Raw genomic sequence first — 72,089 nt, 5'->3', positions numbered from 1 at the left:
CACAATTCCCTTTGTATGATATGATTATAAGTCATTTTGAAGAGGTTCTAAGCCCAATGTATGATGTTACAACAAACAAGCAATTAGGGGATCATAAAGACAGTTGAGAAGCGTTACAACTATGTGACAAGTAGTTTGGTGTAGGATCGTATAAGTGTGAAACACAAAGGAGCATTTTAGGTTTTCTGATCCTACAACAAGGAGGTGATCAAGACATTGGAAAGGTCTTTGTGGAGTTTTAAGATGTTACGTTACATGCCCTAGTTGTAAGATCAAGGAAGAGGATTTTAAAGGTCACGATGCTACAAGGTGACAATCATAAGATTATAAAGAAAAAAAAGTTAAAGAAAGTTAGCAATTTAAGTCAGAAAATTGATAGGTGTTCCATCCTAGTGGGTCATAGTTGTAACATTTTTAGGGTGGATTCCATATCAAGCTGGTGCAGCCAAAGATGTCTTGACATAAGTCTACAATCTAGTAGATCTCATTCTCTGATCTTATGACAAAGAGTGTCCCATAAGATCTCAAGTGTAGCAATAGGGTGTTACAATGCTACGATAGGCCAGTGTGTTGTGATATTTTAAGGTTGAAAATATATGTCAGAAATGCTACGATGGAAAGGGTAATAATTTCTCATAGTATCTTAATGGTCAAAAGAAATATTGTCAATGTTACAAAATGATAGATGAATCACAATCTTAAGATCATGAAGCAAGGAAATTTGAAATAAAATAGTACACTATTTAGTGTGTCATGAGATAATAAGGAATTTAAAGATTGCAAGATCATAGCACAAATGGTCCATAGCTAAGATGTTATGAGGGATTTGACTCTTGAGATGATCATAGGATTGTAAATCCTAAGTTGACATGAAAATCTGTTTCTCATTTCCTGAGGTGGAAACTACAACGAACTTCTCGACTAATGAGATATAAGTATGGTATAGAAATGTATTGCTAGATAATAATGGTGACGTTCTCTTGAGGTGACAAAATAAGCTGATTTTATGGCTTGAGCATGCTAAGAATCAATGCAAAGATGAACGTTGATAATGTACACAATCTATATAAGACATTCTATTGATCATTTACATTTTACCATTCAAAAAAGAGAAGAGAATCTAAGTAGTTGCAGATTTTTTAGTGTCTGCATTTTTTTTATAGGTATCCATATATAGTTTTACCAAGTGTTCTCAAGCTATTAACAAAATGTTTTATAAAGAGGTTGAAGAGATTCAAGAAATGGACATGGAAGTTACAAAGACCTCCACTTCTAAGGGAGGAAAAATAAGACAAAAAAAACTAATAGGTTTTTTGAGGAATGGAATAAAATTTTCCTAGGCTCCTCAAATGCTAATGTTATAGATGATCACACTTTTGTGGACCCATATGCTCTATGCAGAGATGCAACATGGCCTAAGGTCATGGGTTTTGATCTTTTCAAGTACTTCTATCATAATAGAGAGAAGAAGATCCCCGGGTGTAATTAGTGGAAGAAGAATCTGGTAAAATTGATATTTCCAGAGGTATTTATTAATGTCAATTTGGTGAAAGCCCTAATAAAACCATACAATATAGACACAAAATCATTCCATAGGAGGGATGGAACTATTTTGTGTACTTTGGATTGTGCCTCATGTATTGAAGCATTGGGATTAGACAGTGTTATGGGTGAGCCAATAGATTTGGAGGATCTACAGAGGAAATTTGAAAGAAATATAAAAGCTTATATGGGGAATTCTATGCTACAACATATCCCTATAGACCTAAAGAGTGTGGGTGATTACCCCAAGAAGGTGGATAAAATGATGACTTTGGACAAGTTCAAGAATTACTTTGTAAAAATAGTATATGGTGTCCACAATGTGGTTGGCAAAGATGGATCAAACATGGTGTATGGAGTTAAATTAATTATTGCTAGAGATGTGAATTACTCCTACCATGGTGGAGAATATGATTATGTTAAGTATAGTATTGCAAAGATGAAGGAAATTATTAAGCTGGCCTAGAGTGGAGAAATGGAGAATTTATACATTTCCTTCACTACTCACTAGTGATGCGTCTGGTCCTCTATAAGAATGTAGGATATTTCAGTTCAGATTTGATTGATCACACCTCAAATGTTGTCGGAGAGTAGCCAGTCCAATTATGGACACAGGTATGGGATACTTCTTATTAGTATTCTAATTACATTTCCTTTTCCAATAATTTTAGTGTTGTTGTAATAAAGATGCTAGACCATGGGTACTTTAGGGTGCCTTATATCCTTAAGAGTCTATTGAGACTAGCCTTGCTCCTTGAGGGTGAAAATTGGATCATAAATGGGGAAATGTTTTCCTATTCCCTACCTTTTCCTTGATGAGAGTATATGATTGTCCCCAACCACCTCACATATTGCCAAAGTTTAATTCTCCTAGGCTGGGTGTTATTGAATTCATGTGACAATTTCTCATGGTAAACAGAGAATACTTAGGGCCAAGGTGCATAGGGGTACAGTTTTGTGTAGATGTTTTAATGTGGGAGACTTTTCGATTGGAAAAGAATCCTTGGACCAAACCCATTCCTTCCTCCATCATTACAATTTGTCAACAATACCCTATAGAATGTATGACCTTGATAACTGGATGAAGACTACCTTCAAAGAAAGTAGGAACTATGTGTTGCCAACTACCAAGGAGTTACCCCATAAGGATGTTATTCGTAACATTATTATAGAGGGGGAGGTAGTAGATAAGTTGGCCAAGCTTGATGATGTGTTGAGGTTTGAGAGGGAGATGAAGAAAATGGATCCAAATTTTAAGGGATTTTATATGGATATCCCCTATCCTCATAGGATTAGGAAGATGGTCATTGACCATGTTGAAATCATGGCCCAAATGCTAGAGGGACCCATGGAAGAAGAGGAAATGTTATGCCCCAACAGCTCTGAGCCTAATGTGGTCCTAGAAATTAAGGAAAATGAACATGCAAATGCATCATGGGTCACTAGAGGAAACAAGAGACAAAAAGTTGTCCATATCGCTATAGAGGTAAAATAGAGGACTCTACAAATGTTACCAAGCAATAGCCAGTATTTTGCTAACTTAATGAAAAGCTATCTCCAAGATAGAATTAATGCAGCTAAAAATACACTCACGAGTGTAGAACTAGTAGCAACAAGGTTGGATGACAAGATTATCTAGGCCCAACAATTCATGGAAGATGGTAATTTTATTAAATCAACTGAGTTCAAAAGTTTTTAATATAAAATAAAACAGAGTTAGTCAGATGAACAAAGCTAGAACTAGTTGAAAAGTTGAAAGGCTATGATCTTGAGAATGAAGTCATGACTCTAGAGGAGGCAAGGGACCTTGTGTAAAGGACTAGGATTTGGAACAAGCATTTATGCTTGATAAAATTAGAAGATAGGAGAATTCCATCTCTTATGAGGCATGTGGTGCTAATGGATTACAAAGAGGAACATGATTCAAAACTGATACCAAATATATGGCAGTTTGGAGTATGGCTCCATCAAACAAGGCTAAACTAATGGATGTTCAAAGCATAGAACAAGGCAACATGGTTGTATGGACTCTACAAGGCACTTCAAGCATAGAGATTTCAAAGGCCATGAAGCATTTCTCATTCATGAATGAGGCCAAGGTAGACGAAATAGAAAAAAAACTTGCCAAATCTGTACATGACTATATTGATGTGAGAAAACTCTATGAGAATGAGCTTAGGAAGAGCCATGTCTACAAGGAGAGGATTGAAGAGCTTTCAAGCTAAGGTCCAAGCACTAGAGGTTGAGGTTGTATTCCCTAGAGAGAAACTTGTAAATGTAGAGCAAGTGGTGACTATAGAATACCTAAGGTCACAAAAAAGGTTATAACTCAAAAAAATGGGTTACAGGTAGAGGATATAGCATAACTAGGAGAATAAGCACTAATGCTCCACCTACTTAGCAAGGAGCTAAGGTAAGAACAATTATCCTTAAGAGTGCTATGAGCCACAGGGTTGAAACTCTAAGGAGCATATCACAACAAGCTCATAATTTTTATGTTGTTTTACAAGGGGTTGACCAATTTTTCAATGAGGCACTTTCATGGCTATCACCCACATTTGATTTGTGAGGGGCATATACACAATTCTTAGAGAGGCTTATTGTATTGATGGCTAAAAGGCTAGATTTTCCTCATAAGATAATTATAGTGAAGGAGGGCTTAGAGGTAGCCAAAGAACTAATTGGCTTCATCATTGAAAAATTGCAAATCATACAGGGGAAGAAAAAAGTTTTATCTTATGGAATTCAGGCCTACATTCCAACAATTTTGGATGCCACTAATACAGTGAGGGGTTGGCAGGAATGATTTGATTCCTTTGGTGCCATTTTGATTCAAGAGGTCACAATGGCATCTTTTGAAGACAACACTAATGCTCCTTTCAACAAATTAGTGGAGTCTTTTTTTAGAGTAGAGTTAGACTTAAACAAGTTTTCAATGGAGTCTAAGGCCATCACAAATACCAGGTGGACTAAGGCCATTAAGGACCTAGAAGAAATGTAAAACCACTCAGTGGCCCACCAAGCAAGAGATATATGTGTGGGAAGTGATGGGATAAACAAAGGCCTTACCAACAAGAAGTAGCTAAAACAATATTGAGGTTAAAGGAAAATGAGAGATTAAAAGATAAGATCAGATACACTGATCACTTTATCAGAAGGATAAAAATCTCATAAATACTCATATGAAATTTTGAAGATTTTGAGGATGCAGATGGTAGAAGAAGATAAAGGGGAGTAAAGTCAAAGTGCATAACATAAAGTTTCACCTGCTGACTTTTCAACTACTTCCTCTCTTTTTTTATCAAACACTAAGGAATGTCTTGTATAACTTTTTGGGCATTTCTTTCCACTTTTGTATCCATTCAAGTTTTGACATGTGTCCTCCTCCCATCTATAGCTTGTTGCAATCCTATACACGGATTTACAAGATGAGGAGTTGAGGTCAAAAGCCTATATAATTTTTATTCTTATGTTATTTTGAAATTTGTCCAATCTTTGTGATTGTATGAATGTATTTAGTCTTGTATACTTTAGAATACAATGAATATCAATGATCAAACCACCAAGTCTTGAGTTATACTATGAGTCTATATGAGTAGTGTATTCATTTTCAAAGAAGTTAATACAAAGGAAATTTTGCATATCTATGTACTTGAATTTTGTCTCCTTCCTTGTATATATGTGATCTTGAGGCTAAAATGAACAAGTTTCTTTCAATTTAATTCAATTTGGATGAATTGTGTATCACTTATTGATTATTATTAATTCAAAGGATTAAGTAATTTCTTTCAATAAGTGATAGGGTTTTGGGTATGTGAAAAGGATACGATAAGAATGAGATTTGGAATGCATTGTTGACAGATTCAATTGCAAGTCAATTGAATACGTTTGACATTGTTGGTTTTTACTCTGTGTAACAATGGATAAGACATTAATCACATAATCTCAATTGCAAGTTGATTTTATATATAATTGCAAAAGATGCCTCAATCAAAACTTTTTTATTTTATTTTATGTACTAAAGAACTAGAAACACTGGTCAACCCTTATTTGTGATTACTTTCCTATTGATTATAAGTATCCATTATAATCAAGAAGTTGGTCTAGAAGCTAAGATTGATCAAACTAAATATAGGATTTGGCTAATCCTTAGGTTTGGTTTTATCTTATGTTTTCTAGTATTGGGTTTAAGGTACCTAGTAGTCTAAAAAAAAACCACCACCTTGAATAATGGTTATTATCATCTTGAAGAAAAGAATATCATCTTTGCTAACTTGTAACCAGTTATTATGGGTGTACCAACATGTTTAAAACTTTCCAAACCAAAATTTTTTAACAAATCTTTTAGGTACTTAGATTGTGAAATGAATATATCATCATTATTTTGCACAATCTGCAATCCTAGGAAAAACTTCATTTCTCCTATCATGCTCATTTAAAATTCATTCTTCATCTCTTTAGAAAATTTATCACTATCTTTTTCATTACCTCCAAAAATGATGTCATCAAAAAATATTACAATAATCAACAAACCATTTTTCAACTTCTTTCAAATACAAGTTACTGTTTGTCATACCTTTAGCAAATCCAAGATTTGCCGAGTAATTGCCCAATCTTGCATACCAGGTTCTCAGTGTTTGCTTCAAACCATAAAAGGCTTTCTTCAATATGCATACCATTTCATTGTCTTCTAATAAAGGAAAACCTTCAGGCTTCTCAATATAAACCTCTTCTTCAAGTTCTCCATTCAAAAGGGTTGATTTAACATCCATCTGATAAACCTTGAACTTCTTGTTCACTGCATAAACCAATAACATCGTTACAGCTTCCATTCTAGCTACAAGTGCATATGTTTCCTCATAATCTATGCCTTCTTGTTGTAAATAACCCTTACATACAAGTCTAGCTTTATTCCTCACAACTTTTCCTTGCACATTCATCTTATTTGTGTATACCCATTTTGTTCCTATCCCATTTTTGTTTTTTGGTCTAGGAGCTAACTTCCATGTGCCATTCTTCACTATCTGATCCAATTCTTCCTTCACTGCTTGGATCCAATGATTATCTTTTACTGCTTCATCTTGACTTTTAGGCTTAACTTGAGATATCAAACATATCTCCTCTTTTACTCTATTCCTTGTCATCACACCTTTATCTTTACTTCTAATTATCTACTCAGAAGGGTGATTCTTTCTTAGATTCTTGTTAGGGGTAGTAGTTAACATCTCAACTCTTATCTCTTCTCTAGGTTTAGAACTCTATCCTCCTCTATACTGAAAACTTATCACTTCTTGGGTCAAACTTACCAATGTCATTATCTCTCTTAATATAAAATTTGATCCCAAATCTTCTGAAATACTTCATTGATGGTGAATGTCCAAACCAGAGCTCATAAGTTGTCTTGTCCATACCTTTTTTAATATGTACTCTATCTAGAGTATATACTAGTATATTAACTACTTCTCTCTAGAATGTCGTAGAAATATCATTCTCAAACATCTTCGCTCTAACTACTTCTACTATAGACTTATTTCTTCTTTTAGCAATCCCATTTTGCTCAGGTGTTCTAGGTTCAGATAGTTTTCTTTTTATTTCATTTTCTTCACAGAATATGTTAAACTTTCTAGAGGTGAATTCTCCTCCTCTATTAGATCTCAAACACTTTATCTTAACACTAGATTCATTCTCAACTCTATTCTTAGATACCTTAAACTTCTCAAAAGCTTCATATTTCTATTTAAGAAATGCTACCACATCAGTCAAGTGAAATCATCAACAAAAATCATAAAATACTTTCACCATAGAATCCTCTTGTTCTAGAAGGACCACTCAGATCTATGTGAATGATCTCCATCTTCCCTGTGGTAGTGAAATTCTTTTTAGGGAATGATATTTTCTTCTTCTTAGCCAAAATACATTCCTTAAACACAAAATTAGTAGGCTTAACAATCTTAGGCAAGTCTCTGACTGCAAAAGTGCTACTAACCTTCACAATATTATCAAAGTTTATGTGATAGAATCTTCTACGCCACAACCAACTGTTATCTACTTTTGCTACCAAACATGTCATCTCAGTAGGATTCAACTAAAATACATTACCTCTAGATCTTGTGCCAATTCCAATCATCTTACTATCTTTGACTTTGATAATGCAGGTCTTCTCAGTGAACTACAACAAATAACCCTTGTCCAACAATTGTCCAACACTCAACAAGTTATGCTTCAATCCATCAACAAAATAGACATCATTAGTTTTAGTTTACCATCAAGAGTAATGGATCCAATTTGTGTTATATGATAGGTTGCATTGTTACCAAATCTAACAATACCTCCATCATGATATCTAAACTTAACAAACTTATTCATATCACCAGTAATGTGATATGAACAACCACTATCAATTATCTTGTTAGACTTCTTTTCCACTTGAGTAACTAGAGCTCTTTCTTCTTTGATTTCTCTATCAAGATCATCTTCCTTGATAGCCACAAATCCTAATTGATCATCATTTTTTCTTTGACCTTTTTCATTAGATTTTTCATCTTTGTTTGCATACAAATAATTTCTATCTCTATCTCTTCTAGGGTTAAACTTTCCCTTATACTTTTTCTCTCTTTTAGAATATTTAGATGCATAATGACCAAATTCATTACAAGTCCAAAATTTAAAGATTTTCTTACCATCTTTTTTTCTTCTCACTAGAAGGGTTATTCCTTCCTCAATCTTCTTGTCTTCATCATCTTGGTTGCTACTAGCAAAATCTTCATGAGTGCTTGCACTCCTTGTCAAATTTAGTCTAATGTTTAGGGAACTAAATGCAGTTTTGACACTCAAAAGTTCTGTAGATTGTCTCAAATCTTCTTTTGTTGATTCTAATCTTTCAAGCAATGTTTCCTTTGTGAAATTCTTAGTACAGGGTATTACTAGCTGAATCATTTGAGCTATCAGCTTGAATGGTAGTGTCAAACTTTTCAAGTTCTTCCATATGACTTCTCATCTTCCTTGGTTCCACCATGTGACTAAATTCTTGCAACCATTTCTGATATTCTGCCAATATAACTTCTTATAAATTCATCTTCCATCATTTTAGCATCTTCAAATGCACATATCCAATTCTGTAATCTCATTCTATTTGCATGATCATTACCTTCAAAAGTAGATTCTAATGCTTTCCAAATTTCACAAGAACTTACAAGTGACTTTACCTTACTATATTCATTCTCTTAGAAGAGTTTCTAGTAGAGCTTCTCTTTCTCTCATGTTACACATGAATAGATCTTTCTCTTCTTCACTGGACCCTTCAAGCTTTTCTTCTTAAACAATTGTCTTCTAACTCTTTTTCAAGATCCAATATCTCAGACACATGCACAATAGATGAGTCTTCATCTTCTCCTTCCAACTATCATAGTTGGACCCATCAAATCTAGGACTATCCTTTATGAAAAGGTTTTCCATTGATCTCCCAAATTTGTTAAGCTTATCCTTCAAGGATCTAAAGCTCTGATACCAATTGTTAGAATATAAAGTCCATTGATATAACTGAGGTGGGGGGAGGGTGAATTAGTTATCCAACTAATATCACAATTATCAACATTAAGCAATCTTAACCATATAAGTAATATAAATTAAAACCACAAAAAGATACTCATACACAATAACACCATATATGTTAACTAGGGAAACCCTTGATTAGAGGGAAAACCCTAGTGGGATGGTACCCACAAGATGATGTACTAATATAAATATTCTTTGTTAGAGGATAAACCCTATTAGGAGTCTGTTACAACATTCTATACATATGAATTCCTATTAGGAGACTTTGAATCCCTATTAGGAGATTCCAACCTTGTTAGGAGTTATGGAAGATAGTTGCTTCAAGGGCAAGACCAATGAACCCATTGTCCAAATGATCTTTGTATTATTCCCTGTAAAATAATAGAATTGGTACTCTACTATTGCTTCCTCTTTCTCTATCCTATCAACCAGACTTCTGCTCCTTCTAATCTTGTAACAAGATCACAAATCTCACATCCAATAATCCCTTGGATCACTTACATGCATTCAGTAAGAACTCTTCTTCTTTTTGCACTTTGTACTTCAACAACAATCTCAATACACATCATACACTAAACAATCAAGAAAAACATATTTCCTTTTATACCATATCTTCATAATAATTCCTTGAGTTGGCCTTGAGGCTTTCCCAATTAATTAAAATAAGATAATCAATTAATTATAATTACAATAGCACCGTCAGCTCACAGTCTATACAAAACTTCACACATGTGATACTAAGGCTTGTGCACTCGCTGATTGTCCTTTGTCAGTGCCTGACTACGCATCTCTTCATTGCATCCTAGATGAAAGATAGCCAACAAACATCAGGAACTACTTTCCCAATACTCTATCTCTAAACTACTCTCTATAAATCAAGTATATCTTTCATATGTCTTTGACTCAGACTCTGGGCACTTAACCACATAATCAGGATACTATGCCAAACATGTCCATAATTTCACATCACCAGATAATCAAACCATTGTCTATACCATCAAGATCTTTGTTTGCTACTTAGCCAATCTTTATAGAAACCATAACATGTTAACATCAATGAAAAACACAGTCATGAATACAACATATAAACACTCTCCAATGCTCAGAATACTCCCCTAATGTAGTAACACCAACATTCATGCTAAAAGATCTTCCATGCTTGGTCCACAACCATTTATGACACATTATTCAATCTTCTCGATTGGTACAATTTGTGACCAATGAATCTCACTAAAAATTCTATGAGTGGATTAGAAATGCTTGTAATGGATGGACTACGTCCATTCTAAATAGCTCCTATATTAACCTCAATTTATCCTTGGCTCAAGCATCACATGGTTTTCTTCGTATCTCGAGTTGGATAACCTTTAGCATTATGTATCATTTTCTTCATGATCTCAACAAATCCATCCTATAACCAATACTTCATATCATGAAATCTCCTCAAAACAAATTTGATCCATTCCATTCTTAAATTTTTCATAAATTCTAAGGCTTGATTTGTTAGAATATATAGTCCAATGATATAACTTAGAGGGGGGGTGAATCATTTATCCAACTATTAGCATAATCATTAACCTTAAAAAAACTTAACCATGTGAGTAATATAAACTAAAACCACAACAAGATAATCATACACAATTAACACCAAATATGTTAACTAGGGAAACCCTTGATTAGAGGGAAAACCCCAATGGGAATGGTACCCACAAGATGATGTACTAATATAAATATTCCTTGTTAGAGGATAGACCCTATTAGGAGTCTATTACAACATTCAGTACATATGAGTCCCTATTAGGAGACTTTGAATCCCTGTTAGGAGATTCCAACCCTGTTAGGAGTTGTGGAAGACAGTTGGACCCATTGCCCAACAGTTTCAAGGGAAAGACCAATGAACCCACTATCCAAATGATCTCTATATTATTCCTTGCAGAATAATAGAATTAAAATGCACTTCCTTCCTCTATCTCTATCTTGTCAACTAGAATTTTTCTCCTTCAGATCTTGTAAGTAGATCTTTAACTACACATCCAATAATCCTTTGGATCACTTACTCACATTCAGTAAACATTTTGCTTCTTCTCGCACTATGCAATAATATTTCACATTCCACTTGATCTTCTTCTTCAAGATACTTTATAAATAAGGAAAATAACTTTCCTTTATACCATGTCTTCACAATAATTCCTTGAGTTGGCCTTGAGGCTTTCCCAATTAATTAAAATAAGATAATTAGTTAATTGTAATAGCACTGTCAACTCATAGTCTATATCAAACTTCACATGTGTGAAACCATGTCTTGCACACATATTGGCATCATCACATGACTATCCTTGATTGCTATGTAATTTTGCATCTCTTCATTACATCTCAGATGAAAGATAGTGATAGATCATCATAACTCTATTTTCTAATGCTTTATTTTTGCACTACTTCTGGCAAATCAAGTGTAACTTCCATACACTATTGACTCAAACTTGGTCCTCTTAACCATGTCATCATGACAATCTCAGGAACATTTCCTCCATTTTTCATCATCTAAAACTTCCTCAGCTTCTGTGCATCATAAGATTACTAACTGTTATCCTTCCAGTCTTTACAAAATTACTACTATGTTGACATCAATGACAAATATAGTCATGAATACAACATATCAATACTTTCCAATGCATAAGATACTCACCCAATGTAGTATCATCAACATTCATGCTAAAAATCTCTCCCTTTGGCATTGATGGCAACATAGATGAAAAACATCTAAGTTCTAAGAATACCAATTGTACTATTTTGTTGTTGATGTCATCTTCTCTAATCCTCTTCATCAATTTGAAATCTTATGGTTGTTGTCATGAGTTGTTTATGGTAAAAAAATTCCAACACTTTCTAGCTACATATCTTTCCCATATAGATATCCTTTTGCGCACTACCATATTCTTCTACACACTTACATATTATTCTATGCACTTACATGAATCTTTCTAGATCTCCCTAAAGAGACAACACTCCCACATTGACAATTACTCAATAGGTGCCTGTCTCACATTATCTCTCCCCATTACCTGGGAGATGTTTTTCATGTACATATTCTTCTCCCCCATTGACATAAATGTCAAAGATGTCAATACAAGTACAAAATACCAATTGTTATAATATACTTCTTCCAACTCTTCAATCAGCTCAAGTGTCCAAAGACACTATTCAATACAAAACATCAAATATTAAGAATCATCAATGACTTAGTTCATACCAAATACTCCCCCATAAAAGAAGCATCAACATTCAGTCTAGTCTAATCATAGTGCTTTGTACCACTAGACTGATGCACTCTCTACATCATCTTCTCTGAAGTAGGCAGGGGCATAACCCCTAGCATACCTCTTAGGTACTCAAAAGTATCTTTAGGCAAGGGCTTCATAAAGATGTCTACAATCCAATATTTAGTATTTACATACTCCAACCTTATTTCCTTTTTAGTTGCCTTTTCTCTCAAAACATGATACTTAATAGATATGTGATTTGTCTTAGAATGAAATACTAGATTCCTAGACATACTCACTATACTTGTGTTATGTAAATGATAATAGGTTATGTAAACTCAATCCCAATATCCTTCAACATTTATTCATCCACATAACTTGATTATAGTTATTTTCTATTGCAACATACTCCACCTCAGTTGTACTCTAAGAAATACAGACCTATTTCTTTCTCAACTAGGAAACCAATCTTCCTCCAAGAAAAAATGCTCCAACACTTGTGCTCTTTCTATCATCCATATTGTCTGCCCAATTTGCATCAATATATGCACACAAAGTGAAGTCACTTGATCTATCATACTAATTCCATAATTAGATGTACTCTTCAAATATTTGAATATCCTCTTTACTGCTACATAATGATACTCTTTAGGGTCATCTTGAAATCTTGCTACAATCCCAAATACATTTTCTATATTTCATCTAGTGTGAGTTAGATAGTGCAATCCTCCATTCATAGATCCATACTTCTTCTACTCAACTATAGGTGTTTCATCTTTACTAGATAACTTATGACCAGTTATCATGGGTGTACCAATAGGTTTGCAACTTTCTACACCAAATCTTTTCAACAAGTCTTTCAGATACTTGGTTTGTAAAATAAATATCCCATCCTTGTTATGCACAATCTGCAATCCTAAGAAAACTTTATTTCTCCCATCATGCTCATTTCAAATTCATGTTTCATCTCTTTACCAAACTTGTCTATTTCTTTATCATTACCTCCAAATATTATGTCATCCACAAATATTACAATGATATATAAACCATCATCAATTTTTTCTCAAATACAAATTACCATCTATTGTACCTTTGATAAATCCAAGGTTAGACAAATACCTTTCCAACCTTGCATACTAGATTATAGGTGCTTGCTTCAAACCATATGATGCTTTCTTTAGTCTGCATACAAACTCTTTTTCTTCTATCAAATGGAATTTATCAGGTTGCTCAATGTAGACTTTTTTGGACTAACCACCAATGTTCCCCTTCAAGATTCATGACATGGCTTAACCACTTCCTGTGTTCTATAAGTCTAGTGGTTGTATCAGGAATTAACAGGTCGATCTTTTGGTGCAACAACAACTCTAGCTTGTAACAAGTGGTATTAGAGCTTGGTCATAGGTTAGAATCTCCTTGGGTAACACTAAGGGAGGGATTTTTGGACTAACTTCCAATGTTCCCCTTCAAGATTCGTGACATGGCTTAACCACCTCCTATGTTCTATAAGTCTAATGGTTGTATCAGGCATTGATAGGTCAATCATTTTGTGCAATGAAAACTCTAGCTTGTAATAGACTTCTTCTTCAATTTCTCCATTCAAAAAAGATGACTTGACATCCATCTAATAAACCTTGAAATTCTTGCTTGTTGCATAAGCCAAGAACATCTTTACTGCCTCCATTCTTTCCACAGGTGCATATGTCTCTTCATAATCTATGCCTTCTTGCTATGAGTAACCTTTACAAACAAGTCTGGCCTTGTTTCTCACAACTTCTCCTTGCTCATTCATCTTATTTCTAAATACCCACTTGGTTCCTATAACATTTTTTTCTTTAGGTCTAGGAACTAATTCCCATGTCTCATTCTTCATAATTTGATCTACTCCTTCTTTCACTGCTTGCATCTAGTGATCATCCTTACATGCCTCATCTATGCTCTTAGGTTCCACTTGAGAAATTAGACACAGATCCTCATTCACTTTGTTCCTTTTCATCACACCTTTATCCTTGCTCCCAATTATCTTCTCTAGAGGGTGATTCTTTGTCATGTTTTTGCTTGAAGCAAGAGTTGATATCTCAATTCTTATGTCTTCTCTAGGTTTAGATCTCTATTCTTATTTATGCTCAATAGATACATCATTCTACAAGTCATTGTTAGTCTCAAAAATAACTTCAACATTCTATCTAACAATTCTAGAATTATTCTCTTCTTCATCAGAATTATAATCTACCATCTTCTCTTTAGTACCAAAGTTTTCATCAATCCTTACATTTGTGCACTCAACTATTGTCTTAGTTCTATAGTTGAAACATCTATAAGCTTTACTTTTTAATGAGTAACCAAGAAACATACCTTCATCACTTCTGGGATCAAACTTACCAATATCGTCATCTCTCTTTATGTAACACTTACTTCCAAATATTCTAAAATACTTGACTGATGGTGAATGGCCAAACCATAACCCATAGGGTGTCTTGCTCATACATTTTCTCATTTGTACTATGTTCAGATTATATATTGTAGTGTTAACTAATTCTCTCCAAAATTTCTTTGAGATATCATTCTCAAATAACATCACTCTTGTTGCTTTTGCTACTGACTTATTCCTTCTTTCAGCAATCCCATTCTATTCAGGTGTTCTAGGTGAAGATGATTGTCTTTTGATTCTATTTTCTTTACAAACATGTTTGACTCTCTAGAGGTGAACTCTCCTATGTTTGATCTCAAACATTTAATCTTGACACTAGAATAATTTTCAACTCTATTCTTAAATATCTTAAATTTATCAAAAGCTTCAAAATTATCTTTAAGAAATGTTACCCACATCATCCTAGTGAAATCATTAACAAAAATCATAAAGTACCTTTGACCATAGAATCCTCATTCTTGCAAGACCATTCAGATCTATGTGAGTAATCTCCAATTTCTCTATAGTAGAGAACTTCTTGCTAGGAAAAGACACTTTCCTCTACTTAGCCAAAATACATTCCTTGCAGATAACATTAATAGGCTTAATGATCTTAGGCATATCTATCACTGCAAATGTACAAATAACTTTCACAATATTATCGAAGTTTATATGATAGAACCTTCTATACCATAACCAATTATTGTCAACCTTTGCAACCAAACATGTTATTTTAGTAAGATTCAACTGAAATACATTACCTCTAGATCTAGTTCCAGTACTAATCCGCTTACCATCTTTGTCTTTGATAATGCAAGTCTTCTTTATGAACTGCAATAGATATCCCTTTTCTACCAATTTTCCAACACTTAAAAAATTATGTTTCAAACCATCAACAAATTAAACATCATTAGTGTTAGTTTTACCATGAAGAGTAATAGATCCAATACTTGTAATATGACAAACTACATTGTTACAAACTCTAACAATATCTCCATCATGATTTTCTAACTTAACAATTTTTTTCATATCACCAATCATGTTATGTGAATATCCACTATCAATTATCGAATCTAATTTCTTCTCAAATTGGGTAACTAGAGCTCTCTCCTCTCTAATTTCTCTATCAATATCATCTTCCTTGACAACCACAAATCCTAATTCATCATCACTTCCACTCTAATCTTTTTCATCAAATTCGTCATCCTCACTAGCATATAAACAATTTTTATCCTTATCTCTTCTAGGATTAAATTTTCCTCTAAAATTTTTCTCTCTTTTAGGACATTTAGATGCATAATGACTATATTCATCACAAGTCCAAAATTTAAAGATTTTCTTACCATCTTTCTCTCTTCTTACTAGAAGGGCTATTCCTTCTTCAATCTTTTTATCTTCTTCAAATCTGCTACTACTGGCAAAGTCTCCTTTTGCACTTGCACTTCTGAATATATTAGGTCGAATGTTTAGAGCACTAAAAGTTGTCTCAACTCTAGCTAATTCTCTAGACTATCTCAATTCTACTTCTACAAACTCTAATCTTCCAAGCAATGTTTCCTTTGTGAAATCTTGGGTGTAAGGCATTACTAGTTGAATCATCTGAGTTGTCTACTTCAATGGTGGTGTTAAAATTTTCAAGATCTTCCATATAACCTCATCATCTTGTTTAGTTCCACCAAGAGATTGAATACCTACAACAATTTTTGATATTCTACGAACATAACTTCTTATGGATTTATCTTCTATCATCTTAGCATCTTGAAATGTGCAAATCTAATTTTGTAATCTCATCCTTTTTTCATGATCATCACATTCAAAAGTAACTTATGATGCCTTCCAAATTGCATGAGAAGTTTGAAATATCTTTAATTGATTGTATTCATTCTCTAGAAGGGCTAATAGTAGGGCTTCTCTGGCTCTCATGTTACACATGAACATATCTCTTTCTGCCTCATAGCATTCTTTTATCTTTGATTCTTCAACAATTTCCTTCTTAGATTTCATCAAAAGCCAATATTATGGACCCATGCATATTAGACAAGTCTTCATCTTTTCCTTCCAACTATCATAGTTGGCCCCATTGAATCTTGGACTATCCTTTTTGAACATATTCTCCATCGATCTCCTAAAGTTGTTAAGCCTTATCTTCAAGGACCTAATGCTTTGATACCAATTGTTAGAATATATAGTCCACTAATATAACTAAGAGTGGGTGGGGGGGGGGGGGGGGGGAGTGAATTAGTTATCCAACTATTGGAAAAATCATTAACCTTGAACAAACTTAACCATGTGAATAATATAAACTGAAACCACAACAAGATACTCATACACAATTAACACCAGATATGTTAACTAGGGAAACCCTTAATCAGAGGGAAAACTTTGGTGTGAATGGTATCCATAAGATGATGTACTAATATAAATATTCCTTGTAAGAGGATAGACCTATTAGGAGTTTGTACAACATTCAGTACATATGAATCACTTTTAGGAGACTTTGAATCCCTGTTAGGAGATTCCAACCATGTTAGGAGTTGTGGAAGACCCTTGGACCCATTGCCCAAATAGCTTCAAGGGAAAGACCAATGAACCCACTATCCAAATGATTTATGTATTATTCCTTGTAGAATAATAGAACTAAAATGTACTTCCTCTGTCTCTATCATGTCAACTGGACTTATGCTCCTTCATATCTTGTAACTAGATCTTGAACTGTGCATCCAATAATCTTTTGGATCACTTACACACATTTAGTAAGCATTTTGCTTCTTCTCGCACTGCGCACTAATACTTCGCATTCCACTTGATCTTGTTCTTTAAGATACTCTACAAATAAGAAAAACAACTTTCCTTTATACCCTATCTTCATAATAATTCCTTGAGTTGGCCTTGAGGCTTTCCCAATTAATTAAAATAAGATAATTAGTTAATTACAATAGCATTGTCGACTCACGGTCTATACCAAACTTCATGAAACCACATCTTGTGCACATGTTGGCATCATCACAAGACTATCCTTGATTGTTGTGTAACTGTGCATCTCTTCATTACATCTCAAATGAAAGATAGTGATAGATCATTTGAACTCTATTTGCTAATGCTCTATTTCTGCACTACTTCTAGTAAATCAAGTGTAACTTCTATACACTATTGACTCAGACTTAGTCCTCTTAACCATGTCATCAAGAAAACCTCAAGAACATTTCTTCCACTACACATCATCTAAAAATTCCTTATCTTCTGCACATCATAAGATTACTAATTGTTATTCTTCTAGTCTTTACAAAATTACTACTATGTTGACATCAATGACAAATACAGTCATGAATGCAACATATCCATACTCTCCAATGCATAAGATACTCCCCCAATGTAGTATCATTAGCATTCATGCTAACACGATTTAACCATTTCCTCTCAACAATCTAAAACTTATCCTTCAAAATTCCTTCATCACACAACTTCTCATAAGCTTCCCCAATTTAATAATCTCCCACTTCTCCAATTTTGCACATGTAGCAACTTCTGACATCTTGAATCATAATGAATTTAGGTAGTATCAAGGATAGCACACCCATTGAGTGTCCTTTTACAACAATTTTTGGAATAACACAAAATTTAGGTGGAGGACAAGCGTGACTCATCACCAATTGAACTTTACTAACCTTTTGGCTCATTCTAGTGGTCGATGAAGTTGCCATGATCATAACCATGGTTTGATGTTCTTCCTTCTTTGGATACTCAACACTTGATCATGCTTTCATTCAAACTTCTTGATCAAATTGCTCCTTTAAATCTCTGTTGGTTTCTTGAAATAGCTTAATTGCTCTCAGCTCTTTGAAAATCTGGATGCAAGGTATGAAGTAATGTATTCAAATTTTTTTATATACCTCATCTTTTGATTGATTTGCTTCACCATTAATATTTTTGTACTTCATTGAGTAGAAGCCATCTAGCACAATAGCTCGGTCTCTTCCATAACCTTTGGTCTCTATTGGAGTACTCAGTCTATGTTGCAATGCTCAGTCAATATAGATAGTTTACTGATAGTTGACAACCTTTCACAAACTTTTGTTCTCATGAATCTTATATATGCAGATATGAATTTTTGGCACACATTCATGTAAGGAACTTATGTATGATATATCATTTAGGTATTCAGTTCAATACATACCTCTTTTTCTTAGTTAAAGATGACATGATCACCTTCTCCATTGGATTGGGTGACCTCAACACCATCAGCTCCACTATTTCCATCTTCTATTATCTTTTTCTGTTTTTGGTTCATTTCATTCCTCACTTGTTCAATGTCCACTTTCCCTTTACCTTTGTCCTTTTGATGCAGGAGCATCTTGCATCCAAAATAAAGGGGAGACATGTTGAATGTAAAATTAAAAAAAAAATTGAAAAAAAAAATTTGTGGAGGAGAGAGAAAGTGACGAAAATTAGAGAAGAAATAATTTAAAAAAATAAAAAAGGGGAAAAAGGAGAAAAGAAAGGAAAAGAGGATTTTTATTTTCGAGGTGCATAGGTGGCATAATAGAAAAAATAAAAAATAAATGATTGTCATTCCATTTATCGAGGTGTGTGGGAAGAATTCTAGAAAGTTATGAATATTGTAGAAAGTTTTGGAAGTTGTAGAAGGTTGTGAAAGATGTAGAAGGTTGTGGAGGAATTCTAGAAGCTTGTGGATAAGTCATGCATGGGGTGGTAAGTGCCTATCTAAGCAAGGCATATGAGCATTTCTAATCAAGCTCAAGGAGAAGCTTGAGAAGTAGAAGCTAGAAGGCGTGAAGACTTCAAGGTGTGAAAGCTCTAAAGGTGTAGCTCTTAAAGTAGAAATTCTTGGTGAAGCTCTTGGTGTGAAGACTCTTATTTGGGATTTCTCTTATGTTGAAGAATTTGTAAACTTCTTTTTGAAGAAGTCATATCTATCATATCATCTTGTGGGTGTTATAAGGATTTTCAAGTATAATAAAATTTCTTGTGGAGCATTTTTTTTTCTCTTGGTCTCCATATTGTTGCATTCTTGGTTGTGAGTTGGTATGGGTGGTTTGGCCCTTCATCACCTTTGTTTGATTTTCTAAATGTACTTGAGTCCTGCAATTCTTGCTTTGATGCCCAAATTTGTGACACTTGGAACATGTATTGTTAGATGCATAATTCCTTTTTCTTTAATTTGGTTAGTGGGGTTTTATCTCTGATTTACATTCAAATACTCTATGCCCATATTTTTGACAGTTGTAGCAATATCCTTCAAATCTAGGTGTAGTAGGTGTATTTCTTAATTTTGACCTACACTCATGTATTTGGTGTCCTTGTTTCTTGTAGTAAAAATAGTAACAAATAAAATTAGGTTTAGAATTTTGCATACCATGTTTACTACGATAGATATTTTCAGTATGACCACTTTTTTCACAGTGATAGCATGTTGGCTTTGCATTTCTCATTTCTCCATTCCTGGATGATTCTAATTTCTTAGGGCATGAATGTCCTAACCCATTAGAATAGTTTGATGAATTCATAAACTCTTCAAAGTACTTCATTGCTTCCTTTGGTTTGTTATATTTCTCCATAGATTCCTTCTCATTCTTTAGTTCATTCTTCAATATGTCATTGTGTGATTTCAGATTTGCAATATCCATATCCTTGTGATTCAGTTCCTAATTTTTAGTCATTAGTTAATTCATTATATCCATTGGTGTGCTCATGAGCTTTTGCAAATTTGACATCCTTTCTTCAAGTCTAGTAGCCATTACCCTTTTTTCTTTTTCTTCCATAGTTTTGTCTTCTTTAGCTTTCTTTCTTTGTTTAGTCACTTCACATAGTCTCGCTGATTGGATTTCATGTTCTCTTTTCAGTGCCCTTATCTCTTCATTGAGGAGTTTGTTCTTTTCAAGTAGTTTAGCAGATATTTTTTCATTGGGATTGATTGGTTCAAATAGTCCTTCAACTTCAACTCCTTCTTAAGAATATTTCTTTATTTGGATGACAATTTCCTTTCTACTTTTTAGGGAATCCTTTAGATCTTGTCTTTCCTCCTCAAGTTTTTGCAACATGAGTTGGATGCTGATCACCTGATATTCTATAGTCTTGTCCAGTTTGAAAGACTCCATCTTCCAAGATCTAGTCTTCAAGCCTTTAAGGTTCTTTTAGATAACCAATGCTCTGATACCATTTTTTGATTTATGGAGGAGTAAACTAGATACTGGGGGGGGGGGGGGGGGAGTGAATTAGAATCTATAACAATTTATAGCTTGTCACGGATTTATCCACATCTAATAATAACTTGAGCATGCAAAAATATAAATATAAACTTATTGTAATATGTAAATCAATTCAATCACATGCTTGAAAGTAATAACACATAACACAATATTTGTTACCTAGAAACCCTCCAAGGTGAAGGTAAAACTGGGGTGGGGATGACACCCTCTTCACTGCTACATTAATAAAGTTAACTAGTTAAGGTTACAATGTTTGACCATAACATATGATCTACCCTGTGAGGATTCTTTCCTATTAAAGACTTAAGAAATTGTTAGGTTTCATCTTGTAAGAGGATTTGACACTTGCAACAAAGTAAGGACTCTATTAGGAGATTTACAAAGATCTGTTAAGACCACTCTGTTAAGAGATTTACCCTGATTTAGGTTTGTTAAAACTGACTCAGTACCTAACTCTTGATTTTCTCTGCAAGCTAATTTTGAGTCTCCTGCATACTAACTGATCCTCTTCTTTGATATGATAACTCTTGTCTTTCCCTTTCACTTTCACTACTTATGAATAGGTCACCTGCTATGTTAGATGATAATATAACCCTTGAATTACTTATGATCTTCTCCCTTGTTGCATAACACACAATCACACATGATCTAGGTTAAGACCATCACTATTTAAAGATTTTGGGAAGAGTCTTTTAGATGGTTCCATGTTTTGCCTCTTCTAGATATGTGATGTATATGAGGATATGCGATCCCCATCATGTAAACATTCTGTAACAACCTCTTCAAAACTTAAATAAACCTTCCAAGTCGGCTTGATAATCGTTTTGCCTAAAACTCTATTCCATTCCTGACTTTTATGTAGACTCTACATTGCTCAGTCTCTACTATTTTTGATGCTCGACATATCACTCAGTACTTATATATTTGGAATTTCACTTAGTCGCTGATGACTTGCTCGGTCGTTGATGAGCTTGATACATATAGAAAATTGCTCTGTGACCATACTTTACTTGGCTTCTAGAATTACTCGGTACATACTATCTTATGTACATGACTCGGCCTATGTAGAGTAGCTCTGTCGTAGTGATGACTGTCTAACTCTGCCTTGTAAAAGACTAAGTGGTTGACACTAATAGACAACATTGGTTAGAGATACCAACACCCGCGTCTATTGTCTACTCTTACCCATCCTTCAATATGCTCCTGATAGGGTTTTAAAGCCCTAACTTTGCTTCGGATGTACTTGAAATGTGTATCACCTTCTTCCTTGTTTCCTTATGTTCTTGAATACCATGAGTTTGAAGAAGGGCTATCTTTTTTCTTCATGAAGTGTTGATAAAATGTCAAAACTAATCAAGCATTTGATATTGAAACTATTTACCTCAAACATATGTTGCTCAAAGTTTGATGCGAGAATGAAGTTAACATGCTTTTTGCTTTTATTTGGGATATTGTCTTTGTTCACATAGTGTTGCATCAAACTGTGACCCATTTTTCTTTTTTATTCTTCTTAGTTTTTAGCAATTAGTTTTGATTTTAATTTTTATAATTATTTTAGTTTTTATTTTCTCTTACTTTCTTCGTGTTATGTTTATCATGTTATTTTTGTATTAATTTTTTTATAATATATTTATTTTATGTAGAAATTTTTGTAGATGATCATTTTATTCATATTTGATAAATTAAATATAAATAAATATCTTTTAGTGTATTTAAAATAGTTCTATAATTTTATTTTATTTAAATTGAAAATTAATTTATTAACATTAAATTATATTTTAAAATGTATTCAATTGTATTTCTGGGATAGAATTGAATGCAAAGTTTTAACCATACTCCATTATCCATCATCAGAATGAAAGTGTAAGAATGCAAAACTCATCCTAATTATTATTAAAAAAAACTCATCTTAATTTTATCAAATATAATATGCTTACCAAAACTAAAAAACATGACCACTATTTGTGGTGGAATGAGAAACTATAAATATCTTGGAGATAAGCAAACATTAAAAAAAAACCTATTCTTTTTAGCAATCCACAAAACATAAACTTCTCTTGTGTCTTTTTTTATGAAGATATAATCATGTTAATGCCTTTCATTTTACATTTTAAAATAAATATTGATTGTCTTTTTTTCTTTTTCTTTTTTGTAATATATTTTTAACAACTATTGTCTATAATAAATTTTGATATTTATTGATAAAATTTAATTTATTAAATGATTTGACAAATTTTCAATGTCATATATGACTCAAAAGTGGAAAAACAATCAATACAACAATCACAATTCAACAAAAAATGGAAATAGATAAATAGAGAAAAAACTAAAGTGTCGTATTTCCTTTCAAATCTACAAAATGTATAAAAAAAGATTTCTTTTGGTTGTCATGTTCACTTTATATAAATTAGAATTTCAAACTTATATGTAAGTAAATATAATTTCAATGTATAAATTAAAATACATCTTAAGTTTTTTAAGAAGACACATTTACCAAAATTTAAATGAGACCACTATTTATCATGGAACGTAGAGATGAGAAATATTGGCAAGAAATACCAATACAAGAAAAACAAAACATGCTTATCAAAACTTTAAAATTGACTGATTATATAAGTCAACTTAAAAAGAAACAAATAATTTAGACAGCGTGTTCCCTTTCAAATTACATCTTTTTGAAAATGCACGAAAGCGTGAAGAGATACTCTCTATAGATTGTCTTATTCACTGGTAGAATCTAAGATTACATCTATATATGTATTATGTATATAATAATTATTCTATTAATTAAAGTATATCCTAATCTTTTCAAACAAAACATGTTTCCGAGATGAATATTTCGAAGAGAAAAAAGAAACCCCAATAAAAATGGTCCACAAAACGGGTAAGAAAACATTCGTGTCTGTCCGTTGTCATACCCAATATATTCAAATTCCCACGATCAACTAGAAATCAGATATATACCGTACTTATCAAAATAAGTCTTAGAATTTATCAACCAAAAATAGCGGGGAAACGACCCAGAGACTAAAGGGAGCAAAGTCCACTACTCTGCATTAAAGGCGAGCAAATTCAAGAAGCCTGCATTTTGTTTTTCTTGGAAAAATTCCGTAGTGGCGAGGGAAAATTCTTTTTCGGGAAGCGTGTCATTGATTAGCAGAGGCTGAATGCAAAACACGAGGATGGGGACCTAAAATTTGGCTTCGCTATATAATTGGCATCAATCCATTTTCTTGAACTCATTCAGCGTCTTTGAGCAAGCTTCTTTTCACTGTTTTCGGTTGTACTTCTTCTGTGGGGAGAAGAAAGAAGCGGCGGAAGAAAAAGGGAGGGGAATTTTGATTTCGCCTACTGCATTGTTTAGTTATTTGCAAAAGACACCTGAAATTATATTTAGGTATGTTCATGTGGGTTGTTCTTGCATGCCTTTTGCTTCTTCTGGTGTAGTGTTCTGTGGTCTTGCGGTGCGTTGGAATTGCTGAACCAACTATTAGTTTTGTCTATTTACATCCTTTCAGTTAGAATGGATATCTCCATGCTCAGAATGATGGCCATGCGTTGTTGTTGGGTGAGATTTGAACTTAGGTTTATCTAGGACTTGCACCAGTTAAATTTACTGGATTGTATTTATTGCATTGCGCTTTTGAGTTCAATTGAGTAAAATTTTTTTGTATAATGTTTGAGATCATGCCATGATCTATCATCAGGATGAGAGAGCTGTAATTTATCCATTTTTTTCTTTACAGCTCTCTCATTTTAAGGATAGATCATGGAATGTGGTGTAAACTGTTATGCACATAAAGTTTATAAAATAATGATTAAATTATTGGGTGTCATTATTTATGGTATGTGGAAACCTAATATCTCTGATTGATTGTACTTTTCTAACCTATCATTACGGATGAGGCTGAGATTGTGCCCTGGGTGGATTTTGGTGGAAGGGATACTCCTCAGTCCTCGGCTCTTAGATGAAGAGGTTCTCTTAACGAAATAAACAAATTTTGTGTACTTTCACCTGGCCTGCTCTGTTTCTGCATGCTATATGCTTTGTTAAATTTACCTAGAGCCTACATCTTGCTTGGTCAGTTGGATTAAGATACAGGGATATTTGAATGTACGAACAGGAGTTTGAAACTGTGAGAGCCCTGAATGAATATGCAAGTTACTTTTGGAGATGTCCACTGTAAAGCCCAGTAGATTTTACAAATTATGGGTTATCATATTTTTGCTTTTGTGATCTCCACTATAAAAACCTTTAGCATACAGTTGTTTTCATTTGGATCTTTTCACCCTTGATTTATTGATGACTTTTTATTTACTTAAATTTGTTTGCCTTTGAATCCATAAAGATCTGGGTGCCATCGTCTGTGCAGGGATGAAATGATTAGCCCTTTTCAAAGGTTCCCATCTAAAGTTAAACTAAATCTTTCTTGTTTGTTCACTTTTCTGACAATTCTTGTAAAAAAAGATTGAATTCGTTCCTTTCTTCTGATCATAAGGATTGTTGGGCATTTGATGGTACAGGTGCTATTGATCCTTGCAAGGCGAAGGAGAACGAAACCTTGAGTTGGTTCAAGGTAAAGTGATTTGGACCGGATCATTGAGCGCGACTGTTGCAGTTTAGTCAAAAATGGACACCGACTTGAACACAGAATTGAAGCTCCTCATTTTGCAGTTTCTGAACCAGGAGAGGCTCAGTGAAACAGCACACAAGTAAGCATTATCTGTCTTATTCTGGTAATTTTGAACATTGTATTGTCTTGGCACGATCCTGAAATTAGATAGTGCAACTCTCTTTTTGTCTTCTTTTGTTGTTTACTATACTGTGATTTTGCATTGCCTAGGTTGGAACAAGAGTCTCGTTGCTACTTTAACATGGAGTACTTTGAATCACAAGTTCTGGCTGGAGAATGGGATAAAGTTGAGTGTTACCTCTCGAGTTTTACAACAGTTGAAGAGAATGACTACTCTAAAAAAACTTTCTTTGAGATCAGGAAACAGAAATATTTAGAAGCATTGGACATGTAAGCAGTATTCTCTATTGAAATTTGATCTGTATTAGTGCATGTTGGATGTGTTGTGAAATGAATTTCCTGCATGAACACCAGACCGGCTTATTTTATCAACCTCTAATGATTAAGAATTCAGATTTTTTCAGGCTTGTTCTATCGTGAAAATTGGGCTTTGTGTTATCTTTCATCTTTCTGTTAGTAGAAGTTGATTTCAAGCTTGTAGTTTAAATGTAAGGCTAATTGATGATTCTGTTCAATACTCGCATCTTAGCTACTGAGATTAGTGCTTTCTTTATACTCTAAAGCTATTCATGGTTCATATTGGAGAATGCTTGTGGATTTTGTTTGTTTATTTTCTAGTCGTTAAATATTTTGTGAATATTGTAGACAGTTATTTCAAGATTATGGGTTTCAGGTTATAAGTTCCTCAGCTGTATTTAAATAATGCAGTGCTGAGTTTTTAAGATGACATTCACAGAGTAATTTTACACTTTTCCAGGAAAGATTATGCAAAAGCAGTGAAAATCCTTAGGAAGGATCTTAAGGTATTTGAACACGGTAATAGAGACATTTTCAAAAAGCTCACATGCTTAATAACTCTGGGAAACATAAGGTAGTGCTCTGTTTTATGTTTGGTTTTATTCATTTTTCATGTTGTCCCATTGTCTCTCTTTTTCATATTGATTCTAATTTTTTAAACCATGATTTGCTTCAATGTAGGGAAAATAAGGAGCTTGCAAGTTATGGGGATACAACATCCCAACGGAAACAACTGTGTGTGAACCTGATAAAGTTTATTAAGGGCAATCCTCAAATTCGCAATAAGCTGAAATTTCCAAATATTGAAAATTCTAGGTTAAGGATCCTCATAAATCAAAGGTCCCACTTCTCTCCTTACTTTTCCTCAGTTTTCAAACTTGGTTAAAGATTTTCTGAAAATGTCCAAAGATATATTGCATTCACTGAAAATTATATCTTCAAATAAGAGTTGTTCAATGAACTACCTAAATAACTAGTTAATTATAATTGAGAAATAATCCAACACCAATCACCTTATTCCAGAGCTAAATCATCATAAACCTCAAGTAATGTGATTAGAATTTCATATGAATGGAGAAAATTTGATGTTCGTTAATCACTTTTTAAACTAGAAATATGCAAAATGTTTGAAAATTATTCTACCACTTTGTAGGTGCAGTTTTTGAATTAGGAACCCTATTAAGGGTTACAGAATGTACTTTAAGCAGGGATTGGTTCTGGTTTTTAATATTTTCTTGCAACTAACAAGTCTTTATATCCCCTTTTTTCTAGTCTGAATTGGCAGCATCAGGTTTGCAAGCACCCAGCTCCTATTCCTGAGATCAAAACTTTGTTTGTTGATCACACATGTGTACCTTTCGGTGGATCTCAAAACCACACAAATAATTCTATTGTTGAAGCAATTCCACAAGGGGTACCTCATTTACCTGCTCCTACAATTGTTGTAAGTTGTGTTACCAACCTGTATTTTTATTATTTTTAATACCCACCACATATCTTCACTGTTCTATTGTTTATCATTTAGATTCTGTTCATATTGTGGCTTTTTTCTCGGTTAAAAAAAAATTTCTCTGATTTTTTCAGCCATTTCAGCATGGAGTTGATCTCTCTGGTAGTCGTAGGTTGTTTCCTACAGGATGGATGGAAAATTCTGAGCCTTCCATGCCACATCCTCTTGTACCTGCAGGCACAGGGAATGTTTTTCCACCTCGTTATGCAGGTAAACATCTTGTGGTCTATAAAAAGTTATTTTTTCATTCAATAAATTTCCTAGCCATTCTTGAATATTTATTATGGGATGTTGGTCTCTTGATAGGAAATAACTTCTCTTTCTTAGTATCTGAGTTCAATAGCGTCTCCCTGCAGTATGGCAAGGAATAATCAACCAAACAGTGTTTATTTTCTGAAATGTTTTGATGCCTGATGGCTACAACAGGTTCGTTGAATCAAATCAGAACACCTACTGCAAATAGCACTGGAACTATTTATCAATGTACGAGTCCTGTACATGTCGCTAAACGTTCCCGTATTGGTCCATCTGATGTGGTAAGGAATGGCTTTCCATGTATGATGTAGTATTTTAAAGTTTCTTAATACTTGTAACCATCTTGTTCTAGTTCTGCACAACGATTTGCTTGGAACTGCCCTTTGATATCACTTCGAGTATACTATGACATTATAATCTACAGTTAAATAGCGTAATCAATGGATTAATATAGATTTTGTTTCAAATAAGATCTTCAAAATTGACATGACTGACAAACAGAGCTCGTTAATGTATCTTACAATAAGGAAAAAATCATAAGTATGTCAGCAAGGTTAAGAATGTTGATTCCTGAAAAATTGTTGTTAGGAAATGTCTGCTGCTGCCCAAACTTTTATCAGCATGTCTCTCAACCCCCACTGTCTGTATCATGCCTAACCCTGCCTCCTGCCTTCCAAAAATTGTTGATAGGGATTTAGTGCTTCAGCCACACACCAATGTCAATTTGCTAAAATCTCAAAAGCTTAAACAATTACCTACAGAGCATCATTTATATAGTCAAGTTACAAATGGGGGTCCTAACCGTAATTCTTCAAAAAAGGGACTAAATATCTGTCCTGAAACACAAGATATCAATAATCACATTTGCTACGTGATAATAAGTTACAAATGAGCTCTTCCTTGATTTTGATAAGAACTTTAGGCTTAGCCATTCTTTTAAGTTTATATCTGATCTATTTCCAAATATTATTTTGTAAGCTTTGGTGAAATGATTATTTCAAGCAGAGGTTTGCATTATTTAGAGCTAAGTTGTCCGTTTGGGTTTGGGGTCAGGTTCAAGTTTGGGTTGAAAGAAGTGGCTTGCCAGTACGACAAAATTTTGAAATGGGGTTTGGGTTTGTTAGTACAAAAGCACGTAAAACATCATATATATCTCTCTGTGTATGTGTATGTATATGTATGCATGTATGTATATGCAGCCTACAAGCATGAATTAAGATTACAATGTCATATACTACCATAAATACAACAAAAACACCATAAACTTGTAATCATAGCATCATATCAACATCAAAATATTAAAATAATAACATTGAGTTCAAGTATCATTGTTTTGACTTTCAGCATTTGGAACTTTATACCAAAGTTTCAAAGTTTCAATCATCTATATCAAAAGTCTGAATCTTTATCTTCTGCATTGAAGGCTTTGGTTGATTCACAAACACTGCTGATGCCAAGGGGATCAATTGCACCAATAATATTCTTGCTTTGCAAGTCCTCAAATGCTTCTTACATTGTCACTGTATAGAGAGATTGTTTGTTTGTAGTTTCCAATACCCTTCGCCTATTGAAGATATTGTTGAATATTTAAAATATAATTTACACTATAGAGAGCTTGCAATTAATTGGACAAAGGTCATTATCATTAATTGGATATCAAAATAACATTGGAAGAAATGTTGAGGGCCAGTTTAATTTGATGTAATAAATATCTGAGCTTCAGCAAATTTTGTTTTGTAATTGTTAAAGATCTTATTTAAATTCTGTAATAATTGTTTCTTGCACTAATTGTAGAATGTTTCTTAGTGGAAATGTACTTGGTTTGCTCTTGGTCTGCCTAGGGCTGCCCTGGTTGAGGGTTTGGCCTGGATGAACCAACCTAACTAGGTTCGGACCCTGTTTGAACCTTCAGGTGAAATGGACCTGAAACTGTTTCCCAACTAGGGTCCCAGGCAGGCTAACCATACTTCATAGATTTAGAGGGTCATGACTTGCCATAGAACTTTCTTTACCTATTGTCATTGTTATGTAATAATTATACCCAAAATTTAACATTTATTATTTTTATTTTGATCAGCTGGTGATGAATAGAGGACCAACTCAACCTCATTCTCAAGATGATCTTCCTATGAAGGTTGTCAGAAGCCTCGGCCAAGGCTCAAAAGTAATTAGCATGGATTTTCATCCTGAGAAGTCTTCTATTTTGTTAGGTAATATTCACTTGAACTCGCCAAAAGTTAATCCTGTATTTGAGAAGGTTCTTCTATCCAATCTATTACTTATTTTTTAATTATTAATAGAATGAAATCTATGCATATTGACTGTGATCATAATTTCAGTTGGAACAAGTACTGGTGATCTTGAAATTTGGGATGTGGGATCAGGAGAAAAGATAATTAACAAGATATTTGGAGTTTGGAGTCCCTTAGATGGCGCCAGAAAGGTGCATTTCCTTTTTCCTGTCTTTTATAATAGTAGAAATTCTATATTAGTTACAGGAGCATGTATTATTTATTGTTTGCATATCTTCTCAAAAGATCTAGTGTGGTTCTCAACAACAAAGAACTAACTTATACTTTTTCTTCCTGCTGTGGTGTGTTTAGTCTGGACTTTCTGTTGATGAACCAGTTGTCTCAGTGAGCCGTTGTATTTGGAGCCCAAATGGAGACATGGTTGGTATGTTGGCCTACCTTTATTGCTCTCTAGAATGTGTGTTTAGATATCATATTCTTCATCTCATTTTACTAGTCATGGCTCCTTTTGATAAGTAGACAAAGGTATTATAATAATAGAAATAGTTTTCTGAAGGATTTCTTTTTCTACGACCTACCTGCAGGAGTTGCTTTTTCCAAGTGTATCATACGCATATATTCCTATTTTGGGTCTAGAGAATTGAGACCACATCTTGAGGTTCATACACAGATTTAGAATGTGATTTTCTTCCTTTATTTCCTACTTAACAGAATCTAACAAAATTAGACTCAATTTGCAGATCAATGCTCATAACGGGGGGGTAAATGATATTGCCTTCAACTGTTGTAACAAACAGCTTTCTATTATCACATGTGGGGATGATAAGTGCATCAAGGTAAATCATACACTTATTATATTGACTATCAATAGTTATGTCCATTATGAGGACACATCAGTTCTTTCCAAGTAGGAGATTTGAAGTTTGTCAAGTATCCTATATGGCTCTGTGATAAAAGTACTTGAGTGTGAAGGTATGGGATGCGGCAACGGGGCACATGCAGCACACATTTGAGGGACATGAAGCTCCTGTTTATTGTATTTTTCCTCATCAAAAAGAGAACACCCAGGCATGTGATTCCCCGAAGTCTCTCCATAATCAAAAGAATGTGAAGGATAAGCAATTTAAGCAGAAAATTGAAATATTCGTTTCTGTAGATATTTTCTTTCCAAAATATGATTGCTTCAGCCTTAAGCTAAATAAACTCTATTTTCAAACAACGCTTATTATATTCCATTATACATTGCAGTTCATACTGTCCACAGCTATTGATGGCAAGATCAAAGCCTGGTTTTATGATGGTAGGGTGTCTACATTTAAGTATGATGTGCCTGGGACATTGTGCACAGCAATAGCTTATAGTGATGATGGATCGCGGTACTATGTTATGTTCTAAGATATAGTTCTCTGACTACAAATTATGGTGTTAATTCATTGATATTAGGTTTTTTATAATCAGTTCGTTAAATTCCTTGAGATGTTCTTTGATTCTATCTACCTTATTGCTGGTTTAGACTTTTCTCATGTGGAACAAGCAAAGAAGGTGAATCATACTTAGTTGAGTGGAATGAAAGTGATGGAACAATCAAACGTACATATTGTGGCCTTCAAAAGAACTCTGTTGGAGTGGTGCACTTTGATACAAGGAATAGGTTCCTAGCAGTGGGGGATGATTACCAAATAAAGTTTTGGGACATGGATAATGTCAAAATATTGGCCTTAACTAGTGTTGAGGAAGGCTGCTTGGAGGTAAACAGAGAATTGCCATAATGCCCGTTATTACAATTTTCTACAGTTATAAAACTTGTGATTTTATAAACGGCACTTTCCATTGACTTGGCTCTATAATATTTTACAGACCAATCCTCGCCTTTGTTTCAACAAAGAAGGCTCCTTATTGGCTGTGACAATGAAGAACAGTGGGATAATGATCTTAGCCAATGCAGATGGACTGCAGTTGATTCATATGCTGAATAATGAAGTGTATCATGGAATAAAGGTGCCTGCACAGTCACTGGTAACAAAGGTACCATGTTACATCATATGCTTATCATGTTCAAGCATGCAATGAAAAAAACAATATTAATATCAACTGCATGCAGGATACAATTTTAAGTCATGTTGCTTCTGTAAATGAAACCACCCCATTTTCTGGCGCCATAGGTAGCTTAGTGAAGATTCTTGCAGAAGCATCAGCGGTAAGTACTTTCACTTCTATTGTTATGTGGTATAGTGCTTAGATTTTGAAGTTTATGAAATGCAACGTGTCTGCAAATCATTTAAATTTTTTATGAAATACCATGGAAATGAAAGGTCATATTTGATCATACATAAAATTAATATTATTGTTGATGATAGTGAGATCCAAAATCTCAACAACCTCAATCCCATTCTTTTTATATGGATATTGAATGTGCCAGTGTTCAAGATTCTAAACTTTTTAAATATATTGGAAGCATTTTTATTTATTTATTTTAAACAATATTCTTCAAAAAGAATTTGAACCATGAAGTTATATTATGCTGTTTGATATTCAGTGCTCTAGAAGATCAATTACAATGTATTCTTTGGACTGTATGCTTTAAATAAAGGTTTCCGTTCAGCATTAAAAAAAAAAATGCAAACAGTCTTTATCTTATTTAAACTTAGAAGCAGACATTGATCCACACTTTTTACAGATGCTGGTCATGTTAAGTCAGTGGGGTGTATTGGACTTTTGAACTGCCTATATCTCTCAATTTGCTGGGGAAAACTAGATTATAAGACAGTGTCCAAGTAAAATTTGACCACCCCTTTCAACATTAGTGCCAGTGAATTTTGATGGTAATCCGATTTGATATAAGATAGTATGCAAGATGCATTTTTAATCCAACCCTTGATTATGATCTGATGTTTGAAAATTTATATTAAGGGGATGTGATTTAATTTAATTTTAAGGGATGCTTTAGTAAATGGCGAAACTGAGAAGTGGAGTACAGGGTAGCCTGTTTCAAGCTAGTTGTGTGAAATCATTCTACGTTCTTAATAGTTCTAGTACAATATCATATTTTCTCCATTCTTGTGACCTTCAGTTGAGACTGATGAATAAGCATCTAAAATAGCCATTTCTTGAAGTCCATAGTTAACTGCAATAACTGTTGCATGCAGAATAATGCTGATAGCAACCGGCCAACAGATGTGAAACAAACTGTTGGAGATGAGGATGTAAATGAGACAAAAAAAATGAATCTTGCAGGGGTGTATCGTTCATTCCACTATAGGATTCTTAAAATACCAGATGAAATGTCCAAGGAAAAGGTGAGCCCTCATCCTCTACATGCTAGATAAAACTATTAAGGCGAAATGCAAAATCTCGTTTACTTGTTCTCGTGTACCTCTAATTTTCCTTATTGTGCTCTACAGATTGTTCAAATACTCTATACAAACTCTGGTTCTAGCGTTCTAGCTTTGGACTCCAATGCTTGTTGCAAGCGATGGAAATGGGCACGTAATGAGGGGAATCCAATTGAGAAGGTGCATATTCTCAAACGGATGTCTACTTGGACTTGAATGGAAATCAGTTTATTTTAAATGAATCTATACATTTCATTTGACTGTATTAGGAACTTGTTTTCAGGTGACAGATCCCATTATAACTCAGTTATTCTTAAAGCCAGCTAGTTGTTCAACTGCAAATGATTCATACCACAAAGACTCAGAACGACAAATCTCGTGCATGGCTTTGTCAAACAGTGACAATCACATGTTATCCACTTCTGGTGGAGACGTGTCCTTAATCAATTTGCCAAAATGGGAGGTGAGTGATATGCTCATTATAAGTTTATTTGTAGTTTTATTGTTTACTTCAGTAACTTTCTTCATTTTTGATCAAGCATTTCTCTGGCTAGAAAATATGGCAATTTCCAATGCTGGTGCTTGTACTTAATCCCGTTAAGTGAATAACCTGTAGTTATATGTTGAAAACCTTTTTAGGGAACATGATTATGTAGGTAGAAATATATACTCTATGATTTGCAATCTTAAATTCAAGACTTCTCAGTGATTGATATCAGATTCCTAAATGCAATATTGCAAATTTAATGCAGATTGAATCAGTCTCGTTGCTCCCTTCCCGGCCAGCAACATCTTTTTGTCTCCATCCAAAGGATAACAATATAATTGCTTTTGGGTTGGAGAACTCGAAAATTGTAATTCGCAATTTGAAAAACCGAATAGAGCAGGTACCATGCATATATTGGTTTTTATGAACATTTAGTATTCAAAAGTTTTTCCTGAATTTCATTTATTATCTGGTTGCATAATGTATTAATGTCATTGCCCCGGAAAAGGTATTGGAAGGACACCACCACCAGAAGAAAATCACTAGCCTGGCATTTTCACTATGTTTGGATCTGTTGATATCAGCTGGAGCTGATGGTCTGGTAATGAATTTAGCTCTCTGAGAGTTTCTCAACTAATTTATATTTCTGGCATTTAAGTCGTGAAATTACAACTTTGACTGAGATAACTATTATGGTGGCAGCTCTGTGCCTGGAACCTAAATGGATGCGAAATACAGCAAGAGCAAACTGTATATCCACATGGAGAAGGGTCCTCTTCACCAGTTGGAATTAGCAAAATAAGTTTTCACAAAAATCAGGTTCACTTGCTAGTTGTGCAGGAGAACCAGATTGTAATCTATGATTGTTCTACATTTGATCAAGCATGCCATGTAAGATGCTACACTTGTATAAATGCTAAGATTTTAAATGTTAGGCTTTGCTTCCAGAGATAAATAGTTTCAATCTACAGTAATGCCTAGTTCATTCATGAAAACTGGGGTTTTAACATTTGAAGAAACAACTAATGATTACCACTTTCTTTTGCAGTGGCAACCTCATGATCCAATGCCTGCACCAATTTCCAGTGCTCAGTATTCATGTGACAGCCAACTAGTCTATGCCAGTTTCTATGATGGTGCAATTAGGGTTTTTGATGCGGATGCCCTAATGCCAGTTTATTCTATCTCTTCTTCTGCGATTTCACCGTCAGGCACGAGCAGGTACGGTGTTTCTTATGCAAATGTTATCTTTAACTCTTATCTAATCAAGGCACTGCCCATCTAACTCCTGATGGACGATCCTTATCTCACTACTTTTTTTTAGTGAATAGTGTATTTATCTAATTTTAATGAAAATGGCTACTATTCATCAAAAAAAAAATAGAAATTCTCTTGATTCCCATCATGAAAATAGCTGCTATGGCTAAAAAATTAATGGAACTTCTCTTGGTTACCCTCTGCAGGGACAATATCTATGCTGTTGCAATTGCAGCACACCCACACGAACGTAACCAATTCGCTATTGGTTTGAGTAATGGGTGTGTGTGTTTGATTTGGCTGATAGAATCACAGGGGGATGAGGCTGTGGGCTCACTTGAGAATGGAGAAGGTACTTCAGAACCCTCAACGAGCAACCATGGTTCAAAATTACCATAGTATAAAATGTTTATTTTCTGGAATAGATTGTGTAGAGACTTTTCATCTATTCCAGAAAATAAACATTTTAAATCATGGATTGTGGAAATCTGATTGCATTAATTACCATAGTAGCATGAAAAGTGATAGTACAAATATCAAGCAGCAAATGTCACACTGTATTGTTTCTGATTTGTACATAGATCAATAGTTGTAGCACTTTTTCTCGGGGGTATACGTACTCTAAACCATTATTTTCAACGAGGTTCTGCTTTATTTTTTGCTACGTACCATGTAAGTTATTGTAATGGCGAAATTCATCCTTTTGATCTAACCAGCGGCAAATATTTTGTAAACGATTCTTTTGCAATGCATTGTAATTCATTTCCAAAAATATATAAATTTGAAAGTTTGAGATTCTCAAGTTAAAAAATAATTAACCAAAACAATTTTTTAATTTTATTTATTAAGACTTATTTGATTTGACTTGGAATTAAAATGTTGAGATCAGATGAATAAAGAACTTTGCTATCATTTCTTGTCATAACATTTTTATATTGTAGTTGAAATAAGTTGGAAATTGTAATAACAAGAGCTCTTTGAGAATTGGAGTCCCTACCTTTAGAGATCATAGCAAGGGTTAGTAGTTGTGAGCATGTGTTCAGGAAAACATCTTGAAATGTTTAACAAAATATAGTTTAGTTAGTTAGTTTGTAAAATATAGTTTAAACAATATCTATTATTTATTAATAATTTAAATATAATCTATTAATATGAAAATATTTTTTACAATCTACAATATAATACAATTTTTATAATATTTGATATCAAATTATTTATAACTCTAACTAATAACTTAAATGAATATTATATCTTTATTACTAAGTAATATTTAATTGATAAATAAATAATTGAAGAGTATATTAAGTTAATATATGAGGTATTATACAATATTAAGAAAATTTAAATCATATTCATTATTGATTAATAATTCAAATCTAATATAATTATATTTAATACAAGAATAGTCAATAAAATGGGAGTAATTATTAATAGATCTATTTATAACATAATTATAGTTGAAAAAATATATTATTAAATTTGGTAGAATATTAGTAATATTTATTATTGATTTGACAATATAATATGAACATAGGTTATATTTAATATTATAAATTGCAAATTGATTTCCACATATTCCTAAGATTTTTTTTTAAATTTACCATTTGATAAGAGGGATTAACAAATATTCAATTCATTCCTCAAAATATAAAATTCAGTGGGCAGAAAACAAATTATTACTTAAAATCATCACAATGTAATATTCTTCTACTGCTATCGTTATTGTTTGATTTTTTAGAAAAATTAATTTCATGGATTCGTATGTGGAAAGAGTGGAGTTAGCAATAAAGCTTGTGACGTGAAATCTTTAGCCAAACTTGAGATGGCTGTGATACAAGTGAAATATTTTTGCTTGACTCGGAAGCTTCCAGAATGGCGGGGAACCACACTTGTCCTACTCTGCACTCCTATTTACTATTCATGGATAGCTGTTTATGCCTCGTCCAAATTCTCAAAATCAAAAAGTCACAAAAACCCTAGGAAAATATGCCCAACCAATAAGAAATTGAGATTTTTCATTTGATAAATAGAATTTTTTAATATTTGCATTCAAACTTTATATTATGTGAATGCTTTGCCACAAATTTTAATTGGAGGGGGTAAAAAAAACATAAGTTCCTTGTCTAAAGGTAGGGACTAATAAATTAGAATCTCTATGTTGTAAAGTCTAAAACATGAGTTTAAGTTCTTTAAATAATAATTAAGGCCATAATATAGTAATTATTTTGATAAATAATAATGAGAAATATTTAACTTTAAATCATTTACATTAATTTATGTTAAAATATAAAATGTAAATTTATAGCATATTGCATAGTTAAACAATACGTTTAACAAAAATCTATAACATATTGCTTAGTAATTCACAAGTCCTATTCAAAGGGAAATCAAGGGTTCAATTCTTGGTCACTCAGTTAAAATTAGTAATTCCTATGGGTCATTGTTGAAGAAGCCCCAATAGAGATATTGACATGATAAAAAAATGCATGTATAGGTTCATGGAGAAGTGTTGGGAGATATTATGTCATTGTGGAGGAAGTAGTTTGAGAGACATAAGGGAAATGAATGAAGAGATAAGAGGTTGTAGGCGATGAGGAGGGGAGATAAGGAGAGATAAGAGAAATAGAGGGATACAAAGTTGAGAGATAAGGAGGCTTGTTAATCAAAGTTACAACAAGACACTTAGTTAACCAAAGTGATAAGGAGGAGAATGTAGATATCAAAATGAAACAATTCTAGGTGTTAATATGCCAACACTAGTGCATACCACAATCCAATATGTTAGAATTACTTGTATTGTGTATAATTATCCATGAAATAATTTTTCTATATTACAATAATGATAAATACTATGTTAATCATAACATCTATTATTATTCACAATAATAACTATTATTTATTGTGAATAACCATATTTTTTTAATAATTAAGTTGTACATAATAATTATTTCATACATATATTAAATTTTTATTAATTATAATATTACTATCTAATTATTTTTATTTTTATTTTGATCAATAAATAGTTGAAGCCTTGTGTTATATTAAATAAATTAAATTGAAATAAATAATTCTCTGTTCAAATAGACACTGGTAGGAAAGAATGGAGCAAGAAAACCTTTAGCCTGGTCTAGGATTGAAGTCCTATATTATACAATTTGAAAGGGGCATACCCTAGTTTTTATATGAATAAAAATTATGATGAGACATGAAAATTAACATGAATTTTGCCATGAAAAATTAATCTCCTTTCAATATTTGGTTTGTCTACTCACAACTTATTATATCTTTTGCAATAATCCTTCTATTAGCTTGCAATCACACATATCTTTCTTTCCAAAAATATTAGTAGTGTTAGACCAACCTGAAAATATGAATTGTTTCTACAATATTTGTAATTGCCTTTTTTGATACATATTTATTGCATTTCTCTCTTTGTCTATATATAATTTATTATGCATTGGTATACTTAGTTTTTGACTTAATCAATTTTTACTATTCTATTCCTTTAAATGATTATACATGTTTGTAGTTTCTAAAATAGTGATGTCAATTTATCCAATCAAGTTAGTTGTATTTGAGGTGGAATATCATTACCAATAGATTCTTTTTTTCTTTTTTGTTTCTAATTATAATTGAAAGATTTGATTCTTGATTTGTTTCTTTCACATATTGGTCTTAATGTGTTGCTATGCGTGTATTTAAAGCTTTTAGCACAGTTACTGAGATTAATATCACGATTATGGTATAATTGTTACATAACTTGTAGTCAAAGCTTCAATTACCTTACATGTTTTGCAAAAACTCACCAACACAAATTAAAACTAGTTATAATTTTATTTTGAAATTATATAAACTTGGGGTGCACTAATAATAATAGCCCAGGGCTAAAAATCTAATAGACTAAGATATTGCTAGGGTTGTGAATAAAGAGGAACCCATCACAAAATCAAAACCTCCAAGGCTAGACAAAGGATACAAAAAACCCTAAACTAAAACTATCCAGACTACATATATGTTGAATACAGGAAAGGAGAAACAAGAAAATCTCCATCTAACATCCAATATTAACATAATTTGACATTCAGACAAAAACCAAAAAGCAGGGGCACCAATAAACATCATACCCTATTTCTAGTAAGCCATGATAATTTTAGCAATGTCCTTCAAGTTCTCAGATTGATAGTTTGGTGGCAATTCAAAAGATCTTTTCTCCCTACTAGATTTTTCCATATTTGGAATACAAATATCCAGATCTTCTAGATTCTCGAGCACCACTCCTCGATGGATATAGGAGTTGAAGATGCAGAGATGATTCCTGAGCCAGACCATGTTATGATCTTCTGAGATCCCTCTCCACCTAAGAAGAAAATGAATACTAGCTTCTATTTTCAACCAAGCTTGAAAAAAAAAAGCCTTCTCTCAAATAACTAGACAGGGGTGCCTAGGAACAATGGCCAACTCAAAGCTACCAGGGGGATGTGCCATGTACATTTTTGGGAGAGGGATCCTTCATTTCCCATCAATATTCATAACCACTTCTTCAAGACCTACACACCAAATAGAGTTGAAAACATTGTACCAAAGCCTGATCATATCCCACTACTCTATGTTTGCTCTAGCAAGACAACCTATGAAAGAGCCTATAATTTCACCATTGGTTCTCCAAGAAAAATCATAATTGAACATTCCTTCTTCTAAGACACGACTCACAACAATCCACATCATCTCATCCATAGGGTTTAATAGTCAATTCCATCTCTTTGATTTCACATTTCCTCTAAATACCATGGTCTGCACCTCCGAGGCATGAAATATACTAATATTGGTATCCATCCTAAGCTAATAACTAAACCAGGCTGAAACATAGTGGGGAATAAAAAGTGACTAGTACCAATTAAACTATAAATAGAGAACTAACGATCTTAACAAAGGCTCTAGAAGCACCTCAATATCTATACATCATCTGTTGATGCCACCTACATGCAATCAAATCATATTGGAATATGATGATGCCTAATGTCAAGAAATGATGTAAAATTAATGCAGCTACAGGGTTTTAAAATTGAATTATAAAACTCCACCTAGAGAGCTATTAGATATAGGGATAAAGAATAAAAAAGTGTCCAAATTACATTCCCATATATTGACTGACTACCTTTCACATTTGAAAGTATAATTATCTTAACTTTTATAAATTGAATTCAACTTTATTCTTTTAGTTTATATTTTTAAATCTATCAGCATTTTGAGGACACCTTTTCCAATTTTCCGTCCTCCCCTTTGATTGCAACATGGTGTTAATGTTTTCACTTTTATTTATGACATTATAAAAATATATCTATAGTTTTTTTTATGTCTTTATATGCTTAGATATGTATGCATTTATAGTAATAGCTAGTTTGATATACTATATTATCTTATATGGCTAAATTTTACATTGTCCCATCTTTTAATACTGTTGCTAACTTTTGGATTAGTTTACTTACAATTAAATATTACAAAATTTTCCCTGTCAGCTCCCTTATTCGCTAACTGATTTTCTATTTTATTACCTTGCCAAAAAATATACATAATCTAAATATCTTCGATACAATCCAAGAGATATAGAACTTCTTCCAATTTAGAATTTAGAACCTAGTTAGGAGTCTCCCTTTTTCTGATAGCATTTAAGATAATCTATGAATCTCCTTCAATAATAAGTTTTGAAATGTTGAGCTCCAGGTAGATTTGGAGACCTTCTTGAAGGGCTTCTAATTTAGCAAGGTTGTTAGTGGTTGATCCTATATATTTAGCCCTTTTAGCAATCCACTTGTCAGATTCATCATTCATGATGCATCCTATCCCAGCAGTACTAGGATTGCCTCTCGAATCTCCATCAAAATTTAATTTGGTCCAACCTGTCAAGGGTGGATTCCTACAACATTTGCTTCTAGCCTCTTTGGTCTTTTATTGATACATCATTGGGGAATTGACTAGGTTTTTCCAACTTTTTCTCATAAGACCATCCCATTCTGTAAATGATCCTTCCTCTATTGGAATCTTTCTAAGATTAGAGTTTAATGTTTCAACTATAAATGCTTCTATTTTATTAGTCTCACATGCCATTATCTCTTGATTGCAGAATATTCTTCTATTCCTTTCTCTCCATATTTCCCAAACAAGGATTGAAGGGGAAATATTCCAAATGTTACCATAGATACCTTTACTATTATCTATGGGCCAACTCTTAAGTAGCTCATTTAGAGTTTTAGGAAATGGTACAATCCATCTTAACATATGTCAAAGCCATTCCCAACACCTTTGTATATATGAACATCTATATAAAAGATGGTTAGTGTCTTCATTGTCATTCAAACATAACACACATCTAGATGGCCCCTCAATGCCCAACTTTCTAAGTCTATCATCAATTACAATCCTGTCTTGGGAGGCGGTCCACAGAAAGAAACCTGCCTTTGGAAGACAAGAAGAATCCCAACAAAGTTTAAGGGGATTGTACTCGTCTTCCCATCTTTGAGACTAGATGATTTCTTTATAGCCATTTTTCATGCTATAACTTCCATCTTTTGATGCTACCCATATGAGTTTGTCATTTCTCATTAATTGTTTTATTTTCCTCTTATTAATGATGTCTTCATACACCTTTTTTACTTATGGTTCTAAGTTAAAATTATCTAAATTTTTCCATTCCCAACTTATACTACCATTAAAATCTTTTTGGATTTTATAATTACAAACTGTACACTCCCAAACTTTGACTAATTATTCTTTAAGATCAGCTGGGATATTCATATTATCTAATGGGGATTCCCATCCCAAGAATCCTCCTAGGAGAGAGCTTCCTCCCCATTACCAACATCCCAAGTGAGATATTTACTAATCAAATCTATGTTGTTAACTATGAAATTCTAGCTCTCAGATCCTTTAGGAAGGTTCCTCATTCTAATCAAAGAGTAAGGGTTAGATGCATTTAAATATTTATTATACATAGTTTTTTCCCATTTATGATTTCTTTCTATGAATAATCTCTAAGTCAGTTTGACCCCTAATGCTTCATTTTGCCAACTTAAATTTTTGATACCGAGCCCTCCTAATTCGTTTGGTTTACATAATAATTATTACTATCTAATAATTATTATATAATATTATATAAATAATAATAAATAACACCTTACCTTTTTTAAGTTTGATATATATAATTATATATTTTCGCGAAGGTTTTATTGTATAAATTTAACTAATTTTATCATCGACATATTGTCATTAAGTAGGACAAAATGAGTCACTAATAACTATTATGTAAGAGTGAAGTAACTTAGATACAAATGTACATGAAAATATAAACATAAAGAAATTTAGTAAGAAAAAGAAATACTACTTAAAAATACAAACATAATGAAATCATTAAGAAAAGCTCCAATTCTTGCTTTGGCTTTTGAAAAGGTGATGTATGGAGCATGCAACACTATTATTTAATAGAACAATAGATCAAAATAGTTTATGTACTTCAAAATAAATATAAAAATAATGTTGAGCATATTTTAATGGTGTTCAAAAAAATTCAGATTAGTAGTTAGTGTGAAGAAACATTTATAATGACAATAGAAGTGAAATATACTTTCTTGAATCTATTGATAGAAACTTATTTCACATGTAAAATATTAAGATGTACTTTAAATTTAATGTTTTTAAAATAAGATATTTGTAATAAATAAAGATAGTTGACATTTTTATTAAAATTTTGTTTGATTAGTTATTTAATTATTTATAATTTATATTTTTGTTCAACTTTTGTCTATTAATTTTTTTATCTATAATTAACTAAAAAAATTATTAACAAATTGAGATTATTTTTATTTTTCACTCATATTTTTATCAAGAATATTTTAAAATTATAAATAGTTTCTTTAATTTTATTATTAATCTTATAGTTTCTTTTTCTCCTACTTATCAATTGATGAGCTTAAGGGGCTTTCTAATGAATGGTTCATAAGGCAGAACACTTGGTGAAGGTTTTGCAAATGGGGTTGCAAGCTTTGGGTTTAACCATGGAGGAAACTCCGCAGTTAAGCACGCTCAGGCTGGAGTGGTACTGGGATGGGTGACCTCCCGGGAAGTCTCGGTGCTTCACCCCTGTGAGCATCAGCTAGATCCAATGAGTGCTAAGTGTTCCATTTATTCTCATGAGAGATGGATTCATGTTGAATCACTACTCATGAAACATGGGTCAATGAGTTTGACTTACTGTGGAAATTATCTCCTACTTATCAACCTTATTATTATTTTGAAAATATAATGTTTATCTATATTTATTAATATTTTGGGTGGTAAATAGCTTATCAAATTTTATACAAAAGATAATTTTTTTTGACTAAAATGTTCATTTTCCTTATAGTTGTTTTTATATGATGATTTTGCACCTCCCCCCAAGAAGGGTGACATTAGTAAAAGTAAATATGTTAAATAATAAGCAAGGAAATAAAAGTAAATATATTAAGTAATAAGTAAGTTTCTTAATTAAAAGCTATATTAAGCATAAAGTTAACTATATTAAGTAAAAGTAATTTATTAATTAAGATTTATTTTATTTTTAATTAATATGAAAATATAAAAAAATTAATATATAAAATAGTATTAGATTTTTAAATTTTTTTTAAAAGTAAGTTATTATAATTGTAATAATAAGGAATAATGATTGACACACTTTGTTGGTGAGTCTATTGTTAAGATTCAAATCTCTATTAGGTTACCACGATTATGTTGGGCCATAAATTAAGATTTATTTTATTTTTAATTAATATGAAAGTATAAAAAAATTAATATATAAAATAGTATTAGATTTTTAAAATATTTTTTAAAAGAAAGTTATCATAATTGTAATAATAAGGAATAATGATTGACACACTTTTTTGGTGAGTCTATTGTCAAGATTTAAATCTCTATTAGGTTACCACGATTATGTTGGGCCAGCTTAAAATTTCATTATTTATTGATTTAAAAAAGAAAGATTATAGATTTCACTATTTAACTATCTTGAATGAGATGTTCTAGAAATGAAAAGTGACACAATTTACTTGGGCATTAGTCTTATTAAAGCACTAGTCATAGGCATAGAAAATGACATAATTTCATGTCATAGCGAGTTTCTTGGTGGCCTCAATGCATATTTTGTGTTGCAAAGAGGATCACAACAGAAGGAATCATTTTTGCTTTTTAAATCAGCCATTTCCTAATATTGGTGGCTCATCCATGAGTAATAATGTTGCTTCACAACATGAGGTTCCTAAAAATAACACCAATAAGATTTTAAACCCTAATGATGATCCCTTAATATTTTGAAGGAGAGATCTAATATTGCCCCCTCTATCCCAAACCCTTGTGTTCCTACAAAGGTCTGGTACACCATTTAGCCCCCAAGAAAACCACTCAATTCTTTACCTAAGAATGAGTCTATCTCAACTTCCAACCAAGTTGAGGAAAGTAGCATATATGCAATTGCTAGTAAACTTGATAGTTTTGAAGACACTCAAGAAAGTCTATTATCTTGTGACTATTAAAAGATATTATAAGAGAAAGTATAGAAGAGATATTGCCTCCCATGGTGGCCCCTTCATGCATAGATCTCTTAATGCCCAACAATTAACATTAAGGAATGTTATCAAAGTTTCTTCTATTAGTAGTATGGAGGAAGTTATCCTAGATGGAGGGGACAAAACATTTCTTACAAAAGAATTTGATATTCTGAGGGGAACCAACGAGAACCCCCTTCCCTATGAAGTTAGTGATTGATGCTAGGGTGACCCCTACTAATGAAAGTAGGTTGATTGGATCTAAAAAACATGACTACAATGATGACCTATTGCAATTATGAAGGATGCTCATTCTCCTAATATTTCTATTGAAGGGCAAGTCCTCAAGGTTATTAGAGATGCATGTGATTTAGATAATTATTTATCTAGCATCTCCCTTGTTGTTATACATATCTCTCCTAACCCCCCGTTTAGAACCCTCTAAATTGTTGTCAACTATGGTCAAAATAGCACAAATAACCTACCTTACACTAAAGGAGAGTTCCTTGAGGAATCTCTTGAAATCCTTGACAGTTATAATTAGGATCAAGTTGATATTGATGATTTAAATGGGCCATCACTCTCTTTTAAGGCCATAGCGATGAGTATGTGATGGTTGAAGCTCTATCACCTCACATGCAGAGAAGGTAAAAGGTGAAGGCCGAAAATGATACTCCTAAGATTAAAACTAAAGCTCCAATTAATTTTAAGCCTACATTAGGCATTGCATAGTCAAATAAATTTAAAGTTTTCAAAAACAAGGGAAGAACTCTAGAATCCACTAATTCTAAACTAGACAAAAATCCATCCCAAAGGGTTTTCCAAAGTGTTATAGGAGATTTAAAGCCCTTATGGATACTTCCTTATGATTTTGAAATGTGTCTACTAGAATATTAGGGTCTATAATCCCTCAATAATAAATACATTGCAAAATGATTCCTCAATTTGTACAGAAAAATGATATTCTTCATTTGCAAGAGATCAAATTAGTTTAGTTTCAGCTTGAGATTAATCTTAAGTGTATATGGAGGGATGGAATGCTCTTTACTACTAACCACAATAAGGGTAAAGGAGGAGAAACTATCTTGGTGGGAGTCAAGTTGAAAAATGAAATTGTTAAGTGGCTCTCATTGTCTTCTTCTAGAGTTGTTTGGGTTCACTTCAAGGACAAGGAGTTGGAATTTTTCATTTTCTCAGTATATGATCCTAATGATTGTAGACATAGAGTGGAGCTCTAAAAATGGTTGACTCAGTTGGGTGACATTCCCTAGATCATTGTAGAAGATTTAAATATGGTGGAGAGGATGCATGATAATTTAGGGAGGACTAAATTCAAATGGAATGGTGATGATAATTATTTTTGATATTGGATCCTAAGAAATATTAACTTATGGGACCCCTTAGAAGGACACAAGCATGTCAACCCCAACAATGCTGATATGTGGTGATTGATTAGGGAATTATTGTACACTTTTTCATAAATTCTTTGGCGTTCAAGGCATCACCCTAAAAAACAATTGGTTGACTCGTTAAGGATTTTTGAGCTGACTTGTGACCCATTTCCCAAGGTTGACTTGTCAAGGGTTTTTTACGTTAACTCATCAAAATTATCTATCCCTACTTTTGTGAGGCAAAATTTTGTATAAAATGGCTTAGGGTTAGGGATTTCATGAAGTGTGATGTCATAGTAGATTCTTTTAGTAGTATTGAGCTATAAGGGATTACATATTATAATCACTAGATAATAAGAATATTGGACTAGTTGTTTGATGGACACAGCTCAGGGATTGGGTGAAGCACATTAAATATTTGTGTCTTGTATTCTCTTCTTTTTATTTACCATTTTTTGAGATTGGTTATATTTGCATGTGATTATTATTCTTCCTCTTTAAATCCTAATAAGTTGTATCCGAGCCTAGTGGTTTTCAGTTACCCTTTACAAGAAGGTCTCATAGTTCAGTGGGAGTGTCATAGTTGAGTGGGATTCTCATCGCTAAATGGGAATGATGGAAGATGAAGGTAAGAGGAAGATTGAGAAGTTTAATGGGAAGATATTTTAGTTATGGAAAATGCAAATGGAGGATTTTCTTTACTAGAAGGATTTATGTTGGTCATTGCAAGGAAAATCTAAGAAACCAACTGCTATGACAGATGAGGAATGAGACATTTTTCTGTAAATGTACCTGGACTTATTTGTTTATTCCTGACACAATTGGTGGCATTTAATATTACAATATAAAAGATGAATGAAGAGTTGATGCAAACCTTAGACAAGTTGCATTAAAATCCCTTCACTTCAAACAAGGTATTTCTCATGAAGCTTTTATTTAATATGAAGATGAAAAAATGTGGATCTATTGCGGATCATTTAAATGAGCTTAATATGGTTACTAGTTAGTTATCTTCTATAAATGTCAATTTTGGTGAAAGAATTAGGGCTCTCTTGATTTTGTGTTCTTTTCCTGAAAGATAGAATGGCTTGGTAATTACTATGAGTAATCTTGTTTCTAGATCTAATACCCTAAAACTTGATGATGTGATTGGTGTTATTCTAATTGAGGGAACTCTAGGAAAATCTCATGTGAATCTACATTAGGAATTATTTTGAATGCACAAAGAAGAGGTAGAATGAATGAGATGGGAAATGATTATGAAAATTGTGGAAAATCAGGAGGAGAATCAAAGGAGAAGAGGTCTCAATCAAGAGGACCAAGAGATTGCTGGTACTGTGGGAAACTAGGGCATAAGAAGAAAGATGGTTGGGCTTGAAAGAACAATGAAGGAGACAAATAAGAAGGGAACAAGGAGAAAAATGTGGTAAGTAATAAATCCAAAGAGGATGATTTGATTCTTTCTTTAGAAAGTGTTGATGATTCATGGGTTTTAGGTTCAAGGGCTTCATTTCATGCTATTCCCCATAGAGGTTATTTAAAGGGAATTTTGGGTTGGTTTATTTAGGGGACAATCAACCCTATTAGATTATTAGAAAGGGAAAAATTAAAAATAGGTTGTAGAATGAGAATCATTGGCTACTACAAGAGGTAAGACATGTTCCAAGGTTGAGTAGGAATTTGATTTTAACAAGGAAATTGGTGATGAGGGTTGCACAATTGCTTTTAATGATAAAAATTTGAAATTTTCAAAAGGTTCTCTTGTAGTAGCAAAAGGTGTGAAAATGGGCACCTTATATCTTTGTATATTCCACATTTTTCCTTCTACTTTAGTTATTTTCAAGAAAAATGAATGTTCAAGAACAATTGGTACAACTAAGTAGGGAGAACAAACAATTGATGTGGATTCTAAAACAACTCTATGGCACAATATACTAGGGCACATGAGTGAGAAATGTAGGCAATTAATTCATTCAACAAAAGTTTTACCAAGTCTAAAATGTTTCAGTATGGATTTACGTGAAAGTTATGTGTATGGAAAATAAAAAGGAGTTAGTTTTGTAAAGAGTGACACTAATACATTTAAGGTCAATTTTCAACCTTTCATTTTGACCAAGGCATTATTGGCTTGTTAAATTGAACTTGTTTCTTGTTTTTGAGCTTGATGTGGTCAAAAGTTCAACCAAATTTGATGGGCCCGATTTGGTCAAAATGTTGACCAATGCAGGTTCATCAACAAAAAAGAAAAAGAGAAAGGTCAGATCATTGTTCTACCTTTGGGTATTTTGGGCACGTGGGAGGTTTGGAGGTCTGCGCATGTAAGAGCATCTTGAGGTGAGTTTTTAGAAGTTTTTTGAGGTTCATTTCCTTTATTTTTTGTCATGAGTATGATCCCATACACACATTTGAGCTGGAGTTATTGTGTGATGTAGATTGAGTAGGTTGTCTCCAATCTTTTAAAAACATCAATCACTGACTCCCCTTCAACTTTAAATCTCATGCACTCTCTTCAAACTCAAACTTCAATCTCACAAAAACTTCAAAGAACTTGAACAAATGACCTTGTCAATATATTTACCTTATCAAATGCCTTCAAACTTACCAATCTTGGTCGTCTCTCTACTACTATGGAGATCTATGAAGCATCAAGAATTGTAGTTCCATGGGGAGTTGATCCAGACCCCCACCTCCACTTCCACCTTCACCTTTTTCCATAATTGTGTACTTCTTCCTCTTCCCATCTTCCATGATGAACAAGATGAGGAAGCTGGGAAATTTTCCTTTGTGGGTATGAGGCTACAAGCCATCTACTATTTAGTCATATCATTCACATTAGATGGAAAAGATAACCTATCTACTTTTATAGTTGTTCATGACTTGAGATCAAATGGTTTTTCTCTAAACTGCTATGAAACCCTCAAGAATAGAATCAATTACAATGTTTTATGAATAACTATTGTAGTAACCATTGAAAAATTATGAAATTTTGAGGATTTATAGTAGACACACTGATCTTTAAAATGCACGTGTGAATAATTTGATGCCCTAGTGGGAAAAAATTAGAAAAATATGTGTTTTGATAATATTTACCTTCATTGATCATTTTAATGATTGAACAATGTCTTTAATGGAAAATAATGGATGCATGGTGCTAAGAAAAGTTATATAATCTTATTAGATTACAAGATAAGGTGGTTGGATAGATGTCTTAAACTCTTATCATGAATGTTTGAACAATTAGTAAACTACTATTAGAATGTAATAAGGACCTTGCATGTATCTTTTCTATCAAAATAACTTAGGATCAAAATTTTAGGTTGTGAAACCAAGGAATTTTGTTTGTTGAGGCCAAGAACAAGGTGACGAGTCACCTACAACATGGAATTGGTAGGATATTAAATAGTACACTAGTTGCAGATATAACCATTCAGACAATGGAAGGCAATTTGAGTCAAATCTTTGTATTTTGGTTTAAAGATGAATACACAATCCTTGGAATGAACCTGTGGAATGATTGATATCATTTTTATATCATCTAAACCTTGATAAGATTTGCCAAGTTTTATTGTAAAGGGTGACTGGCCTAAAACATGATAGTTTTGTAGTAGGTCAGGCACATACAATCATGATGAATGTAAAGAAATGAATACGGAAAGAGCTAATGAACTATGAAAGAGTTGTCAAATGACATGTTAATGATGTTGTATGTGTATACACATGAGAACTGAGAACTAATCTTCTGATAGGGAATATGTATGAACATAAAGCCTTGAACCAAGTGAGAATGATGTTCTCATGCAAGTTGTTGGTTTAATTAGATACAATGTTAATGATAAAAGTAAATACATTAAATTTACAAAATTATTATGGTTATAAGATACTACTCAAAATAATTTAAGTTCTAAACCACTACAACTTGCAAAATATTATTGAAGTTAACACAAGTTTTAGCTGAGAAAAATGATATTGATTCTTACTTAATGCCAATTAGTTGCGCAATGGAAGTAGAATAAATTGTGGTCTTCTGACATACACATTATCTTGTAGTATTCTCTATATATTACAGGTGTTCCATCTATCAACATCAGTTAATTATTTATAGGATTGGACCTAACACCATCTAAATAATTATATGAAGTGAATGGAATGTCATCAATCTTTCTTGCTACAAAAAATAAAGAATTTCATGTACATTTCTTATAATTATTTGATTCAAAACTTTTGAAAGAATGGATAGCCATCTCCTATCTTTCTGTGCAATTTTTTATTGTCTTCATGATATTTCCTAAATTCTAACAAAAATGGGATAGGGTGGTGAAGTATCAATATTTACAACCTTTTTTCACATCCTTGAAATGTTGCCTACATGAGAAATGGTTATTTTGAGAAGGGGTTCCATCCCAGGGGAGAACAAATGAAATCAATAAATCAACATCATAAAATAATATGAATATGAAAAATCAATAACATGACCAAGCAAGAATAACTTGACAATATGATTAATTGATTGATGAAAAAAATTGGGATGATAAGGAAGTTGATAACATGACACTACGGTTAGATGATTATAGCAAAGATAAGGTGGAAAAATTTAGGTTTCTATTTGGATATGCACAAAATAGATTTTCTAAATAATCTTTAGAAAATTTCAAGAAAATACACTTTAGAAAAATAGGAGCTTTGAAACAAGAAAGTCCACTTTGTGTAAATCTTGCAATTAGCGTAGTCCTTGAGACCACTTTTTTTCAGCCATACTATTGTGCCTTGTTTGCTTCCACATTTTGGATAAATGTCTACCAGGTAGGTTGTAATTTTTGTATTTGAGAAAAATTATAGGGAGGTTGTACTTGTAGTATTTGTAAAAAAAAATTACTATCCTTTATGCTTTGATAGATGTTGTGGAATTCTTTTAGAGAGACTACTAAAAAATTCTATTGGTAGGTGTACAGCTATATTCCATAATCTTTGCCAACACCTTACTAGTGACCTTTGATATAGTGGGAGCTTTGGAGCATTGTGTGGATATCCATCAAAGCAATATGGAAGGTGGATTTTTGTTAGATATAATTGGAAATTATCTAATAGACATGTATGCAAAATGTGGAAGCCTTGACAAAGATTGTGGATTATTTGATAAAATGCCTTTGAGATGTCATTTCATGGAATGATACATTTATAGGATATGCAGACTTATTATTTGTTAAAAAAAGCTTTAAAAAATGTCAAGAAAATGTAATTTCTAGGTTCTTTGCTAGCATCTTCCCTAGCAATGCCAAAATCAAAGCTTTGGAATGAGTTAGTTACATTCGTCAAAGAATAGTAACTAGGGGATATTTGTTACATTTTATAGTTGGGAATATTCTGATAGACATGCATGCAAAATGTGGAGCCATATATTTTTGCAAAATGTGGAATCATAAACAAAGCACCTCAAATGTTTGGCAAATTGGTTGTAAATACTTCAACTACGTCATTGGTAACCCGATTTATTTACACCCATAGGTGATCATTTCATATGCATTCTGATCTTAATTGTTGTGATGCCTATCTTTAGGACCCCCTTTTTTTTTAATCTACCAATCACTCTTTTGTGTGTAATGAGGACACTAACAACAATTCCATTTTCCTATGTCTTTAAACCCCTTTGCAGATTTAGTAATGTTAACAATATTTCTAACCAATAAACAATTATCTCTAAATTTCTAACATAGAATTTTCATTAGACATTCTGCTTCAACTGTATTGTAGCCCATGTTATGGAGGTCATTAGAACCAACTATGAGGGCTACCCTCTAAGGATAACATTTGATGAGTTTTTGCGCTGATTTTGTGCTCATGTGTCCAAAGCCTTGGATGCAAGGCATGTTCATATTTTGCAACATTGCTTTCTTAAAAAGACTTAGTAATGGTCATTAGTGAAATTTGATATAGTGGTTAATTTAGATAATTGTTGCTGAAATATCAATTTCTAATGTTTCTATTGATCATGCATTGTAGCTATGATAAGAAGATTGCAATTCAAAATTTATTGGAGAAAGTGGATCTCGAAGGCTATTAGCTATGTCCAATTGTATTTTTTGATAAGTCAAGTCACTTGTTCATTTTAAAATACCTTGTAAATTCATGATATCTCTTGCACTTCTATGTTTACAATTGTCAATGTTTAAGATTATTCAAATTTCAAATACACTACCCCCCTTAATCATTCAATAGAAAAAATTATAATTCTTATTCATCTTATTACATAGATTCCTCAAGTGCCCACATCTAACAATTGGAGTGGTGTGGTTGCATCATCCATGCCTATCCTTTACTTTGACAACATAGCCTCCATTTATGCTTATGGCAGTGGCGTCACCAAAGATTTTTAAGTATGTTTATTCATCTATCACTTAATATCACCCTTATTATCATGAAATATGACTTTGACAACACAGTGCATAATATAAATGAAATCTTCTATAGAAGATTAAATGAATCATGGGATAAGATGGAAAAAATACCTTCATTCCATCAATGAATTGGGTATTATGAAAAGTAACACCCAAGGATAAATATCTAGACTAATCACTGACTAGGATGTCATTGGTGATTAGTTTGGATATTTATCTTTAGGTCTTTTTTATTTAAAGATTCTATATTCATCAAAATTTTGACCAACCTTGGTTGAAACATTAACTAAGGTTGGTCAAAATTTTGACCAAATCACCAACCAAGATGTCATCGTGGGTTTGACATCCTAGTTAGATGGGCTAGGCTTTTCGACCAACATTGGTCAAATTTTTGACAACCATAATGACCAAATGTAGATGCCAACTTTGACTAAGACTTGCATAGAAATCTTGACCTTAACAAGGACTTGTCAAAACTTTGATGGGAAAAATACCAACAAGACTATTTGTGGATAATTTGACTAATTTGGGTAGAAAATTTGACCAATTTTCATTGAAAATAAAGGCCAACTCTACTAGTGTGGGAAGGAAAAGAAAAATGAGAAATTAGAGCTTGTGCATACAGATGTATGGGACTAGCTTAGGTATCTTCCCTTCATGGCTTTCATTATTATGTTACATTTAATGATGATGCAACTAGAAAAGTACATGTTTACTTCCTTAGACATAAATCTACTGTATTTATAACTTTTAAGAAATGAAAATGCTTGGTTGAGAATGAGACTGGTAAAATGTCTCAAATTTGATAATGGTGGTGAGTATTGCAACATTGGGTTTGAACATTAATGTTTTGCTAATGATATTTATAGAAAAAAATTGTTCCAAAGACTCCATAAGAAAATGGAGTGGTCGAACATATGAACATGACAATAATGGAGTGTGAATGAGTATGAAGTTGCATGTTGGGATTCCCTTGAACATGTGAGTAGAGGTTGTCAATATTATTTTATATTTGAAAATTGAGGTCCCTCTACTCCTTTTAGTTGTGGTATTTTAGAGGAAGCATGGATGGGTAAGAAGGTGAGTTATTCTTTTCTCAAAACCTTCAATTTTGAAGCATTTGCTCATATAGATTCTAAAAATAGAACCAAGATGGAAGCTAAATCTAAGAAATGTATATTTGTTGGATATGACATTGATGAATTTAGTTATAGTCTTTGAAACTTTGAAAAACATAAAATTGTAAGAAGAGGGGGTGTCATATTCAATCAGAAAGTGTTGTACAAAGATCTATTATAGAAACATGAGAAGAAATATGATGATTAGGTAGTGTTGGATAATACTAAAAAAATGATGCTATAGTAGTCCCTTGTGCTCTGCAACAATAATGATGACAACAAATGGAAAAATGCCAATGAAATTTAGATGGTCAAAAAGGCTAATTAGACCTCTAGAAATATTTTCTTCCTCTTTGTATTCTATTTTATTAATAGATGTTGGTGAACCTAAATATTAAGATGACGATGTGCAGGTGGATACAAAGATTCGATGGGAGTCTCCAATGATAGATGAAATGAACACCTTGCTGAAAAATCAAACCTGGGATTTATGTAAGTTACCTGCAAGTACAAGGGATTTACAAAATAAATGGGTTTACAAGTTGAAAGAAGAGGATGGTGGTAAGAAAAGATTCAAAGCTAGGTTAGTTGTAAAATGATTTGCATAGAAAAAGGGAATTGATTTTGATGAGATATTTTCTCTAGTTGTTAAAATGACTTCTATTTGTATTGTTTCAAGTATTGTAGCTATTAAAGATTTGCATTTAGAGAAGCTTGATGTTAAAACATTATTTTTGCATGGTCATTTGGATGAAGAAATATAAATGGAACAACTACAGGGATTTGAGGTTAAAGGTAGTGAGAACTTAGTGTACTGGTTGAAGAAAAGTTTATATGGCTTGAAGCAAGCACCTTGGAAATGTTATCTTAGATTTGACAATTTTATGAATGAAAATGGATAATCTACATGTCATTCACATCGTTGTATTTATTTTAAGAGGTTGGATGATGACAATTAAATTATTCTATGTTTATATGTTGATGATATGCTTTTAGTTGGGCCTAACATGGATCACATTAAAGGGGTTAAAATAATAGTTAGCACATTCATTTTCTATGAAGGAATTAGGGACAACAAAACAAATCCTTGGTATGAAAATTTGGATAGATAGGTAGAACATAAAATTGAGATTATCTGAGGTTGATTATATTGAGAAGGTGTTGCCACGTTTCTCTATGGAGAATGCCAAAGCTATCAGCACACCTTTGTCTGGTCATTTGAAATTGACTAAGGAGATGTGTCCAAAGACACAAGAAGATGAGGATAAAATTTCTAAAGTACCTTAAAGGGAGCTTAATATATGCCATGGTACTTACTAGGATAGATATTGCACATGTAGTGGGAGTTGTTAGCAGGTATATGAATCATCCTAGGATTGAGCATTACAATGCAATCAAATGGATTCTTAGATATTTGAGATGAACATCTAGTAAATGTTTACATTTTGGGGGCTCTACTACTAATTTGCAAGGCTAGGTTGACTTAGATTTGGCAAGGGATATTGATACCAAACGAAGTACTATAGGTTATGTATTTATGATTGGTGAGATAATGATGTAGGAACATCCTAGGGAAGTCAACAATCATGTATGTAGGGGCTTCATGCTTGAGTTTGTGAGGTTATGATTCGCACAATTGAGGATACTTTTGAGGAATATCGAGAAACCTTTCCTTAAGTGCACTCATGATGTTTGGAGTCATCATCTTGGAGTTAGAGCCATTTTAGTGGTTGTTGGTAATGCGTTCCTATTTACGAGAAAAGCTTTTGAGATTGTATTCGTGTGCTTTGAACCATGGGAGTTGGCATGTATGCTCTTGGATTTGGATCATTGGATGGTACATGGACCTATGTCTAAGTGTGCATATTCTTATGTGGTCTCTTGAGTTATTTATGCATTGTAAACTTGGGCCTTTACCTAAGTATTTAATTTATGTTATGTATTTAATGTTTGTAACCAAGCCAACTTATGGCTTGAGGGTGTATTTAATGGGGGTTTTTGTCTAATATATAACACACTCTTCTAACTTGTGGCTTGGTTTAGTACAATTAAAGGGTCTTGTGGAGTCTAGAGTCATTGTCATTCAACATGGAGACAGAGTAGCCGAGAGGAGCAAGTGTACTAGAGCTAGTAGCTAAGTGTGTAGTGCCTGCCCCTGGTTTACATTTTGTTATTATTGTGAAACTCTTTTAGGCTAGTTTATGCTTGGTGATTAGTAGCATTATCTTTCAGATTATCAGATATTGTTTCACACTTGGTTGATTTTATGATGAGACTACTTGGTACTATTTACTTCATGTATGCATGATTATACTTTGATGATGATTATTACAATGATTTCAGTCATTTGATGATGATTAGTTAGATGGATTATTATATGTATTTTCTTATGGATACTTACTCCATATTGCATGTGTATGGTGTGCATGTATATTTTCTTTATGTATGACATTTCTGATGTGGTTAAGGAAGGGATTCGTAATCACTTGCTAGTCGAGATCTACATGATGCACCACTTCCTATCATTGCCTATTTAGTTTAGATTATATGTGTTTGTACATGCATGGATTTTATGCATATTACAGGTACCAAGTATTGACTTCCTTGAATTTCTAGGATGAGCATACCCTATTGCAATACCTCAATGGTAAGAGAGGGGAGGTAAATTCTTGAGTCCAAATCCTAAACCTTTAAACCAACTGTCGTAGAAAATTAGGACAAGTATCTGAGATGATTACCTTCCTAAATGCATCGTATGACATAAATTTGTGATTATAACCCTAGAGTTTGGTCTTGTATGTGGTATTTTATAACGGGTTTTTATATTTCGTCTTATAGGTCTTTGGTGATTTTTCTATTAATTAAGTCAAATTAAATGATTAAATTAATGATTTAATTTAATGGAAAATTATTAAGATATTTTGCATATTTAATTATAATTAATTAATTGGGAAATTAATTAAATAAAAAGAATTAAATTTAAAGAGAAAATTATAAGTTTAGTTTGAAAGCATATTAATATTAATTTAATTTAATAATAATATTTAGGAGATCATTTTTAAATAAATACTAAATATTATTATTACTTTAGTTAATAAATATTTTATCAATTAATGCTTCAAAAATAAATTAAAGAGTGAAAAAGAAATTTAAGTTATTAAAGATATTTAAAATTGCATAAAGTGTGCATGAAGTTTCAAAAAAGATAATAGAGAGTTAAAAAGTTGTGATCAAGGAGTTCCCTTGGGTGATTGCACAATTAGTGCCCAAAATCTGGGAGAGAACTCCTTATTAGCAATTGAGGGTCTATAGTGCCTACCCGTAGTTTACATTTCTGTTATTATTGCCACACTCTTTTAGGCCAGTTTATGATTGATGATTAGTAGCATTAGTTTTGTGATTATTAGATATTATTTCAAATTCAATTGATTTTATGATGAGATTACTTGGTACTCTATACTTCAAGTATACATGATGATTATTATAGTGATTTCAGTTATTGATGATGATTAGTTAGATAGATTATCATATGTGGTTTCTCATGGATACTTACCCCATACTACATGTGTATGGTGTGCGTGTATTTTTTCTTTATGTATGACGTTTCTAATATGGTTAAGGAAGGGAGTTGTAGTCACCTATTAGTCATGATCTACATAATGCACCACTTCCTGTCATTGCCTATTTAGGTTAGTCTATATGTGTTTGTACATGCATGGATTTTATGTAGATTGTAGGTACCGGGTATCAATTTCCCTGAATTGCTAGAATGAGTGTACCCTATCATGTTATCTCAATGGTAAGAGAGTGGAGATAAATTCTTAAGTCCAAATCCTGACCTTTAAACCCATTTGTCCTAGAAAATTAGGACAAGTGTCTGAGTTGATTACCTTCTGAATGTGTCGTATGACATAAATTCATGATTATAGTCTTTTAGTTTGATCTTGTATGTATTTTTCTATGATGGGTTTTTGTATTTCGTCCTAGAGGTCCTTTGTGATTTTTCTTAAATTAAGTCAAATTAAATGATTAAATTAAGGATTTATTTAAATGGAAAATTATTATGATATTTTTAATATTTAATTATATTTAATTAATTGAAAAATTAATTAAATAAAAATAATTAAATTTTAAGATAAAGTTATAAGTTTAATTTTAGAACCTGATAATATTAATTTAATTTAATAATAATATATTTAGGAGTCTATTTTTAAATAAATGTTAAATATTATTATTACTTAAGTTAATAAATATTTTATCAATTAACAATTTGAAAATAAACTAAAGCATGGAAAAGATATTAATTTATTAAATAATTTTAAGATTGCATAAATTATGCATGAGAATAAAATATAATATATTAATTAAAAAGAGAAGTCAAGTGAATTAAATTAAGATATTTTATATTGCAATAAAGTTGCATTAAAACATAAAGGAAAGATAATAAAGAGTTAAATACTGATAAGCAAGGAGTCCTCTCGGGTGATCGCACAATTAGTGCCCTGAACTTAGGAGAGAACTCCTTAACAATTGAGGCTTCATTTTTGAGGGATCACAAATTTTGGAGAAGGAAATTTCTCTCACAAATCTTTTTGGTGTGCGAGATTTTAGCATCAGAATCTAGATAGATTCTTGTGTTTTGATTTGCATAGTTAATTATGTTATTTCCTTTTTCCTGTCCTTTTCGTGACTATGAAATGTTTATCTGAAATTTCTTGTAATGAGTATTTCAATATTATGAATTTCTAGAATGCAAGTTGTTTCTTTTGTATGCGTAGAGATTGAAATATCTTAAAATCCTTGTTTAGTAATTTTAAAAATTAGAATTTAAATCGAGAAGGGTTTAGAATTAAAAAAAAGATATTTTAAATTGAAAATTTAACTGATTGGTCGTATTTTCCCTATTAGTGAATTGTTTTTGAAGTTAAAAGTGACCAAAACAAGGGGGTTGACCCTTACAAAGAAAAGCTGGTAACCAATACACTACCCACAAACACCAACAGAATTAACAAGGTGCCACCTAGTCACATAGATAATTACAGCCGAAAAGCACTAGTAAAAGGAAGCAAAACTAATAGAAGTCTATAATAAACTAACCAAGTGAAGTTTAGGATCATATAACCAAACACAGTAGCCTATAACTATAGAGATTAAACATATAATAAAGTTTTGAATAACAACTATTGGCTTAAATAGGCCAACCCAAGTCTTAGTAACAACTGTAAACCAACAACTATGTTGCAACAAAAAACAAACAAAAACTAGGAACCTAAAGTCCCTCAAAAACATTCAATTTTTTTCTTTTTCTTTTTCTTTTCCTTTATCGACAAGGACTCAGACCTAGTCATTAGCAAGGAACTTGTAGAGGAGCTTATTATCTTCCTTGTCCATCCCCAAATCATCCTTCTCTTGTGCCAGCAATTGGAGGGTGGTAGCCGCTACATGTGTGACCTTCAGTGCAAATTTAGAGAAAGAATGAAATCCATCCTCCAAGGTTCTGACTCTTTTTTCCAACGGTGTAGTCATTTCATTACATTCCTCCTCTTTTACATTTCCTTCCTTATCAACCTTTCTAGGTCCCTCTTTAGTCTTTGTCAAATGAAATCCATCCTACAAGATTTGAGGGTTAATAAAAACATTACATTTTTTCTTTCACCAGGGAGGAAATAGTGATTGGGGAAGTGTCCACTTTTTTACTGTCCTCACAAAAAGTTATGGGCTGAAGGGTGAAACTGGCCAAAACATGAGTCTTAGTGGTAATGTCATTACCACCCAACACCAGGGTATTACCAATAGATGCCAAGAAATTATCCACCGAGTTCTCACTTTTCTCTTTTTTCCTTCGTTATCTCTCTTAGAATGAGAGAGATTTTCCTCCTCTAGCTCCCTTTCCTTGCTCTCGTAGCTCTCCTCATCCTCTTCTTCCACCCTATATCTTTTGGATTTTTGTTTGTACCTAGCCTTCCCGACCTTCTCCTACCCTTTCTCCCTCCCTCCTCTTTTGACTCCTTAATTTCCACTGCAACAAGTTTTTCGACCTTAATTTTTTTACACCCCTTTTTTTCTATAGCCGACTCTAGTTTTTTCTTTTTCTTACCATCTCCACTAGGGGAGGGCCACAAGGAGTGGATTTTGGTACCTTTACTACTCGGGGGGAATTTCAGCTTTGGTGCTAGTTATCAACCATCATAACCCTAGGGGGAAAAAGGGCAAGGTGGAACTGATAGAGCCTAAAGATTAGACCTTGGTGTATAATGGTAAAATTTAGACCCTTACCCCTTTTTTCCCTAACATCATTAACCATATCCTCTAGGGAATGTAAGAGAAAAAATGTAATAGAAACAAAATCCCTTTTTTAAAAATGATTGAGCAGAGGAGAGTGATAGTAGTAGTAAAATCAAAACCTACCTTCAAGCATAAGGTATTTCATAATCACCAAGTAGACTTCATCCCATGGAGCCAAAAGCTTATCCCTTCTAAATCCTCCCCTATACCTTACTGGTTCTTCATTCTCCTCAAAAAAGTTACTCATATGGGCCTCATCCATAATTTTCATGACCTTTCACCATTTCCCCCCCTCATGGACAACTCAGTCGCCATTGCAATCACTTCCTCATTAACTTGGAAACTAATGCCATTTATTGTGACCTTGTGTTCATTCCAACTATTCACAAATTGGAGTGCACAATTTTCATCATATCCTGCCATCACCTACATATAGGGAAGAAATCCCCTCTCCTTCAGTATAAACTAGGTTGCCATTTTGTCTTTAAAATTTTCAATATTTGGTGGTTCCAATCCATTTGAATCTCCACCCATCTCCTCCTCACTAGTTTCCAACCCTCCCTCATCAAAAATTTGCATTTGAATTTCCTTATCGTTAGGATTCTTGAAAAAGTTGATAACCAAAAATACAATAATTCTATGATTAACTCCAACAAGGGTTTTAATCGTCTCCCAAACTAATTTTTGGGTTGTTTCAAAATCCTAATCAAATTATGATGGGATTTACACATACTTAACATTATTATTCTCACACCTCTGAATGCACTGGTAGCCTTGGTACTGAGAAATTTTGTACTTTCAAAGAGAAAGTAATTCAAATTGCACCTTGTGTTACCATTATGGCGAAGTAACTGCCACCTCAATTCACCCCTATTTATTATCCAATTAGTATGGTACCATATTATCAACTTCCCCTTAAACTTTCCATCAAATTTAGCACATTTCATCTTCCTAGGTATAATGTTGCCAAAATTGGCACTGACTATTATTTGTCAAATCATGCTTAATTTTTGCTCCTCTCCTTCTCCTTGCTAGTCAAGGCCTTAATTTCCTCCTTCAAATTTTCTAAGTTTCTCCAGCATGTCAAATTCCTTAATTCAAAACCCATGGTAGCAACAGCATTTGCCACCCTATTTCCTTCTCTATAAATATGTTGTAATTGGACTTTCTACATCCTATGTATAATATGTCTTATATCCATAATAACATTTAGGATGTTCCAGCTAGGTTTAGAAACTCCCTTCACCAAGTCAATGACTAATTTGGAATCCCCTTCTATGGTTATTTCCTTTATCTTCATTTCCCTTACCAATTGCAAGCCCCAAAGTAAAGCCATTACTTTAGTTAGATTATTACTTCCTCCTCCAACATTCCCAGAATAAACTAGTAGCACATCTCCATTTCTATCTCTCAGTACACCACCTGCTGCTCCTATACCCCCTTTTGTAGCACCATCAAAATTTAACTTTAGTTGAGTAAAGGTTGGTGGTTCCCATTAATTTTTCTTTCTCTTTAAGACTTTAGAGTTATCAAAATGATTGAAACCCTCCTAGATTCCCCTTCTCGTAGCTATTTTTTTTTCTTTTCCACTTGGTTCTTCCTTTGGTAGCTTGCATTTAGTAGTCATTATATGTTCCTTTAACAATTTCTTTATGATACCCATGACAACCTCCTCTAATTTTTCCTCCTCCCAAAAAATTCTATTGTTTCTTTCTTTCCAAATGTGCCAGAAAATATAAGGAGGAACACTTTTCCATAGAAGTATTAGTTTAGGGTTATAGAAGGGGCAATCCCAATTTTCCACAAATTGACTTAAGCTATCCTTCAATACCCAACATAATCCCAGTTTCCCCCAAAAAAACTCCCATATCTTTAAAGTATATGGGCATTTTAGAAACAAATGGGAGATACTTTCCTCTTCTCTTTTGCAAAGATAACATCTATTTGGTACCATAAAACCCCTTTTTTCAGATTGTCCAACGTTAAAATTTTGCCTTGCTGAAGAGTCCACCAAAAAAAATTAATTTTAGGGAGGAGATTGCTTATCCAAAATTTACTCCATATTAGGGGGTGCAAATCTTTACTCCATAGATGTTTATAAGCTGATTTTACTATAAAGTTGCCACTAGGCATTAAGTCCCATACCACTTTATCTTCTTGAATTAGAATTGGGATTCTTTGTGGTACCATCAATTCTTCTAGTTCTTTAAGGAGTTGAATATCCTCCTATGAATACGTATTATTTTGTAGTTTCTTCCACCTTCTTCCCTGGTCAATACAACCCACCACACGTTGTCCTATCACCTCCTTTAGCTTGTCCATTAGTCTTCTAAATTTGCTATAAACCAACGGTTTGCCTCCCATCTAGCTATCTTCCTAGAACCTTATTTTGTGCCCATTACCCAAGATCCATCTTATCCCCTCCCTTAGAAGTGCCCTGCTTCTAATAATATTCATCCATATTTTAGAACCTCCTGGGAGATCATTATTAACTAGATTGTGTAAGAATAGGGAGTTTGATAGATATTTTGCTTTCATGATACTGTACCAATCAGAATTACCTTCTCCCAATCTCCATCCAAATTTTACAAGGAGAGCCTTATTCAAGTCTCAAAGTCTTCTAACTCCCAATCCCCCCCTTTCCTTCAGTTTACAAACCTCCTCCCAACCAACTAGGTTTAATTTGTTCTTATTTTCTGTTCTTGACCATAGAAAGTTCCTTTGTATTTTCTCTATTTTGTTAGCCATATTATGATTAATCTTGAAAATGGATAGAAAAATAAATTGGAATACCTTGGAGGGCCACAGAGAGTAACTATAATTTATATGCATTACTCAAAATCTTACCCTTCCTTCTTGCCAGCTTCCTTTGGGTTCTTTTAACAATAGTGTTCCAAAATTCATTAGTCACCTCCCTAGTGGTTAGTGGTAGTCCAAGATATATATCCAGGAGGTTGGCCAACTCACAACCTAATATGTTCCTTGTCCTCCTGCATATTAGCCTCAGTGTTGAAGAAGTAAAGCTTACTCTTAGCATAATTTATTTGCTTCCCTGAGCTTTCTTCATAGTTCTTAAGTATATTTTTTCAAGCCTCAGCTTCCATAATAGAGGTTTCCCCAAACAAAAATGTGTCATCAACGAATTACTGTAACACCTTAGTATCAGGTTTTATTCCTTTCACACATCTTGTGTTAACCAATTTAGAAAATGATCTCCCCAACACCTTTGCCACATAATAAAAAGATAAGGAGACAATGGATCACCCTATCTTAGTCCTCTTTCTACAGAAAAATTACCCCAAGGAGATCCATTTAGAAGGACAACATTCTGAACTATCTCTACCATCATCTTAATTAGGTTTATAACTCTGTCATTAAACCCCACTCTTCCAAGCACATCATAAAGGAAATCCCACTTTACCTTATCATATGCCTTAGATATATCTATCTTGAAAGTCATACAAGGTTTTTTATTTTTTTCATAGAATGCATAATTTCATGTGTAGTAATCATTACATCAAGGATTTGTCTACCTAGCACAAACCCCTTCTATGGTATTCCTATAGTACTTTCCAAGAAAGATTTAATTCTATTGACTAGCACTTTTGCAAATATCTTATACACTGTGTTATAGAGGCTTATCGGTCTAAAATCTAGTAGACTCACTGGTGTCAAATCTTGGGAACCAAGGCAATAAAGGTTTTATTTATGCTTTTTAACATCTTCCCTATTTTGAAGAAATCTCTAGTAGTCCATATCAATTCACCTTTATTGACTTCCCAAAAATGATGGAAAAACATAGGGGAAAGCCATCAAGATCCAAAGCCTTAAAGGCTTTCATTGAGAACACAACCCTTTTCACTTCCTCTTCTATGATGTTACCTAAAATTAAATTATTTTCCACATCTTTGAGCACCCATGGGATTGTATTTATCAAACTTCTTCTGATAACCTAATTTCCTATATTGTTATCCTTCTTATAAGCCTTGCAAAAATATTCTATTGCATGTCTCCCCATTTCCTCTTGCTCTTTATATTCTCTTTCTCCTTCTCCTTCCAACCTATTTATCATGTTTCTTCTTTTATGATTGGAAGTAGACCTATGGAAGAAAGTACTATTCTTGTCACCCTCCGTTAGCCATTGAATCCTCGATCTCTGCTTCCAATAAATCTCCTCCCTTAAAATGACGTCCTTCCATTTTTTTCTATATTCCTCCTCCTCCTAAGTAATAGCCTCCAAATTATTACCCCCCGTGATCTCATTTTGTAGCTTTTAAGGTTTTTCCTCCACTTCCTCTTTAATTTTAAACAAGTCACCAAAGGAATTCTTAGACCAACCTTTAACATTCCTCCTAATATTATTGATCTTCTATGTTAGTCTATACATAGCAATACCATCAATTTTTTATATTCCACCATTATTGGATACAATCTTTAAATTTTGGGTGGGACTACCACATAATTTCATATCTGAAAGGTTTTGGTCCTGCTCTTAAACCATCCTCCCAATAAAACATTAGAGGGGAGTTATCTGAAATAGTTCTTGTGAGATTCTCCAGAAGAGAACAACCCCGTCTATCCCAATTTCTTGACACCATTAATCTATCCAATCTTACTTCGATTAGCTCTATTACTTTTCTATTGTTAGTCCACGTGAATGGGTTCCTGATGCAGGAGCATCCTGGGTTTCTTTGTAATCCTGCACATTAGTTCATTTTGCCTAGTTCCAATTGGGCCAACTTTGCTCACATTTAATTTTGGTATAGTTAATTATATTTGATGAGTGCTGACTTGTGGTTTCTCTATGTTCTAGAATTATTTGTAAACCATTTTGGCAAGTATAAGTAGGGTGTTTAGGTTTAGGGTTAGGGCAGATTTTTAGGAAGAGTTCAAAAGAAAAGAGATATGTGGATTTAAAAAGCTGATTTGGAGATCTGGAAGTTGTACATTTGTAACTGGCCATAACCCAGAAGGCCTTACAGCTGGGCATGTATGCTGAATATTTGATGAATCAATAAATATATCCTTGTTCTCTCTCTCCTTGGTGTTGTTCCTAATGTTTGCTTCCCTTGTGTTAACTCTTGCAGGGTGGTTTGGATAGTTGGGTGTGCCTTTGGCCCTAGTTATTCATCCCTTCAGTTTACTGTATGTTCTAGCTGGAAATCTTCCTTTCTTCAGATGAACCATCACCTCATCACCAACTTGAAAATCATGGTGTCTTCTAGAGTGATCAGCATTCTCTTTATACTTCTGACTACTTTGTTCCAATCTCAACTTCACTTCCTTATGCAAAGACTCCATAAAATCAGCAAATTCTTCTCCTGCAGTGCTTCTCTTTTCTTCACCAACAACATCTCTCAAATCTGATATGCCTCTAGGATGCATTCCAGTAACAATCTCAAAAGGTGTCTTCCCTGTGCTCCTATTCACAAAATTGTTATATGCAAATTCAACTTGTGCTAGTACCATCTCCCAATTACTTGGCTTATTTCCAACCAAGCATCTTAGCAAATTACCCAAGCTTCTATTCACAACCTCTGTCTGCCCATTTGTTTGTGGATGGAATGTAGAACTAAACTTCAACTCAGTACCCATCTTATTCCACAAAGTCTTCCAAAAATATCCAACAAACTTACTGTCTCTATTAGAAATAATACTTCTTGGTAATCCATGCAATCTCACAATCTCTTTAAAAAAAAGTTCAACAACATGCTTAGCATCTGATGTCTTCTTAAATGGTACAAAATGATCCATCTTAGAAAATCTATCCACTACCACAAATATGGAATCATACCCTTTCATTGTCTTAGGCAATCCAAGAACAAAATCAATACTAATGTCAGTCCAAGGTTTCTTAGGAACAATAATAGGTGTATACAAACCAATATTTTGACTCACTCCTTTTGCAACTTGACAAAATCCACAACTCTTTACAAATTTTTGAACATCCTTATACATTTGTGGCCAATAATATTTTTCTTTCAACAAACCCAATGTCTTATCAATTCCAAAATGTCTAGCTAATCCACCACTATGCTTTTCCTTAATTACATTTAACCTCATAGAACTTCTAGGAATACACAACTGAATGCCTTTGAACAACATACCTTTTTGAATGAAATACTCATGATACTTACTTATGTGATTTGTCAAATTTGGTGCTCTGCACTCTCTCCATGCCTCAAAAAAATCAGGATCAGCATCATATAACTCTTTCATCTCATCAAAACCAAGAACTTCAACCTTCATTTCAGTCAACAAAGAACATCTTCTACTCAATGCATTAGCATATGCTTAATCACAAATGTAAAACTCTGAAAATATTCAACCCACTTCATATGTCTTTGATTCAATTTATGTTGACTTCCCCAGTATTGTAAAGCTTTATGATTAGTATACAACACAAACTCCTTAGGCATCAAATAATGTCTCCACTTCTTCAATGCTTGAACAATAGCATAAAACTCTTGATCATACACAAAATATTTCCTTCTAGCATCATTCAAATTTTTACTAAAGAAAGCAACATGCTTACCTTCTTGACTTAATACAACTCCTATTGCATTACCACTTGCATCACATTCAACTTGAAATACTTTGTTGAAATCAGGCAAAGCTAATACTGGTAATTCTGCAACCTTTTGTTTCACAGTCTCAAAACTCTTATTAGCTCCATGTGTCCACTTGAATTCCTTTTTATCTCCCCTCATTGTCTTAGTCATAGCATTGCAAACAACACTGAAATTATTTATAGACTTTCTATAAAAATTAGCTAAACCATGAAATGATCTTAGCTCACTCATATTCTCAGCTGTAGGCCATTCCAAAATTGCTTTAACCTTCTCAGGATCCATCTTCAAACCATCAGTTGAAATCACAAATCCTAGATACACAATCTCCTCTTGCATAAAAGAACACTTTTCCAGATTAATCAGCAACTTTTCCTATTTCAACCTCTACAATACTTGTCTAATATACTCAAGATGTTCTTCCATAGTCTTATTGAATATCAGAATATCATCCAAATAAACAATCACAAACTTACCCAAAAAGCTTTCCAGAACTTCATTCATTAACCTCATGAAAGTACTAGGTGCATTAGTCAAACCAAAAGGCATAACCAACCATTCATACAAACCATCTTTTGTCTTGAAAGCAATCTTCCATTCATCACCTTCTCTAATTCTTATTTGATGATAGCCACTCTTCAAATCAATCTTGGTAAAATAATTTGCTCCACTTAAACAATCCATTATGTCATCCATCCTTGGCATAGGAAACCTATATTTCACTGTTATCTTGTTAATGGCTCTAGAATCAGTGCACATTCTCCATTCTCCATTCTTTTTAGGTGCTAATATAGTAGGTACAACACATGGACTCAAGCTTTCTCTAATCAAACCTTTCTACAACAAATCATGCACTTGTCTATTAAGTTCTTCATTCTCTGTAGGTGTCAATCTGTATGGTGCTTTGTTTGAAAAACCATCTTCAGGAATCAAATCCATACAATGACTTATACTTCTTACTGGAGGTAATCCACCAGCAAGATCATCAGCAATAATGTCTTTATATTCATTGAGCAATTCTACAATTTCTTTTGGCACTTGGTTAACATTATTCTCTTGTTCTTGGTCTTCATTGACAACTTGGTTTTCTTGAAATTATGGCAAAACAAACCTGATTCTTCTTCACTTCCTTTTCAAATTGTTTCCCATTAACCATACAAATCTTTACAGTAGTACAATTAACCTCATCTGGGACTTCAATCAAAGGCAACAATGTTTGTTTCTTTCCATTCACCCAAAGAGTATATTGATTCAATCTTCCATCATGTACAACATGTCTATCATATTGCCAAGGTCTACCCAACAAAATATGACAACAATCCATGGGCATAATATCACACAAAACTTCATTAACATAATGTCCAATTTTAAATTTCACAAGGAATTGCTCACTTACCAATATCTTATGCTCATCTTTGATCCATGAAACATGATAAGGTTTGGGATGTTTCAGCCTCTCTAACTGCAATTTGGTAACTAGCTCTTCTAATGCTAGATTTGTAGAACTCCCACTGTCAATGATCACTTTGCAGCATTTTCCAGCCATCTTACATCTTGTCTTGAAAATACTTCTCCTTAAAATAGGTTCCTCATCACTTCTTTTATTACATAAGGTTCTTCTCACCATCAAATTTTCTCCAACCTTAGGTCCACTTGGTGAAATTTCAATGCCTTCTTGAATCACAACATTTCTATTATTTTGTCCACTTTCAGAGGATCTACATTCAAAATATCTATGCCCTTCTTTGCCACATCTAAAACAATTACCATGAAATCCACTTCTAGAATAGGAATTACCTCTTCCCTGGTAAGAATTAGTGCCTCCTTGGTAAGAATTACCACCTTTCCATTTGGTCTTGCCTTTATCATCACTCTTCCATTCAGATTCGACTTTATCTTGCATAGAATTGTCTGATCTACTACTTTCTCCATAATATCTACCTCTACCTCTTTGGAATCTATCACCTCTACCTCTTTGTCTTTGTTCATGCTTCTTTGTCAAGATCTCCTTAGCCTTCAAGGCATACTGGTATGCTTCTTCCACACTTTCCAACTTCACAAAACTTATCTCATCTTGAATTCCAGATCTTAATCCATTAATGTACCTTGCAATTTTCTCAACATCATCATCCACATGTCTAGATCTGATGTCCAATCTATAGAATTCCTCAGTATATTCTTTCACAGTCATGTCCCTTTGTTTCAAATTTTGTATCTTTCTCAATAAGCTAACTTGGTAACTAGAGGGAAGGAATTTTTTCTTTACCTTGTTCACCATCTTTGGCCAAGTTCTTATCTTCTCCTTTCCTTCCTTTTTCTATTAGTTTGCAAGTGCTTCCACCATAATGATGCATGACCTTTTAGACTAGTGACTGCAATCTTCACCTTTCTATTATCAGGAGTGTTTTCATACTCAAAGAACTTCTCCATATCAGAGATCCAATCCAGCATAGTATTTGTATCCAATTTCCCATCATAAGGAACAAATTCTATAGCAAGCTTTGAATTTTCCTTAGACAATAATCACAACAATCTTTCCTCATCTCAATCTTCTTTAGGTTCTGGATTATGGTTTGGTGCTACTGCTTCATCATCACTTACATCTTCAAGATGTGCTTCTCTCCTCTAGGCTATCTCCATAGCATCTAATCTGGCTGCAATTTGTCTTAACTGATCCAATATAGCATTATCAACATTATTTTCTCTACAATGAACCATCTTTATAAATCAGGTTCCTACAAGATTGTAACCCTATGCAAGTTATAGGTCAAATCCACAGATCTGCCACCCTACAACCAGATCCAACTCAGGGTTCTACACAATCCAATCTCCACAAGGATGAACTTCAAGCTATGATACCAACTGATGTAGGCAAGGGATGAATAACTAGGGCCAAAGGCACACCCAACTATCCAAACCACCTTGTAAGAGTTAACACAATGGAAGAAAACATGAGGAACATCACCAAGGAGAGAGAGAACAAGGATATATTTATTGATTCATCAAATATTCAGCATATATGCACAGCTATAAGGCCTTCTCGGTTACGGCCAATTACAAATGTACAACTTTCAGATCTCCAAATCAGCTTTTTAAATCCACATATCTCTTTTCTTTTGAACTCTCCCCAAAAATCTGCCCTAACCCTAAACCTAAACACCCTACTTATACTTGCCAAAATGGCTTACGGATAATTCTAGAACATAGAGAAACCACAAGTCGGCCCTCATCAAATATAATTAACTATACCAAAATTAAATGTGAGCAAAGTTGGCCCAATTGGAACTAGGTAGAATGAAATAATGTGTAGGATTACAAAGAAACCCAGGATGCTCCTACATCAGTTCCCTCTCAAATCAACATCAATAAAATCCATTCTACCCATGAAATCATGAAGATCTTGCAAACTTTCAGGGTTGTCTCTGTTTCCCCCAAATTTTTTTGAGTGATAGAGAGGGGTATTAAAATCTCCCATACACATTACGTGTTCATCTTTCATGGTATTTATAATCCTTTCTAGCCTTCCATAGGTTTCCTTCCTCTCCACTTTGTTGTTATATGCCTAAATGTTAATAAGCCCCCATTTTTGGTTACTTGTTTGGAACTTCATAATTATAAAATTTTTGTCCTTCCATATTTCAACACCAGTCATAGAACATGGGTTCCACATGGTAGAAATACCCCCTGGGGCTCCCTCAGCATCCATATGCACAAAGGTAGCTCCCGACTAGACATGACTAACTAGTCTAACAAAATTAGCACTAGACATTTTCACTTCCTAAATTAACACACAATCTACTTTTTCTTGAAAAATATATTGTTTTAGAGCATATTGCTTCTGGGGATTATTTAACCCCCTTAAATTCCAAGAGAGGAATTTTATTTCTTACCTCTTGTTAAGTCTCCATCGTAAGCTACTTACCATTGGCCACGTCCCTTGCTACTTGTTTGTCCTAGTTGCTCTACTAGATGGTCTTCCCGCTATCCCACATGTTCCTACATCTAGTTTCTTCCCCCTTTTTCTTTCTTTTCTGCACCTCCCAATCCCCAATCTCACTCTCTTTTAGTGAGATGGGGCTTAGTTCCTTTTCGTCTCTCTCCAAACTTGCCACAACCTTAGCAACAATCTCCATAGGGGAGGCCTTTATCACTCTTAGAGGAGTGCACACCTATTCCTGGGTACCACAGTCTACCTCAACATGTTCTTGTGAGCACATATCTCCCAAACTTGCTGGTGAGCTAGGAAGGGAGTGGTGTGCCACTATTTCACCCTCTTCCATAGTTTCTCCTTCCTTAAGCCCCATAGTGGTGAACTAATTAATTCCTCTATCTCACATCTAAATGGGTATACTTCCATTTCTCTATTTTCTTCTAAAACTTCCCTTGCTTTAGGTACACCTTGCCCCTCAACACTCTTAATCGGGGTATCCTGAATCATGTTATCCATTATATTTTGGACATCAACTGCCTCCTCCTCCCATCTTGAGGAATTTGAAGGTTCCCCCACAGTCTCTTTAACTATTCTAGGGTATCTAATCTTTGTTTTCTCTTTCTGTCTTTGGACTTTAAAGTAAACTATAAGATGTCCAAATTGCCCATATTTTTGATAGAGAAGCCCAACATTCTCATACTCTATGGGTTGGTACTTCTCTCCCCACTTAGTTTTAAGGGTAACTACAATCGGGAGAGCTTGAATCAATGCCACATTCACACAAAATCTAGTATACACCAACCTGGATTTCTGCATTGTTACCTTGTCCGCAGCCACAAAGTGGCCAAAGGAATTTCCTATTCACCTTAGAATCTTTTCATCCCAAAATTCAAGTGGTAATCCAGGTAGCCTTACCTATATAGGAGCTAGCTTATTGAGTTCCACACTAGCATCAAAGCCTGAGCGCCACTTTGTTAATGCAAGACAATGTTTCCCATAATACCAAGTACCTAAAAGTATAAAATTTAAATCCTCCTCAGTAGAGAATTTGAAATAGAAGAGGCCAATCAGCATAGCAAAAATATCCACACTACCCATAATCTTCCATTTTTGGCTAACCCACATGTGCACCATCTCTATCATGGGTCTGAAGGCCACAAATCTCCCAACCATGCAAATTTTAAACTAGAGGCAACATGGTACACCCAATCATCTAGGAGGTAGATCACTGGTCCATTGGCATCATGGGCAATCCTAGGTTCCTCCTTGGAAACCTTAGTCACTTGGGATCCCACAAGAGAATTCCTCTAGCCTCCTAGGGTCCCATTTGTCATCTTCTGACCAGTTACCACCGGGCAGCCCACAGAGACCCCATTCTCCAGAAGTTTTGGGTTAGAAAGATTCTTTCCCATCTCCTCCATGGACCCACACCCATCAGTCACACCCTCCAAATTTCTATGCAAGGTCAACACCATCTGCAGATTAGGGCAGGGTGGAGGGTCTGGAGGCTCAAGGCCCACCGTGGACAAACTCAGTTTCAAAATTCAAACTGTAAAAGAGCAACAACTTGCAGAGCTTGTAGAGAATTGTTAAACAAATAACCTATACTTGATGTTATCTCATCCTTATCTCCATAATTCCATATTTCTAACATTTACTATGCCCATTATTTTGTTTATCAGTGAATTGGTAGA

The 72,089-nt window shown here is 33.4% G+C and overlaps 1 protein-coding gene across 1 annotated transcript; it reads left to right on the top strand.

Moving 5' to 3' along the window:
• Window positions 1-24,060: 24,060 nt before the first annotated feature.
• On the top strand, window positions 24,061-35,874 carry LOC149544306 (protein TOPLESS-RELATED PROTEIN 2-like). Its single transcript, XM_089796382.1, has 26 exons — window positions 24,061-24,390; window positions 25,518-25,706; window positions 25,838-26,017; window positions 26,505-26,618; window positions 26,726-26,884; window positions 27,317-27,488; window positions 27,629-27,764; window positions 27,981-28,090; window positions 29,887-30,019; window positions 30,149-30,252; window positions 30,413-30,485; window positions 30,646-30,719; window positions 30,802-30,897; window positions 31,034-31,129; window positions 31,310-31,437; window positions 31,575-31,809; window positions 31,919-32,086; window positions 32,163-32,258; window positions 33,208-33,357; window positions 33,463-33,573; window positions 33,677-33,856; window positions 34,146-34,280; window positions 34,389-34,481; window positions 34,583-34,771; window positions 34,929-35,101; window positions 35,344-35,874. The coding sequence occupies exons 2-26, from the start codon at window positions 25,624-25,626 to the stop codon at window positions 35,534-35,536; spliced, it is 3,381 nt and encodes a 1,126-aa protein (XP_089652508.1). The 5' UTR covers window positions 24,061-24,390; window positions 25,518-25,623; the 3' UTR covers window positions 35,537-35,874.
• Window positions 35,875-72,089: the final 36,215 nt, after the last annotated feature.

The sequence above is a fragment of the Cupressus sempervirens genome, chromosome 8 (genome assembly GCF_028749045.1).
Source record: "Cupressus sempervirens isolate cs-2001-9-10 chromosome 8, ASM2874904v1, whole genome shotgun sequence".
Lineage (NCBI taxonomy): Eukaryota > Viridiplantae > Streptophyta > Pinopsida > Cupressales > Cupressaceae > Cupressus > Cupressus sempervirens.
This window is presented reverse-complemented; position numbering and strand designations above follow the sequence as displayed.

Coding starts and splice junctions, on each gene's coding strand:
- LOC149544306 (XM_089796382.1), top strand. CDS start 25,624: ATGGACACCGACTTGAACACAGAATTGAAGCTCCTCATTTTGCAGTTT. Junction 26,619..26,725: donor ATAACTCTGGGAAACATAAG/GTAGTGCTCTGT, acceptor GCTTCAATGTAG/GGAAAATAAGGAGCTTGCAA. Junction 28,091..29,886: donor GTATTGGTCCATCTGATGTG/GTAAGGAATGGC, acceptor TATTTTGATCAG/CTGGTGATGAATAGAGGACC.